This window comes from Melopsittacus undulatus, chromosome W (genome assembly GCF_012275295.1).
Source record: "Melopsittacus undulatus isolate bMelUnd1 chromosome W, bMelUnd1.mat.Z, whole genome shotgun sequence".
Lineage (NCBI taxonomy): Eukaryota > Metazoa > Chordata > Aves > Psittaciformes > Psittaculidae > Melopsittacus > Melopsittacus undulatus.
The window spans coordinates 2,274,083-2,335,030 of NC_047558.1; the positions used below are offsets into that span (position 1 = coordinate 2,274,083).

General features: G+C 50.3%; 1 pseudogene; it reads left to right on the forward strand.

Annotated features, from left to right (window-relative positions):
• Nucleotides 1-9,287: 9,287 nt before the first annotated feature.
• On the forward strand, nt 9,288-58,137 carry LOC117435863 (rho family-interacting cell polarization regulator 1-like; annotated as a pseudogene).
• The last annotated feature ends 2,811 nt before the right edge of the window (nt 58,138-60,948 follow it).

Consider the following 60,948-nt stretch of genomic DNA (forward strand, 5'->3'; position numbering starts at 1 on the left):
GCAAGGTATAGTGGGTGTCTTGCAGAAAAGGTTTTGAGGATTTCAAAGGTATGTGCTGCATGAAAGTAATCTGACCATTCTGAATCAATCCATACTAAGCTGGGAAAACTGCAGGAGAATATGCAAAAGCTTAAAATTGTTGGAAGTGGATTGGATAAGGAGTTACTGGATGGTTCAGAGATATACTTAACCAAGGCCTTCTCCAGGTAACATGGATAGGTCTGTCATAAATAATAGAGTAAAAGAATTTACTCACTTTATAGAAAAAGGGGGAACTGATACACGGGTAACCAATGTACAGGGAGGTAATACAGAGAAATTGTATAAGGGAGTTAAAGGAATTCCTATGCTTAAACAAAAGTATTGTCTGTCCTAAATACCTGCCATTGCCATCTTGCCAAGGCATTGATTACTGCTGGAGGGGAAGAAGCAGATGCTAATTCTATTGACAAAAGCAGATGAAAGGTCCTGCTGATAAGCCGGGAGAGGCAGACTGGGCGATCAAGCCTTAAGACCATGACAAAAACACAGGTGTTTGGTCCTATTAATAAGCGGCAGGAGAAGCAGACTGGGCGCCGACTAACCCTAAGTCCATGTCTGGAGATTAAAAGGTGTAAAGGTTAAAAAGAGGGAGACTCATTTACTTCATCCTGAAACCACTGCCCATGATCAGAAGGGGCACTGCGCAAGTGCAAAGGACCTTCTGGCTCATTATAATACGAAGCGGGGATAGATAATACATATGTATAGACGGATCGGGTGAGCCCAGGTTTTCGCTGTATCCCAAGTTTTGGGAGCCAGGACGGACCTGCTAGGGGGGCAGGTGAAGGGTAAGCGAACCCACCAGGTTTCTGCTGTATCTCAGATTCTGAGAACCGTGAGGAGTAAGCGGAACCATAGTGTGAGTGAGGGATCCCATGTGTAACTTTGTGTTTCTGTGTGACTGAGACGTAGCATAGCTACAAAGCGAGTGTGGAGTCCCAATCCGCGGTTCCGTGTCTCCGCGAGGAGAGCGGCCGGAGACGGACGAAGCGTCTATATTTTTTTGGACCTGTGTGTCCTGTCTGTGAGCGGGGGGCCTGGCTGCCCTCCCGCTGTCCTGTCTGTGTAACCCTGTGTGTGTCCTGTCTGTGAGCAGCTTAGAAAAGGGCGGAGGGGGAGTGTCCGGCTGCCCCTCTCGCTGCTTTTTTTTTCTGTCCTGTGCATCTTCTTGTGTGTGTACAGCCATTAAATGATAGATACCCAATCGGTAATTCTCTGAGAACAGAAATAAAATGATTATTTTGTGGAAAAAGCCACAAAAGTTCTGGGAGGTTAAAAAGAAAAATTGGGAAAGGGTTTGTAAAAAAAAAAAAAAAGTATCAAAGAAAATTTGAAGAGGCATGATTGTAAAGGAAATTTTGCTGTAACCGAAACTATGATCTAACAACAGGGGAGCCGATCTTCAGAACCCAGAGATATTATTGTACTGACCCCCTTAAGAATATCATACAACTTGTGTGTAGGTGCTCTCATTTTCATAAGTGCATTTGCAGAGTACTGGGAAAGAGAAGCTATAGAGATTTGTAAAAGATTGGCTGAAATGGGAGCCGGTCAAGACAAGGAAATTCTGAAGAAAAGCCCATTGGGTTACATTTTGGCACATTGGAAAGAACTGAGAGGGTCTTCTGGGGCCTCTGTAAACAAGAAAACGTTGGTAAAATATTATAACCAATGCTGACATTCATACACTTTAGAAGATCAGGAAAAATTACCTAAAATGGAACTTTGAATTATTATACATTGTTATAATTAATGTTGTTTTTGAGGTAATAAGGAAAATGGAATGAAGTAATGTATGCAGATATGACAGAGTGCAAAATTAATATACCTCTTCCTGATCCCTTAATTTTGGATTTGGAAAAGGACAGGAAAAACTAAAAGCTAAAGAGATGTTGTTCAGATTGTGATACTGGGGAAAGATGTTAAGAAGTTAAGATGTTAAAAGGAGGAAGCTCGAGCAGCTCCTGTGTTTGAGCATGGGATGGGTGCCGGGATAGGCAAACAAATGGAAACAGACATGTTGATAGATGGGACTGAAGGGTTGTTGGATAAATGTGGACTGGGAGTAAAGGAGGAAACATGGAAAGTGGATAAAAAGAAAGCGGTTGCTTTAAAACTGGTGGAGAAGGAATGTTGAGCAGAGGTGGGGGAGTAGGCTCTTCTGTGGAACCGGATCTGTGTGTGTGCTATGGGGAATCTGGACCCTGGAAGTGAGACTGCCCTGGAGGGGAGTGCCATGGGGCTGCTGCAGTGAATGAATTAGAACTAGAATTACATAAAAGCTGAAAAGAAGAGAGTTTATCCCCTCGTTGGGAGGAACCATTTCTTGTTCTTTTAACTACAGAAACGGCGATAAGAGCTGCTGAAAAAAAGGTGGACACATGCCTCTCGAGTAAAAGGACCCATAAAGGAATGGAAAGTTGTGACTGAACCCAGAGACGCCAAGCTGACCCTCTAGAGGACTTGGATAAGTAACTGAGAGAATTCATATTGACTCCTGTAAATCTGATATGGGAAATGAAGATATAGTTGAAATTATTTTAAGAAACCATAGGATAAGGGCCAGTATTAGTCCATGTCCTCCTATATGCAAACACTGCAATTTGTATATTAGAGCCAAGTGTCCCAATTGTTTGAAGCATATTATTACTCATAGGAGAGACCATGAACAATTTTTGAGAAATCAATTACAGTTCTTTTTGCATTCAGTGTGAAATTACCACCTCGTTGGAACAGTTGTTGTGGGTCAAATACTACTGTCATAGTAGCCGACGGGGAATATACCTTTAACCTACCAGAGAGGGCAAGACCGGAGGGAATCGGTGCTGCAGCTGGAAAGGTCTGCCGAGGGCTGCAACCCCTGGGGCTGTGACCGCTGAGCACTATGATCCTGACCGGACCTCTTTTGGTGTCGGTTCTGATAGGAACCATATGGGAAGATGCCGTGGCTTTTAAAAACATTCACAACAACTATAGTTGAATGTATTACCACAACTAGATGAAGGAGAATAACCTCTAAAACCTTGGTATATCACACTGTTTATGAATGCAAAGGAACAAAGATAGGCAGTTGCATATATAATCAAACCCAGTATGAATTGTGTCAGGAAAAACAAACAAAACTGTGTGTTATGATCCAAAGGAACTTCCAACCTTGTATTGGGGTAGAAATGAGAACAAATTCAGAAGAAGGGAAATTAATTGGAACAAGTGAAGTTATAACCAATTTGAGTACCTCACTGCCAATGATTTTTTATGCATATGATATTATAGATGAGGATTTAGATACTAATTGTGGAAGTCTAGAATGGAGGCAGTACTACAGTAGCCAACCAAAATATATTTGCCCAGGTGGATACCAATGTCATATAAATCCTGATTATGTACCTAATCAAACAGCTAGGTATCAGTCATCACACCTCTGTGGAAGAAAAGGATGGTCTTGTGTATGCTGGGATACTGCAGGCTAGGGATGTGATTATCAATGTAAGACTTTACAAGCTTCAATAGCAAGAATGCAAACAAACAATAACTGTACAACCCGTGCCTGCAATCCAATAAATTTAACTCTCATAGATTTGAAAAAAAAAAAAAAAAAAAAAATGGAAACAGAAGCAAGTAACTAAAATTGGACTTAAAATATATGGAACTGGGGAAGACCCAACTGTGATTATTAGTATTAAGATCAAAAAAAAAAACTGGAGTCCAATATGAAATTCTCACAGTTGCTAAAAATCTCCTTGTAAATCTTGCTGAAAATATATCTAAAGCATTGAATGTAACTAACTGCTATGTTTGTAGGGGAACTAACCAGGGAAAGAGATGGGCCTGGGAGGCAATGGAGAGTAATATAAGCGACCCTACAATCTGGAAAAATCGAAAAGGGAACAAAAGGAGACAACAGTGGATCTTGCAAATGGGTATAATCGGAAAAAGTTGTTGGCAAAATTTAGAAAATGGTGTAAAACCAATAGGAAATTTACTTTGTGAAGGGGGTTATATGTGGAAGAGAGCAAAGAAAGACTGGGGAAGATGGGGAAATCCCATAGAAATAAATCACCAATTCAGTAACTGGACTAATGGAACTAACATACCAAACAGTTGGCCTACTCCAAATGGATATTATTGAATCTGTGGTAAAATAACTTTTGCATTTTTACCCCAAAATTGGACAGGTTCATGTATATTAGGAATGATCAGACCTAATTTCTTCTTATTAAGGAGAAAACAATATAAAAGAGTTACAAAATGGAAAGACAATGAGTGGCCACCTGAATGAATAATCTATTATGATTTGGCAACTTGGGCCGAAGATGCATCCTGGGGATACAGAACTCCTATATGGATGTTGAGTAGAATTATAAGGTCACAAGCTGTGGTAGAAATAGTAGTAAATAAAACAGAAAATGCATTAGGATTAATTGCAAAGGAAAATACTAAAATGAAAACTGCAATATATCAGAATCGTGTGGTTTTAGATTACCTGTTGGCTCAAGAAGGAGTGGTCTGTGGGAAATTTAATCTTAGTGATTGCTGTTTAGGATTAGATCTATTGTTCTTAAAAGAAGGAGGGTTATGTGTAGCTCTCAATGAAGAATGTTGTTCTTTGGCTGACCATACTGGAGTAGTCCAGGACACCATGTCTGAACTCCGGAAAAGGTTAGATCAACGTAAAAAAGATCGTGAGGTGGGCAGGTCATGGTATGAAAACTGGTTTAATGTTTCACCTTGACTAACCACTTTGTTGTCCACTTTAGCAGGACCGCTTATCATGTTGATTTTGGGACTTATATTTGGGCCTTGTATATTATGCTATATTTTACACTTTATTAGGGAACGATTTGACATAGCTAAACTGCTTCTTTTAACTACGAGGTCTGGGGCAAATTATAAAAGTGTATCTATTGATGAGGATGAAGATTGTTGTGAATATATTATGCCATGTAGGGGCTACACTGATTGTAATTGTGAGGTATTACCCTGTGAGTGTTGTGATAAATGTTGGGATTGTGGAAAAAGGTTTATTTGCAGTGCTGAGAATGAAAGCAGCATCTAATAAACAATAATAGGATAAAAAGAAAAAGGGGGGATTGTGATAAACTAAAGAATAAGGTATTGTTTATTAAGATATATGTTAGGTATATATATGTTAAGCCCAATATAAAGGTTAGACAACAAAAGATATGAAATTGCTTATGCACACAGTTAACGGACACAGTTTATGCAAGATAAGATAACCGCAATCGCTTACACCAATTAAACCAGAAACCGTTTATGCAAACATAAGATGACCACAAGGTGTTACAGAAACTGGCTTGCAAGATGTTCCAGGAACTGGCAGAAATAAGACAAACCACTCCATATAAGGACATAAATGAAGGGTCAACTATGGAACAAAGGAGGAAAACTTCTTACTTTGGCCTCACCGACCACCGGGAGGCAGAGGTCGACCCCCTAGCAACAGCTGAAGCATGCGCAGAGTACCTCAACTACGTCATGAACACGGAAGTAAAAGATGTATAAGGGAGGGCTTTTTGAACTACTCAGTACGGCAGTAGGCGGAGCGCAGACTCCCCTGCCGTCCAGCGCTGTCTTTGCTCATATTCTACTTGCTATAATTAATAAAATTCTAATTGGATTATGATCCGTTGTGGTCTCAATTTATAACACATACCAACCAAGGGGAACTTCGCTGTGCGCCAGACGTCTCTGCGCGCCTTACCAGCAGCCCCGGGCCACGCGTACGCCTTACAGGCCACCTAAATTACCAAAACCCCAAGCATACCGTTTCTCCGCAGCCGGCACAGGTTGTTGTCTGTCCCCGCAGTGAGCAGACGAGAAGTGGAGGTCCTCCAGGCAAACAGCCTGTGGCGCCGAGGATGTCCACCCCTTGGCCGATCCTGCAGCCGGACAGAGGCCTCCTGCCTGGCTCGCCAAATTGATGCGCGGATAGACTCCACAACTAGTTAAAGTTGTAAAGTAGGTATGCTTTTATTCAGCGCTGAGGTGCATGGGGATAGCTCCTCCAAAGCATGCACACCTCAGGGTTGTTGTCCCTTTACATTTATTCTCTTAAGGTATACATAGACATGAGGTTGCTCAATCCGCCTATACATATGTATTATCTATCCCCGCTTCGTATTATAATGAGCCGGAAGGTCCTTTGCACTTGCGCAGTGCCCCTTCTGATCATGGGCAGGGGTCTCAGGATGAAGTAAATGAGTCTTCCTCCTGTGGGCAGGGGTCTTCAAGATGAAGTAAATGAGTCTTCCTCTTCTTAACCTTTACACCTTTTAATCTTCAGACATGGACTTAGGGTTAGTTGGCGCCCAGTCTGCTTCTCCTGACGCTTATCAGTAGGAACAAACATCTGTGCTTTTGTCATGGTCTTAAGGCTTGGTCACCCAGTCTGCCTCTCCTGCCGCCTATCAGCAGGACCTTTCATCTGCTTTTGTCAGTAGAATTAGCATCTGTTTCTTCCCCTCCAGCAGTAATCAATGCCTTGGCAGTGGCATTGATGCAATGGCAGGTACTTAGGACAGACAACACTTTTGTTTAAGCAAAGGAATGCCTTTAACTCCCTTGTACAATTTCTCTGTATTACCCCCCTGTACATTGGTTACCCGTGTATCAGTCCCCCCTTTTTCTATAAAGTGAGTAAATTCTTTTACTCTATTATTTATGACAGACCTATCCATGTTCCTTCTATTGATTTAAAATTATACCTGGAGAAGGCCTTGGTTAAGTATATTTCTGAACCATCCAGTAACTCCTCATCCAATCCATTTCCAACAATTTTAAGCTTTTGCATACTCTCCTGCAGTTTTCCCAGCTTAGCATGGATTGATTCAGAATGGTCAGATTACTTTCATGCAGCACATACCTTTGAAATCCTCAAAACCTTTTCTACAAGACACCCACTGTATCTTGCAGGACTCAGACCATCAGATGCCTGTTGCCTAAAAAACAAAACTTTTTCTACAAGACACCCACTGTGTCTTGCAGGACCCTAACCACAAGATGCTCACTGTCTCCTGTGATTGTAAACCATAGGACGCCCGCTGCCTCTTGTGCATAAAACCTTTTTGTACAAGACACCCACTGTGTCTTGCGGACCCAAATATCGGGTCGAATTTTTTTCTTTTGCCCATACTTCCATACAGTAATGGACCATATTTTTTTTTTTTTCCTTCCTGGGACGGCTGAATGTCCCAGTACTTTATCATTAACCCCAGGGGACCATCCGGTGGTGCATCCGGTGGGCTGCTCCCTGCTTTATTCTTAGGATCTCTCCTTGGATCCTTTTCTGGGTTATAATTACGACTCTTACTCTGACTCATTGTCTTACTCCGGGGACCTCTGCCTGGGCCCCCGGGACTGGGACCTCTACTGGGACCCGTCTTCCCTCCCCATATCTTAGTACAATATTCTATCATTTTTTTGCTTATCTTTCCCTAGGGTTCCAGGGAAATCTCTCCAATTATCTAAGGGGTATTCATGTGAGTCGAAGACTTGCTGCCCTTCGCCCCCCATCTTCTGGAATATCCACAAATATACACTCACTCGCTCCCCCTTGTTCCTGGCCCAGTCCCTCGCGGGAGATGGAAAACGCAGTACTTAAGGGTCCACACTCGCTTGGTTCAGTATATCGAACCTCTCATTCGTTATATTCCAGGAAACCCAATCCCGCCCGAACGGCAAACCTGCGAACAACTTCGCAATATACTTACGCGTCCTGCGTCTTCGTCTGGACTCCCGTGCACAGAATTTTTATGGGATTTTACCGGTTTTTCCTTTGCTCATTATTCTAGAATTTAGGTTCGTCGGTAAGGTTGAGGTAAGCTGTTGGTCGCGGGGCCGCGAAATGTCGCGGGGCGCCTCCCCGGAGGACCAAAGCTCACCGTTCCTTATCCGAGTCACGGCACCAGAAATTGTTATAAATTGAGACCACAACGGATCATAATCCAATTAAAATTTTATTAATTATAGGAAGTAGAATATGAGCAAAGACAGCGCTGGACGGCAGGGGAGTCTGCGCTCCGCCTACTGCCGTGTTGAGCAGTTCAAAAAGCCCTCCCTTATACATCTTTTACTTCCGTGTTCATGACGTAGTTGAGGTGCTCTGCGCATGCTTCAGCTGTTTCTAGGGGGTCGACCTCTGCCTCCCGGTGGTCGGTGAGGCCGAAGTAAGAAGTCTTCCTCCTTTGTTCCATAGTTGACCCTTCATTTATGTCCTTATATGGAGTGGTTTGTCTTATTTCTGCCAGTTCCTGGAACATCTTGCAAGCCAGTTTCTGTAACACCTTGTGGTCATCTTATGTTTGCATAAACGGTTTCTGGTTTAATTGGTGTAAGCGATTGCAGTTATCTTATCTTGCATAAGCTGTGTCCGTTAACTGTGTGCGTAAGCAATTTCATATCTTTTGTTGTCTAACCTTTATATTGGGCTTAACATATATATACCTAACATATATCTTAATAAACAATACCTTATTCTTTAGTTTTTCACACTAAAGATACTTTAGAGGACCAGTGTGAAACAATTAACTCACATTTAGTGAGGCCACTAAATTCCACAGGCTAACAACATAAACATTGTTCTCTTTCTACAACCTAAGTTTAAAAAAGTATTTTAACTCTATATTTTACAGGCACTAGCTTTTCTTCTATCAAGCATGCAAACCCCCCCCCTTTTCTCTTTTTTTTTTTTTTTTTAACTTTACAGATTCTTCTACTTATACAACTCCGGTTTGCTCATCTTATGTCTTTATTGAGCTTTGGTTTTGTTACTATAAACTTCTATAGTTATATCCACATTACCACACCTATGATTTGCAAAAGCCAATACATTATCACAATGAACAAACCCCACACATTAAAGCACCCATCCTGGACATCAGCGAGTCCCAGATACTCCCCATCCCCAGGTCCTGTTTTTCTATCCTGCTTTTCTTACGCTTTTTGTACTAAGGTCATAAGGACCTAAAATTATGTCAACTATAACGGTTTATCTTCATGCACCTCAGTTATTTTCCATTGCTACTGTTACAAAGCCATCAAACTTAACGTTACTTAAAACTGATTCCACTTATTTACAAAGGTTTACATTCCATTTTGTGCCTCCTTGTCTCAGGAGGGAGGTGCTCCCGCTTATGCAACCGCCATTGGCGCTGGCTGTGCCGTGGTTTCCTGCCGAAATCACATGACTCCCGCGTTTCCATGGAGATAGCCGGGGTGGATGTTACCAAGAGCCTGCACGAATTTCCCGTTTGTTACCCGTCCATAGGGGTGGAACAAAGGGGATACACGGAGCCAGGCCCGCTTATGCCTTGCTACTTGTCCCCCGCCTCTCCTGGGACATGTGAGTGCCACCGACACCTCCGCACCCTGGGACACGCCGCCAGTCACGGGGTGGGGATCGGTGGGGAGCGGGGTTGGTGGCTTTTAGCAGGTTTACACCCTGGGTGGGAGTCCACTGCCGTCTGCCACCGACCTTGTCTGCCACCCGCCGCCAGTCCCGGGGTAGGCACCTGGAGCTGTGCCGGAGGTGCTCGGTGACGGCGTGAGGGTGGGGACGTGGCCGTGGAGGTGGCCGAGGGGCTCTGCTCCTCCGACCCATCACCTTGCGACTCTGAGGGCAGCTCCCCGCCCTGCGGCGGGGCCCGGACGCACCCGGATAAGGAACCGGGATGTCGGAGCGAGCACCCCCCACCCAGTGTCACCCGGTGTCCCGTTCCTGTCTGGGATGTGTTGCTTTGCTCATGGGTTTGGGATGGGGCCGCTTATTTGCAGAGGAGCTGGTGGTGTGAGCCGTGCCCTGCCCGCTTCATATCCCTCCGGAATGCTGGGCAGGGGGAAGCTGCCTGTGTCCATGAACAGCCATGACGCCAGGGACATCGGTCCCGGAGGAGAGGCTGCATCCATCTCTCCCCCATCGCCCCGGGGGTGTGACAGGACCCCGGGGTGGCGTTCTCCTGAGGGACCTGGGTGCTCCATGTCAACTGGCTGCTACTTCCTCCTCCTGGGTGACTGAGGGTTGGAATGCTCGGAGGAATTAAGATAGATCTCGCTTTGTTGCTGGCCTGATCCTCCCATCTCCCAGCCCTCCCCAGCCTGTCACTAAGTGTTTGGGAAGGCCTCACACCATTAACTCTTTCCCTGCTGCACCTCTGGCCACCAAGGCTTGAAAACGGCTTCAGAGGGTTTTACCTTTGCCAGATTTTCAGAGAAGACTACTGAGGCCACTGGGATGACCTGGCCTTCCTATAAACCCTGTTTTGGCCGAAGACCTAGCTACTGGCTGAGGAGCAGTCTTGCTGCATCCCTGGGCAGGGCTAGGGTGTCAGGCTATGAGGCTGTGCAAAATCAGGCACCCACAGGGCTTGCTGCTGATGGTATTGCTGGTTCTCGGTGGGTGGAAGTCCCCAATGCATCACCACAAGCCCCTGGAGCTGTGGTGGGAGCTGGTGTGGTGGTAGCTGAGCCCCCATAAGGACACAACATGATGGGGTTAAGCATGGGAATGCAGCAGCCATGGGCAGGGATAGGGGTGCTGGGATGGGCAGCAATGAGGTGGGTGTTGGGGTGCAACTGAGGGATAACTGTTAATCTGCAGCAGGGACGGTGATGGGGATGGTGGCATCTCTTCCCAAACCTTGTCTGAGGCTTCTGGCCAGCACTCCTGCTTTGCCCAGGGATCTGCAGCTTGGGTTGCTGTGGGGTGCCTCAGTTGGGCATCATCCAGTGCCTGCTGCTACCCCAAGAGGAGCTGAGCAGTGGCACAGGGACATTTCCCAGCGATGCCACCATGCTGGACTTCAGCCTGCACTGGTGGCTGTGGCTTGGTGGGCACTGGAGCTCCTGCCATGGCTCTAACTTAAAGGACAGGACCTGAGAGACCCATCACAGGCAGGGAGCTGGCATTTGGGGTCCCCAGAGAACTGCAGGCAGCCCAAGGCTAGGCTCAGCATGGGTTGAGGCCATTGCCAGGCTGGGATGAGCTCACTGCCTCGTGCTTGAGGTTATTTGTAGGGCTGCCATTTATATAATTTCTGCTGCTGTGTGGGGAAGCTGTGAGGGGAAGAGGGCTGGAGGCTGCCACAGCCCTGGTGCCCAGATGTGGGGTGCCTGGCCCCTTGGCAAGGGATGCTGCTGGTGGCCTTGGTGCCAGCCTGGCTGTGGTTGAGTGTGGCTTAGCACAAGGGCTGGTCCTTCTCCAGCCCTCAGGGCATCAACCCTGCAGATAAAACTCTGCACAGGATCTTTGGCATTGGGCTGCCAGGAGGTTTTGTAGCTGCTTTGCTGATTTCTGTAAAAACTAAAGTCAGCTCTGTGATAGGGGATGAACATCTGCAGCTCTACGACCTGGCTTTCCCAGACCAGGACTGGCTCTTACCTGGCCACATGTCGCTTGGTCCTTCACTGTGGTTCTCCTTCAAGCCACAGCGGTGACATGAGGAAGTAATTTTGTACAATGAGAGTGGTGAGGCACTGGGCCAGGTTGCCCAGAGGTGGTGGATGTACCATCCCTGGAGACATTCAAGGCCAGGCTGGATGTGGTTCTGAGTATCCTGATCTAGCTGAAGATGTCCCTGCTCACTGCAGGGAGCTTGGACTAGTTGACCTTTGAAGGTCCCTTCCAACCCAAACCATTCTGCAATTCTGTCTTTTTGACAGAATTGTCACCTCTTGGCCCCTTCTAGGTCTCTACCATGGCCAGGAGCTCTTTGGCACCTCACCAGGCTGGTGCTCATGTGCTGGCACTTGCCTCTTCAGCCTCTTTTGCCAGCAGTGACTCCTGCCCTCTGTGTGCCCACTGAAGCTTCCTGTGCCCTTCTATGCCTTATTCCCAGTTGTGGTGACATTCCCAGCCATGCAAGGGTATCTGTGTCATGCTTGTCCAGGAACAGCCTGAAATAGCTTCTTCATCACCTTGGTCTCTGGTGCTGGTGCCAGCAGGGCTTCTCCAGAGTCTGGGTGATGCTGGGTGGGCACAACCTTGGTCCTGGGGCCACCAGGGAGGTGCTGGGGAACCTCCTCAGGACTCAGTGCTGGCAGGATGTGGGGTCTCGGACACCAGTCCTGTACCTCACAGAGGGCAGGGAAATAGGAATGTTCTCCTGGGGTGTCTGGATTTTCCTTCTGCATGGCTGGAACATACATATCCAAGCATGGCTGCCCATGGAGGGTTTTGTTTGTATGTTCAGCTGTCATGGTTGGGATGCTTGGGGCAGCTCCCCAGGCCTGGTGACACCCCAGAAAGGGTGTGCTTGAGGTGTTATATCCACATCTCTGCCCCATGGGACAGGTGGAGGCAGTCACCAGAGGTGGGACCATCCAGAGAAGTCCCCTGAGCTGGGGGAGTGACCAGCACCCTGCACCCACTCACAGCCAGGCCATGGATAGAGATTCACTTAACTCAATTACTGCCCAGGCCTTGGCAGTGCTGCCAAGCACAGCAGCTTCCTCTGCCCTCCCTTGGCAGGGTGTCCCAGCCAAGCACCATGCAGGGTGCTGTGGGGTGCTTGCAGGAGATGTCTAATGCCACATACCCATGTCTTCCTTTGGTACCTTCTGCCACCTTTTGAATGCATGACCCCATCTCCTGCCTGCTCCTGCATCCCCATGGATGATGCCCAGGATGGTGCTGTGACATGCAGCTTGCCTGCACTGCCCACATTGGGGCTGCAGGCAGGGCTATGTAGAGGCAGAGTCCCTGCAAGCTGCCAACCCCTCTGGTAGGGAATCCTGGACATCCCTTCGTGGCACCAGGGAACGGCTCTGCCACAGCTCTGGCAGCTTTAGAGGGGCTTTCTCATAAATCCTTAATGAGAACAAATGAGCTGGCATGGGCCGTGTGCCAGGCACTGTGTGGCTGCCAGCATGGCAGAGGCTTTGCAAAAGCTGGGCAGTGCTGGGGGCGATGCTTTTCCTTGGTGAGAAGCAGCAAAGTGTGGAAAACCAGGTCATGACCCCCTGCCCATGGCAGCCGCTGGGTTGGGACTCTTTCCCTCAGTGGGGAGAGCCAGGGGGATGCATCCTGACCAGGCAAGGGAGATGTGGTCTTCATGCAAGTTCTTGAAGGCTGGGGTGGAGATGGGTCCCCCCACACCATGCATCGCAGCATGGTGGGCTGGTGGCTCCCCTCCATGCCCATGACACACAGGCCAGGTTGGACAGGGCTTGGAACAACCTGGTATAGTGGAAGGTGTCCTTGCCCATGGCAGGGGGTTGGAACTGGATGAGCTTTAAGGTCCCTTCCAACCCTAACCATTCTAGGATTCTATGATTCGATGGCATTGGCATGGAGGCTGCAGGCAGGTGGATGATAAGATGGTGCCGTTTGCCAGTCCTGGGATGTTTTTTCCTTGGATGCAGCTCACCAGCTCTTCCCCAGCTGCTCTCCCAACAAGGCTGGTGCTGTGCACCCATGTGGGCACCCACCCAGGCACCAGGGTGAGTGTGCCCTCTTTGGTGGTGACACTGCAAGCCCCACCTCACCGAGCCTGGCTGTGGCTGGCTTTGGAGCCACATGCCTGGGTGCCCATGGAAGGGGAGCAATTACACCCTACAAGGGACCCCCAGGTCCATCTCCTCCCCTGTGGTGTTGTGGGCCCATCCTGCACAGGGACCAGCAAGGAAGGGAACAGCTCTGGGCTGGGGGAGCAGCCCCACAGCTGGCTCACCCTCCAGGCAAGGGGTTAACTGTGTATGGGAGCACCCCATCTCTGTGAGCGTCCCCCAAGCCTCATGCCACAGTGCTTTTACTCCTGAATCTGGCCTGACCTTGCTCTAAAAGCAGCAGCAAACAGGAAAGGAGCCTGGAGGGAGGTGGCTCTTCCTTTTCCAGTGACATGGTAACTGCAGCTGGTCCCAGCCTGCATGGAGCTGGCTGCTCTGACCTCCTCCATCAGAGCTGGAGAGGGTGCCAGGCCTAGATACCCTAGGACTGGGACCTGTGCAAGGGCCTACAGCACTGGAGGAGGGTGACATCTGTGCCACAGAGTCCTCTGGTTGATTAGGGCATCCCTGTGCCCTAAACAGGGAGCTGTGGGGCTGGGAAGTGCTGCTGGAGGGCAGGTGGGTTTGCCACACTGCCCCGTGCAAGCTGGACCTCATGGGGAGTGGGACATCCTTGGTTCCTGTATGGGAATGTCACCCAGCATCTTTGGAGAGCACTGGCTGAAGCTAGCCCCTCAAGTCTTTGGAGACCCTGATGACACAAACTGGGTACTTCTGAGCAAGGAAACCCTTTTCCCAGAAGCTCCTGGGTGTTGCAGGGTGCTCACAGGCATGCCAGGAGGAAGCAATGCAATGGAAAACCCACAGCAAAGCCACAGCAGTCTTGCATCCCCCCCATCCTGGGGTCTGGCAGCAGCCCTGCTCTTCCTTCTGCTTTAAAGCAACCTGGAGCAGCCAATGCTGGTGGGGTGCCTTCTCTCCAAAGGGGACAGACATCCATTCTTCCATCCCTCCATGTCCTCCTCCATCCTCCCATCCCTGATTCTCTGCTGGAGCTGCTGCACTAGGCAGTGATGTCAGCCCTTGGGCAGGGGAAGTGTGGAAGGAGACAGCCTGGGGGGGGGGGGGGGGGCCTGCACACAGGCAGATAGATTCTTGGATGGATGTCATGAGAGCCACAGCCCAGGACGCTGATCCTGGCCCGAGGGTGACCTTCTGCCACAGCCCACAATGAATGGCAAACCCAAAGGTACAGAGCTCCCTGACAAAGTGCGGGTCATTTGAGGACCCCCAGTTGTGACATGGCTGGATTGGGGATGGCTTTTTAGTGTGACTGATTTCCCCAGGAGGAGAGCTTTCCCTGCCAGGGGCACCAGAGATGTGGGTACCCACCACCTGCAAGGGACACAGTTGTTACCACAGGGTCCAGCAGTGGGGTGTCTGTGGCAGGATAACACCTGCCGTTTCAGACCCAGGCTCTGCATCTCAAGGAAGGGGAGGGGCCATGGCTGCCCGAGCACCAACTCAGTTTTCACCCCCTTGTGCCTCCATGTCTTGTTTGAGGCTGTCCTAATGAAGACAAATTCCCAGCTCGATGTTGAGCATCCCCAGCATGGTGGCCTCAAGGAAGCTGGGCGGAACTGGGGGTGTTCTGCTCTGGAGCTGCTCTCATCCATGGAGACCAAGTTGCTTGGGTAGGATTTGTGGAGGGGAAGCTACTGGTACCCAGCAGAGCACCCTGGAGATGAGTAGGTAGGGGTGAAGGTGGCATGTGGGACCTTCACAAGGTTATAGCAACTCCAGGAGGATCCTTCCAGAGGGTCTCAGCACTTCTGAAAGGGGTCACAGCCCATTCAGGAGCAGAGTCTGGTGCCCCAAAGCCATAGGGATCCTGGCTGGGTGCTTGGTCTGTGCCTTTGGTGGTGGGGAACCCATTTCACTAGGACCATGGTGGTCCTGGGCTGGTTCTCAGGAGCCATCCTAGAAAACAGGTTGGACTTGAGCTCAGCTAGGCACTGGGGAACCCTCCAGCTCCAGCAGTGGCCACCTCCCTGGGTGCCAGCTTGGGGCTTGCATCCCACTCTGGCTGCGAGCTGGGATCCCATGGGGATGGATGGTGGGGTAGGAGGGGGGGAGCCAGCTGTGAATGTCTGCCTGTGCTGTTCCCTGCCCTTCAGGGATACTGCACAGGATAAATAAGCACTTCCTCCAATTATTCCCATTCGCAGCTTCTTCCCTTTCCTGCTGCCTTCCCGCTTGTCCCAAGGAGCCATTGGCCTCCCATGGCTGTGAGGGTGGATTCTGCTGCCATAGCCCCAGCACTCATCCAGCCCCCAAACTACCATCCCCTGCTCTGGTGAGGACTGCAACCTTATGGCTGCAAGTTTCTCTCTTTGAGTCACAAGAAGCCAGGATTCCCTTCACTGACTCATCCCATTCCCAAAAAATCCCAGTCCCCCTCCTCTCCCAGCTCTAGGAGGGTCCTTCCTGGAGAAGAGGCAGAGTGTGAGGAGGTCAGGGAAGAGGCAGCTCCCAGGCTCCCTGTGACCATGGCGTGTGTCCCCGGATGCTTGCAGCTTGTGTGCTGGGATGAGGAGTGGTGGGAAGGAAGAGCTGTTCCAGCATCAGGAGCTAGCCAAGTGCCATCCTGGGGCCGGAAGGGGCTGGCGGGGGGCTGGGGAATGAGCCTGTGTCAGGGCAGCAGGGACACAGCCGTGCAAACAGAGATGCAGTGGCTGGGCTGGAGCGAGCTGTACCATGGGACAAGTTCACAGGCTCCTGAGGTTGTCCCCACCATGTGGCCAAGGCTCACCCAAGGGTGCCAGGTTGTGCCATTGGTGTGGGGTGGTGGGACCCCCTGCTTGCCCCAGACACCGCAGGCAGGATGGACCAGCCCATGGACACTGTCTCATGTCCTCATTGGGGGACACCAGTACTACACTGTGCCTGGGGAGGTAGCCACAGGGCCACTAGCATGGGGACCACAGCCCAGCCCTGCCAGTCCCTCCTGGGGGAGCCACTTGGGTTGCTGCTGGCTGGTTGTGGGTGTTGCTCCCTGGGTTCAGGTGTGCTGGAGGGTGCTGGTTTGTCCACCCCATGCATTGTTGTCCTCCAGTGAGTGATATTACTGGAGATGCTAGTCCCAGGGCTGAGGGGCTGGGGATTTGCGGGGAGCCAATTTGGGGTGTCTCTGACCAGGGCAGTGTTGATAAACCTGCCAGAGCCACCTGAGGCTTGTGTCTGAGTGTCAAAACCAGAAACCAGCTGGGACTCACCCAGCTGGTCGGACAGCCCCCTCTGCCTCTTCAACCAGCATTCTTGGGATCCCCATAATCTCCAGAGCACCAGGAGTCAGAGAGAGGAGCAGAGGACAGGCTTAGAGAGCTCTGGGGTGGGCTTCAGCACCCTGTGCTGTGCCACCCATCCAGCTGCTCACGTCTGGCTGCTGCTCTGCCCTCTTGGCCAGTGCCTGTGGGCAGCATTGGCTGAGGACAGACAGGCGGACTCGCAGGATTACAGCACAGACGTGGCATGTGGTCCTGTGAGCAGGCTCATGGCACTGCTCCTTGTATCAGCCCAGTAGCCTCAGGGGCCTTGCGACCCAGCCTCTGAAGTGCCTGGGTGAGTGGCTGGGCATTTCTCTGACTCTGCTGGGGAGCTGTGCTTGGGCATTGGTCCCCTGCAGCCCCTCCAACATCCTTGTCCCCCTGTGATGCTCTCAGCATCCTTTTCCCCAATGTGGGAAACTGCCTGGGTGACCCTCTTTAGAGCCCTCTGTCCCCAGACAGTGATTTAGGCTGGAGAAGTATGTGCTGGCAGGGCTGTGCTCACCCTGTAGGAGCTTTGACCTGCCCCACTTGTGGAGAGCAGGGTTTTAGGGGTGGTGGGTGCTTTCCTTTCTATATGCATGGTTGGCTGTAATGCCCAGCTGGGGCAGCGAGCATCTGTGCCACAGGCCTTGCACGCTCAGTGGGGAGCATATTAAAGAGCCCTGCAGAGGGTAATCTGCCCAGGGCCTGCAGGTCAGCTGGGCTGTCACCGATTACAACTCCTCCTAATGAGTTTAATTGGGACAGTGTTGTCCTGGAAACTGGAGGGACTAGCACCAGGATAACACCAAGGTGGCAGGACCCACTGAGCAGCTCCGTGGTCCTGGGCTGGGACCTGAGTGCCAAGGGGGAACCAGATGGATCTGCTGTATCCCAGCTCTGCTGGGATGGAGGTTCTTGGTAGTGGCTGGCTTTGACTCTGGACACCCCTGGCTCATCTCGGGTGCTGTGAATGCCTGTCTCAGGCTGGCATGCAGGGAGGTGACAGCATGACTGCAGGACACTGAAGAGCACAGCACCAGAGCAGTGCACACCAGCAGCCAAGCAGGTCTGTGCTGGTTTGAGTTGGGCTTATTCCCATTGTGCCAGGGGAAGGAGTGGGGATGGCATTGGGATCCAGGGCAGTGCCTGTGTCCCTGTACCATCCCTGATGCTGCTGGGGTAAAGGTCTTGCTGCTGGTCACACTGGGGTTGGCTGTTGGGAAACTGTGTGTCTCTATGGCCCTGCCTGGCCTTCCCATGCAGGGTGTGTGACTGCTGGGCCCTATGTGGGATTGTCCCTGGCAGCTCCTGGCACCCCAGCCCGCAACTTGGCCCTAGGGGGTTGGCAGGGAAAGAGGGACTGAGTTGATGTCAGTGGTGGATGGGATGACATGGAGCATCCATCAGCCTCTGCCCTGCAGGCTGGGCTCCTCCATGTGCCTGCCTGGCACTGCTGGGGTGGCAGGGCCAGGAGGAGCCCCAACTCCCCTGCTCTTGCCTTGGGTTTTGGCCTGCAGAGATGCTCCCTGTGATCATAGGATCCCAGACTGGTTTGGGTTGGAAGAGACCTTAAAGCTCATCCAGTTCCAACCACCTGCCACAAGCAGGGACACCTTCCACTAGACCAGGTTGCTCCAAGCCCCGTCCAACCTGGCCCTGAACACTGCCAGGGCAGCCACAGCTTCTCTGGGCACCCTGTGCTGGTGCCTCACCACCCTCACAGGGAAGAGCTTCTTCCTAAGATCTCATGTCAGTCTCCCCTCTGTCAGTTTAAAGCCATTCCCCTTTGTCCTGTCCCTACAGGCCTTTGTCTAAAGCCCCATCTCCAGGTTTCTTGTAGCCCCTTTAGACACTGGAAGCTTCTCTAAGGTCTCCCCAGAGCCTTCTCTTCTCCAGGCTGAACCAGCCCATCTCTCTCAGGCTGGCTCCAGAGCAGAGCTGCTCCAGCCCTCTCAGCCTCTTCATGGCCTCCTCTGGATTCACTCCAACAGCTCCATGTTGTGTTGTTGCCCCCAGAGTTGGATACAGGACTGCAGTGGGGAAGAATCCCCTCCCTTGCCCTGATGTGGTGGCAGCCAGGTCCAGGTCCCATGACTCAGAAATCTGCTCAGTCCTGGCCATAGCAGGAACACACAGGTACCAGCAGTAACTGCAGGGCTCCTGGTTGGGTCTCTGGCAGCACCAGGAGCAGAAGGCAAGGCTGCAGCAGCCATGGGGCTGGACACATGCTGCCTGCATGGCCTTTACAGGGTCTGGCAGGGAATGGCTTGGCCTTTATTCCTGACACAGAGCTCCTGGCAAGGCCAGGGACTTTCCAAAGTGCTTTGTTGTCCATTGGCTTCCCTCATGGTTGCTGGAATGAGTGGAAGCAAGCATAGAGACAGCAAAGGGATGGGCAGCAGGATCCGGCCCCCTGCCCTTTCTGCCCCTGCCATGGGTGGCACGGGTGACAGCAGGACATGGGACAAGGTGTTCAGCAGGAGGTGGTTTGGCTGGGGCACAGCAGAGGGTTTGTCATGGTTATGTCTAGGAAGGGCCATGGTAAGCACTGGGCATTAGCCCCTACCTGTGGCTCCCAGGGGGCCAAGCTGGGACACAGAATCATAGAATGGTTTGGGTTGGAAAGGACCTTAAGTTCATCTAGTTCCAACCCCCCTGCCACAGGCAGAGACACTTCACACTAGACCATTATCGCCTAAGGCCCTGTCTGTCTGTCACTGCTGAGTGCTCATGGTGTCCAGAGCCCTGCTTCACTCAGGGCAGGGCACCTATAGCACCACTTGGGGACAGCAAGGTCCTGCTGGTACCACCAGGAGTGTCCTTGGGCTGAGCAGGAGGGAAGGCTCACAGCCCTTGGGTGCTGTAGCCACCCTGATCCATGGGTGCTGTTCTTGGTCCCTGCCTGTGTGCCTTTCCTCACCCTGCTGCTGGTGACACCTCTCTCTTGTGACCCCAGGGAGACCCTCCAGGTCATGTTCAAGAATGTCGCTGTCTGTGTGCCTGCAGTGCCAAGTCCTCGTCACCACGATCAGTAGGAACCAGTCCTTCACCAGAGTGAACTCAACAGCCAATCAGCCCTTCATGTAGGAGATGGGTGTTCACATGCTGTCTGCCATGAGGGACAGGGATGGGGAAAGGCTTGGGCAGGGACAGGTAGTAGGACCTTTTGTGCATCCCGAGGCACCTTCTCAACCCACTGTCACGGCATCTCCCTCCGTGACCTTTGTGGTTGTCCTGGGTTCAGCAGTAGCAGTCATTTTTTCTCCTTCTTGGTAGCTGGTGCAGTGCTGTGTTTTGATTTTTGGGCTGGGAACAGTGCTGATAGCATGTATGTTTTTAGTCACTGCTCAAATGTTTACTCTGGCCAAGGACTTTCTGAGTCTCATGCTCTGCCAGGGAGGAGGGGAGGCCGAAAGGAAGAAGAGACAGGACACCTGACCCAGGCTAGCCAAAGAAGTATTCCATACCATAGCATGTCACACCCAGGATGTAACCAAGAGTTACCCGGAAGGGTTAGTGCTCAGGGGGGTTGGTGGAGGTATCAGTTAGTGCTCGATCGGGCAGGGTGGGGTGAGTTATGGGTCGACGGCTGGTGAGGTGTTGTATTCTCTTCACTTGTTATTTCTTTTATTATTATTATTATTATTATTATTATTGGTAGTAACAGTAGTGATTTGTGTTATACCTTAGTTATTAAACTATTCTTATCTCAACCCGTGCTAGCTACATTCTTTGGATTCTCCTTCCCAGCTCTCCGGGAGTTGGGGGAGCAAGGGGGGGGAGTGAGTCAATGAGCTCTGTGTGGCTTGTTTTAAATCACGACAGTTCTTTTGGTGCCCAACATGGGGCCCGAGGTGTTGAGATAACAACAGATCTCACCGGATTTATAGTCACTCGTCACAATGCTGATTTATTGGCTCTCTGTTGTGGTTTAAAACCAATCTGCACAGCTTGTGCACTCACTCCCCCCTTGCTCTCCCGAATCCCGGAGAGTTAGGAAGGAGAATCCAAAGAATGTAGCCCCCATGGGTTGAGATAAGAACAGTTTAATAACTAAGGTATAACACAAATCACTACTGCTACTACTACTACAAACAATAATGATAAAGCAAATAACAAGTGAAGAGAATACAACATCTCACCAGCCACCGACCCATAACTCACCCCACCCTGCTCGACCAAGCACCGACTGCTACCTCCTCCATCCCCCCAGAGTTCTAGCCCTTCCGGGTAACTCCCTCTTACATCCTGGCTATGACGTGCTATGGTATGGAATACTTTCTTGGCTAGCCTAGGTCAGGTGTCCTGTCTCTCCTTCCTCCCGGCTTCCCCTCCTCCCTGGCAGAGCATGAGACTCAGAAAAGGCCTTGGACAAACCAAACATTTGAGCAGTAACTCAAAACATACTTGCTATCAGCAACCATTCCCAGCCCAAAAGTCAAAACACAGTACTGCGCCAGCTACCAAGAAGGAGAACAAATGACTGCTACTGCTGAACCCAGGACACTCTCAAAGTTGTTTCTCTTGATTTCAGTTTCAGAATGTTGTAACTTACTTAGGGCCTGTGTTTGCTGTGTTAGTGTTTATCAAGTATTTGGCTTGGGCTAAGGTTCTTGTTTCACTGTACTTTATGGCAATGACTTGTAATATGGGGGGGGCTCCGGCAGCAGGGCTGGATGGACATGGCCTTGTACCATGCCACCCCGCTGCTCTTCACTGTCCTTGCCCTTGTCCTCGCCTCTGTCTTTGTGAGTCTGCGGGGAGCCGAGGAGGAGCAGCCCCGGGAGCCGGCAGTGGCCGAAGCGGCCCAGGAGAGCGGCCCCGGGGACCAAGCGATGGTAGCAGAGCAGCGGGAGGAGGCGGTGGAAGAGCCGAGCCCAGCCCCGCGATGGCCGAGAGCATCCCCCGGAAGTCACCCGCCAAGCCCCAGCAGGATGCAAGAGACCACGCAGCATTTCCCAGCAAGGCAGAGGAGGAAGATTTGGACTCGGGAGAGGAGAAGCTGGTGGTGAGAGAGCTGGCAAGCACGGCAGCTACATCAGCCCCAGTGACAAGTACAGCAGCATCATTTAAGAGCTCTGAAGGTTTTGAATGGCTTTTGGGTACCCTTGGGACCTGCCAGCTGATTGTGATGGGGAACAGCATGTTGGCACACACACAGAGTGTGTTCTACCCACGACCATTTTGTCTGATCTCAAAAGTTAAGCAGAGTCAGGTTTGGGTGTTGTCTAGGGTTAGACAATGATATAGGAGCACCAGGAGACTTTCCCCAAAGCTGGACGGTCATGAGTGGCAGGGCATGTGGGACACTATGGGTGAGTGTCTGGTCCACTGGACCCCTCCAGTGATTTGGAAGCATCAGAGATGGAAGGCAGCTGTATGGAGTCCCCAGCAACAAGCTGTAGGACTGCTGAAGGGGACGGTGAATTGTTTTGAGCCTGGTGGGCCCATGACACTTCAGGCCATCAGAGCAGAGATGCAACATACAGATGGACTCATGATCGAGGTGTGGACTTAACAATGGACACTATTGCCCAGGTGTTTCACAAGTGTGAACACTGCACACAGCCTCTAATGCTCTGAAAGACTGTTACAAGAGATGGAGCCTGACATCATGGATCAGATGGGCTCAGCAGCTTTATAGGGACTGGTCCATTGTGGGAATTCTTAAAGAGCCAAGGCCACGTAGTGAGCGATCCCGATACCCTGAGCCTTGTTACTGTAAAGTAAGAAGATTCTTGGCAGGCATAAGCAAGGTCAATTGTCTTGTTAGGCCTCTGTAATTTTCCACTGAAAACATGCAGAGGATGATCTCTGCCAAGGTTGTAGTTTCCCACTGTATTTTTAGAGTAAGGTATTTAATCGCAATTATAACAAGTTATAAACATTAGCTCTGTAAATGATAGTAACCTGTAGGCTAACCAATTAGAGCTCAGTATCCAAGGCTGTTACATAAGAAACCTAAGGGTGTAAAGGTATAAAAGGAGCACTGTATCTAATAAACTTTGTCAATCGCTTGATCACATTGATTGTCTCTGCGTTGTCCGGGACTCCTGCGTCGACAAGTGGCACCCAAATAGGGACCCTCAGATCGGTAACCTTCACAGAGGGTTTGAAGTCCGATCAGGAACAAGGGGATAGGAGCCGGCCGAAATTGGCGCTGCCCCGGCGCTGCGGAAGTCAGCTAGCTGCAAAGTTGGGATCTCGCCCTGATCAGGTGAGCGGCCGGGTAGGAGATGGGGCCCTCGCTATCCAAAGACGAACAGGCAGTAATGGAGCTCCTCCCACATTTTCTCTTTAAGAGAGGACTAGAATATGATACTGCCGCCTTACAAAGCCTGTTAAAATGGTCACGAGACTGTGGTCTTCTGCTCACTGTGCAGGCAGCGTTTGAAGTTTCTGAATGGGAACATATAGGACAGATGCTGTGGGACAAGATCAGTAATGGGAATGTACTCGGAGGTAGAAGCCTCAGAACGGAGCCTATGCTAAAAAGATTGTTGCTCTGGAGTAAGGAGTTAATTGTGGGAGTCGGCGAAGCTTTTAATCTCGAGACTTGGGAGAAAATTGCTAAGGTAGAAGCCTCTGATTTATGGATGTTTGCAGTCCTTCTTAAGGTAAAGGGAGCAACCTTTAAAGAGACAGACTTAAAGTTAATGTTGAAATGGTTGATGACCCGTCACACAGAGATTGATGAGTCTACCGGACTTGAGATCTCTTTGTGGAATGGGGCAGGAGTTAAACTGTGGAATGCAGCCACGGAAGGCAATGACGCTATGAAAGGTTTGTTACTCATTTGGAGAACTGTTTTAGAGACGTTAAAGTCAAAAAATGAGATCATGGAGACCAGCGTGCCCCCCCCCCCCTCCCCCCCGAACCTCCACCGGTTGTCGCCATGGCTGTGAAGACTGAGGACGAGGATGAAGACGATCCTTTTGACTCAGACCCTATTGACCCCGACAAGGAGTCTGTGCACATTCATCAGTCTGCTGTTGCTGCTCCTGAGATTCTGACTCCTGATAATGCCGATGCTGACCTGGATGGTGCTTTTGACCTGGAGCCTATTCATCCGGAAAAGAAGCCTGATTTATATCCCCCAGATCCTCGTCGTAAATGGGCAGCTGTAAAGGGAGAAGCGAGACGGGTGGGGGATGCAGATGTATTGCGTAGTTTCCCATGGTGTGTATGCTTCCCACCCGAGATGGGAAGGTCTCTCGCATGCTCTTATCAGGGGTGTCGGGCAGACTGTAGTAGACCGTGGAGTTGGGACCCCATATACAACTCCTTTGATACAGTCTGTCTGTGATACTCATGTACTAGAAGTTGGTAAATATAAGTATGTCCATGTTTCTATCAACCCTTGGAAACCTTTACAGATATTGCTGGCAACTTCTTCTGACATAGGCTGGCCACCTGTTTCGGAATGAGTGCATTTTGGTCAGTATAAAAGCCCAAGCCTCATGTGATGTGAGGGAGGCAGAGCCTCTGCAGGGATGCCCGCTAAGGTTGAGCCTGCCACCTTGCACTGCAATGATGCTTCTCGGAGCTGGTTTCCTGATAGTCTTCACAAGGTCCTTGTGCCATGTTCTGTATGTGGGACTGTGTAGAGAGAGTAATGATTGTCTGGATTTTGTGTTTCAAATACTGTAGTTGCGTGGAGTGTGCTTGTGGGATCCCAAGCGTGTGTGTGTGTGTGTGTGTGATGAGGGCAGACAGTGTTCTGTATATTTTTTGTTGTCAGGTTCATGTAAAAGTTTTTAACAGGTAGCAGTTTAACATTTTGGGCAAGAAAGGGTTAATGCAAAAGTGTGCTAGATACTTGTTGCTGCTGCTAAGCAGGTAGGCAGCTGTAGCTACTGCCGAGCATGTTGTAGCCACTTAAAGCAGGGTGAGCGACTTCTTGGTACCCATGTTCAGATGAAGCTGCCCTCCAATTCGGCTCCCAGTGCCCCCCCCGGTGGAATGGCCTGGATGGACACTGGAGCTGAGGAGTGTGAAAAAGAAAAGTATTGGGGCAGTTTGTAACCTGGGGGTAAATCCAATCACCCTAGCAGTTAATTTCTGCAGCTGTTTCACATTCCATTTGCATCAGAATGCTTCTGCTTTAAGGAATCACGAGTTGGATTAAAGATATTATCAAAGGTGTTTTAATGTTACTAACATTTTTAATCTTACTTTTAATGATTATTCCTTGTATCTTACAATGTATACAACGTCTTATAGAAAAAGCTGTAAAGGGTATCTGGATCACTCAAAAACAAGAAGGGGGATTTGTGGGAATTCTTAAAGAGCCAAGGCCACGTAGTGAGTGATCCCGATACCCTGAGCCTTGTTACTGTAAAGTAAGAAGATTCTTGGCAGGCATAAGCAAGGTCAATTGTCTTGTTAGGCCTCTGTAATTTTCCACTGAAAATGTGCAGAGAATGATCTCTGCCAAGGTTGTAGTTTCCCACTGTATTTTTAGAGTAAGGTATTTAATCGCAATTATAACAAGTTGTAAACATTAGCTCTGTAAGCGATAGTAACCTGTAGACTAACCAATTAGAGCTCAGTATCCAAGGCTGTTACATAAGAAACCTAAGGGTGTAAAGGTATAAAAGGAGCACTGTATCTAATAAACTTTGTCAATCGCTTGATCACATTGATCGTCTCTGCGTTGTCCGGGACTCCTGTGTCAACAGTCCATGCACTAAGAGTGTACTGAGGTAAGAGCGATGGTATATTGAAAATGTGGTATCTGAGCATGACGTGAATGGTGTGGAATAAGGGGTGGATACTGTCCTGGGTTCAGCAGTAGCAGACCGTTTTTCTTATTCTTGATAGGTGGTGCAGTGCTGTGTTTTGACTTCTGGGTTGGGAATGGTGGTGATAGCACTGATGTTTTTAGTTACTGCTCAAATGTTTACTCTGGCCAAGGATTTTCTGAGCCTCATGCTCTGCCAGGGAGGAGGGGAGGCCAGGAGGAGGGGAGACAGGACACCTGACCCAGGCTAGCCAAAGAGGTATTCCATACCACAGCACGTCATGCCCAGGATGTAACGGAGAGTGATCCAGAAGGGCTAGTGCTCTCTGGGGGATTGGAGGAGGTATCGGTTGGTGCTCTGTCAGGCAGGGTGGGGTGAGTTATCGGTCAGCAGGTGGTGAGGTGTTGTATTCTCTTCACTTGTTATTTCCTTTATCATTATTATTACTATTGGTGGTAGCAGTAGTGATTTGTGTTATACCTTAGTTATTAAACTGTTCTTATCTCAACCCATGGAAGCTACATTCTTTGGATTCTCCTCCCCAGCTCTCCGGGAGTTGCAGGAGAAAGGGGGGGGTTGGGGGGGGGGGGGTGGGAGTGAGTGAACGAGCTGAGTGGGTGGGTTTAAACCACAACAGTGGTACCCAGGGGTGTTGCATGGTGGGGTCTGCAGGGAGCATTGAGGCCAAATGGGAGACAGAGCCCATCACCCCAACCCTCCACTATGCTGTGTCTCAGGCTGGGTGAGAACCCTGAAGTTCATGCCACCAGAGCATGGAGGGGCAGGTGTAGCTCACCACCAGCTCTTAAGAGCTTCCCTGTGACCATCTCATCACTTTTAATGATGTGATGTAGGAGCTGGGGTGGCTTTGAAGCATTGTGTCCTGATGGCCCTGACATCCTGCAGCAGCTGGGTTGAGGTTTGAGTGCTGGTGGGAATCAGGGGTTCCTCCAGGTCACTTCAAACCTGTTGCTGAAAGATTATTGGCTGCCTGTCAGCTGCGTTGTGAAGAGCAGCCAGTCCATGCTTATCCTTTCTGGACACTGGTGATGTTACAATCCCATCATCCCCTTCCTCTTCCTCTCTGCTGAACCTCATGTCAGTGAGAACCACCCCACATGCTGCTCATCCCCACCACTCTCCTCTGCACCATCCCTAGCTCCTGGCTACCCTCTCACAAGTGGTTCTCAGGACATGGGTGTTCTATGGCTTTGGGTTGTGGGACTACAGCATTTTAATGCTTTTAATCCCTTCTAGCACCCCGCCAGCCTCTTCACCTCCCAGTGCACCCAGTGGTTGATGTCCTGGGTTCAGCAGTAGCAGTCATTTTTCTCCTTAGTAGCTGGTGCAGTGCTGTGGTTTTGACTTCTGGGCTGGGAACAGTGCTGATAACACCGATGTTTTTAATTTTTGCTAAGTAATGTTTACTCTGACCAAGGACTTTGTGATTCTCATGCTCTGCCAGGGAGGAGGGGAAGTTGGGAGGAATCAGAGACAGGACACCTGACCCAAACTAGCCAAAGAGGTATTCCATACCATAGCACGTCATGCCCAATATATAAACTGGGGGCAGTTACCCAGAAGGGCCATGTGGCTGCTTGGGTCGTGCTGGGTATTGGTTGACTAGTGCTGAGTGGTTGTATTCTCTTCCCTTGTTATTTCCCTTATTATTATTGGTTGTAGCATTAGTGGTTTTGTGTTATACCTTAGTTACTGGACTGTTCTTATCTCAACCCATGGGAGTTACATTCTTTCAATTCTCCTCCCCATCCCTCCAGGAGCGGGGGGAGGAAGGGGGGGAGTGAGTGAGCAGCTGTGTGGTTCTGGGTTGCCGGCTGGACTTAAACCACGACACTGGGGAAAGCAGTGCCATGCTACTTTGCCAGGCTATGGGCACCTTCACTGGATAGGCATAAGCTCAAGTAGAGCCTCTCCATGCATGGGAGCAGACCTCCAGCCCTGCTTGACTCTTGTCCCCAAGTCCTGTCCAGCCTCAGGGCTATGTGACACTTTTCAGACCACCAGCACATCACTGGATCTGGGGCTGCCAGAGGGGCCTGCTTGGGGGCAGAGAAGTGGGATGACTTTTGAATGCCCACAGCCAAGTGGCTAGTGGTCAGATGCTTGTGGGCGATGCCTCCAGAGGCCCTGGAAGGTGGGAATGAGGATGGACAGTGGAGATTAAGGGCTTACCCATCACTCTAGCTTGGGAAGAAGCCAAGACATTCATTTCCCCCCACCAATGATTTGAGGAAGTCTTTTGGCTGCTCCTGCAAAGAGTAGAACAGGATGGGAGGTCTGGCCCACGGATCGGGGGCCAAAGATCCCATGATGTCTCCTGGGTGTCAATGCACTGGGAGAAGGAAGGGAAGAGCCAGTCGGAGCAGGGTGTTGCTCGCTGGGCTGGGAGCAACTCCATTGCACAAGGCAGGAAGGGTGGTGTTCGGGGCCCAGTGCTGGGTCAGCATCCTTCAGTGGGTAGCTCCACACCACGGATTTGGTGACATCTGCAAAGCTGTCGCATAAGTGAAGATGTCCCTGGTCCATGTTGTAACAGCGTGACAGGGCTGCCTGTCCACAGGATGCTCTCATGCTGCCACCTACTGGGATCCCTGACTGCCCCTGGCAGCATATGGTGGCAGGCCAGCAAGCTGATGGTGGCATGTGTCACCGTGCCACAGTGCCCACACCACAGGGAGCATCTCCATGGCCCTGGCAACCTGGGGTGCTGGGGGTGGAGCAGAGCATAGAATCATAGAATAGTTAGGGTTGGAAAGGACCTTAAGATCATCTAGTTCCAACCCCCCTGCCATGGGCAGGGACACCTCACACTAAACCATATCACCCAAGGCTTCATCCAACCTGGTCTTGAACACTGCCAGGGATGGAGCATTCACTACCTCCCTGGGCAACCCATTCCAGTACCTCACCACCCTAACAGTAAAGAATTTCTTCCTTATATCCAGTCTAAACCTCTGCTGTTTAAGTTTTAACCCATTACCCTTTGTCCTATCAATATAGTCCCTAATGAATAGTCCCTCACCAGCCTCCCTGTAGGCCCCCTTCAGATACTGGAAGGCTGCTATGAGGTCTCCACACTGCCTTCTCTTCTCCAGACTGAACAGCCCCAACTTTCTCAGCCTGTCTTCATATGGGAGGTCCTCCAGTCCCCTGATCATCCCCGTGGCCTCCTCTGGACTTGTTCTAACAGTACCATGTCCTTTTTATGTTGAGGACAGCAGAACTGCACACAATACTCCAAGTGAGGTCTCACGAGAGCAGAGTAGAGGGGCAGGATCACCTCCTTCGACCTGCTGGTCATGCTTCTTTTGATGCAGCCCAGGATACAGTTGGCTTTCTGGGCTGCAAGTGCACACTGCTGGCTCATGTTCATTTTCTCATTGACCAACACCCCCAAGTCCTTCTCTGCAGGACTACCATGAATTTCCTTTTTGCCCAACCTGTAGCTGTGCCTGGGATTGCTCCAACCCAGGTGTAGGACCTTGCACTTGGCATGGTTAAACTTCATGTGGTTGGCATCAGCCCACCTCACAAGCGTGTCAAGGTCCCTCTGAATGGTATTCCTTCCCTCAAGCGTATCAACAGAACCACACAGCTTGGTGTCATCGGCAAACTTGCTGAGGGCACACTCAATTCCATTGTCCATGTCAGCAACAAAAACATTAAACAAGACCGGTCCCAACACCGATCCCTGAGGGACACCACTCATTACTGATCTCCAGCCGGACATTGAACCGTTGACCACAAGTCTTTGAGTGCGACCATCCAGCCAGTTCTTTATCCACCGAGTGGTCCACCTATCAAATTGATGACACTCCAATTTAGAGACAAGGATGTCATATGGGACAGTATCGAACGCTTTGCACAAGTCCAGGTAGATGATGTCAACTGCTCCACCCCTGTCCATCACTTTTGTAGCCCTGCCATAGAAGGCTTCCAAATTGGTCAGGCAGGATTTCCCCCTAGTGAAGCCATGCTGGCTGTCACCAAGCACCTTGTTTTTCATGTGCCCTAGAATGCCTTCCAAGAGAACCTGCTCCCAGACTTTGCCAGGCACAGAGGTGAGACTGACTGGTCTGTAATTCCCTGGGTCATCCATTTTCCCCTTCTTGAAAATGGGGGTTATATTTCCCTTTTTCCAGTCATCAGGAACTTCACCTGTCTGCCATGATTTTTCAAATATGATGGCCAGTGGCTTTGCAACTTAATTCACCAGCCCCTTCAGGACCCATGGATGGATTTCATCAGGTCCCATGAACTTGTGTACATTCAGGTTCTTAAGATGGTCTCGAAGAAGATCCTCTCGTACAGTGGGCCCAAGGTCTAGGTTTTCAGAGTTCCTGCATCCGCCTTCCAAGACTTGGGTGGTGCTCTCAAAGCCTTTGCCAGTGAAGACCGAGGCAAAGAAGCCATTCAGAACCTCAGCCTTCTCCAAGTCCTGTGTAGCCAGTTCTCCCAAAAGCTTCCGGAGGCGGCCTACATTGTCCTTAGTCTGTTTTTTAGCCGCTACATACCTATAAAATCCCTTCCTGTTATCTTTAACATCCCTTGCCAAGTTTAGCTCCAATTGGGCCTTAGCTTTCCTAACTTGGTCCCTAACTACCCGGACAACATCCCTGTATTCATCCCAGGCCACCTGTCCTTGTTTCCACCTTTTATAAGCCTCTTTTTTCCTGTGATTGGTGGCCAGGGCTGGAGATGTCCCCATGGGCACTCCAGGAACACAACTTGGCTCTAGCTGCTGCCAGCTCCTTTTGGCTTTCTCCCTCCAACCTAGGACCTCCAGACCTCTGCAGAGGCTACCCCAAGCCTCTTGGACCCTGCTGGGACAGGGTGACCTTCCCACTCTTCACCACTGCCAGCTTTGGGGGTTTCTCCTTGTCCTTCCATGGCTTTGGGCAGCCAAATGCACTGGAGGGGTTGCAGGCATGTGGTGCAGTCAGCAGTGCCCAACCTCACAGCCCCATCTCTCTCAGTCCTGCTGGTTAGACTGGGAGTCCTGGGAGAGGCAGGTAGGTCTGAGCAGACCTGGCCTCCATCTCAGAGTTCCTTCTTGTCTCGAGACAGGGTACCCAGTAGGCTGGGGCACCCAGGAGGATCCCAGTGCCGTGTGTTCTCCCCAGCCACCCCAGTTTGCCTGACTCTCTCCCCAGGAACTTCTCACCCTTTACCCCCACCATCTCCCACAAGACTTATTCCAGGGTCAGTAGGATGTTCTCAATGTCCCACAAATCCCCACCACCCAAGGTGCCTCAGCCCAACCACCTGGATGAGGTTTATGAAGCTCTGAAGAAGGGCCTGATGTAAGTGTTGGGGCTCCCCATGGCTGGGTGGTGGTTAGAGGCAGGGAGCCCCTGAGGGGCAAGGGGACAGTTTGCCATGTGGGTTGGGGTTGGCAGCTCTCTACTCTCATCAGGCAGGGACATGTCAGGTCTTCTGGATGCAGTGCCTTGGGGCCCCAGAGTTGTGTGGGGTCCTGCATCCCACCACATCCCATGTAGAGGCACACATGGGCTCCCTCACCTGGGTGCTGGAGTGGGGGAATGAGGATGCAGGGCCACATGTGCTGGGTTGGTGTGGGCAGTAGGTGGCAGAAGCCCTGGACACAGCATCCCAGCCTGACCCTCATGGTGTGGTTGCTCTCAGAGCCTACCTGGAGGTGCACCAGCTGGAACTGGAGAAGCTTAGCACCCAGATCTGTGAGTCCAAGAGGAATTTTTACCTGGTGAGTATTGCTTGGGAAGACCCTTATGAGGGACGGTGATTTGGGCAGATGGTTGTGGGCACATCTGGGGCAGCTCATGGTCCATCTGTGTCCCTGTTTCTGTGGAGATAACAGGGGCCAGCCCAGGCTCTGGTGTTGGGCTGCACAGGGCTCCTGTCCTGCTGTCATGTACTCTCCAGCCCTGGCTGGGTGCTGGACATGCTGTGGGTGGTGGGTGCGATGTGCTGGGTCTCCTTGGGTGGGCAAAGCTGGCTTTGTGTTGTCTTATCCCTCTCCTCTCTCCTCCAGGGCTTTCTCTATGATCTGGATAAGGTAAGGGAGATCATTGCCTCACCCCCCTTGTCTTCCCCTTCCTAACAGCCAGGATGTGCTACTGCCAGCCCCTCTCTGCTTGCGCTACCCTGCTGCCTGCAGGGTGGGATGGGGCTCTTTGGGCATGGTGGGTCTGGGCAGGTATGGAGCAGAGGCAGGCAGGGGCTTGTAACTTGCTTCTTGCAAGCAAAAGCTGTTGTTGGTGAGTGCTGAGCCTGGGTTAGCTCTGGAACTGGGAGAAGAGCATCCTGGAGCTTTGCTTGTCTCCTGGGAGACCCTCTGGAGCAGGGGAGGCTGGAGGATGCTGCAGCACATGGGTACAAGCACAGCCTCTGCTCACTGCCACTGCCACCCTGCACCTCCCAGGCAGGGCAGGAGGCCAGGACCTGTCCCAGCCACAGCACAAGGAGACAACAGGGCACATCCTAACCTGCAGCTCCTCTGTGGAGGGGTTGCACTGCCACTCACACCATCTCCTCTGCTTTTCCAGCAAGTGAAGTCAATCAAGTGCTTCCTGCATCGCCTGGAGCCCACAACATGGTCAAGGCTTACAGCGTGGGCTCACCGGGCAGCCAGGAGGCACGTGAGAGCCTGGCTGAGGCCAGCAAGGGCTGCAGGGAGTACACAGAGGTGAGGCAGCTGGCTGGGCTGGGCTGGCAGGGTGCTGGGTCCCATAACTGGCTGCTGATGGGTGCTGTCCATCCATCTGTCCCCAGAACATGTGTCTGTTGGAGAATGAGCTGGAGAGCCAGCTGGGCGAGTTCCACATCCGGATGAAAGGTAACATGTCCTGCTTCATTCCTGGCACACTGCCTGGCTGCTGCCTGCTCATGCTCCTCTACCTTTTCTTGCAGGACTGGCAGGCTTTGCCCGGCTTTGTGCTGGTGACCAGTATGAGGTTGGTGGGACTGTATGGGTTGGAATCTGCTCTTCTTTTTCCCTGTGGTCCTTGAGATGCTTGGGGGTAGGCAGGCGCTGGTGTGGAGGGCATGTTGCAGGGCAGTGGTGGGTGGCATGGCATTGGGTCCCTGGCCATGCTTGGGCAGACACGGAGAGCACCCATCACCCCAGTGTTGTATTCCCCCCATACCCACGCCTCTGCACCCCCAGATTTTCATGAAGTATGGACGGCAGTGGTGGAAACTACGTGACTGCATTGAGGTGAACAGTAAGCAGGTGTGGAACAGCGAGGAAATGGTTTTCTTGCCACTCATCACCGAGTTCCTCTCCATCAAGGTACAGTGCAGAAGGGGGCAAGGATGGTGTGGGCCAGCTATCACCCTGCAGGGCTTCCTTCCAGAACCTCACTTCAACCTCAGTCCCCCTGGGGTGGTGGTGGATCCTGGCACAATGCATGGATGCAAACAGCATGGTTAAGACAAAGCCCATGGCTTCATCTCCTCCCTCTCCTTCTTCAGGTAACAGAGCTAAAGAGCCTGGCCAACCATGTTGTGTTGGGCAATGTGCCCTGGAGACCAAGGACCTCTTTGCAGCTCTGCCTCAGGTAGTGGCTGTGGATATCAATGACTTGGGCACCCTCAAACTTAGCCTGGAGATGACCTGGAAGTGAGTATCTCAGCAGGCATTGCTGGTGGCACATGGTAGGGCTGGGGATGCCTGGCATGGCATAGCAAGAGGTGGCCTGCCTTAGGCTCTCTCCCATCCCAAAACTGGGCTGCAATTATGGAAAATCAGAGCTGGACTGGATGGGGTCCTGGTGTCCTGCTTGCTGTAGAACAGGATTAAGACCTTCCCAGCTGGCACACAACCCTCGCCTCCCTGCTCTCCTCTCCAGCCCCTTTGACAAGGATGACCAGCCTTCAGCAGCCAATACTGTCAACAAGGCCTCTATGGTAAACAAGAAGTTCTCTACCTACAACCAGAGCCCACCCGACATGCCGATCCTGCAGGAACAGGCTTTCTATGTAAGTGTGGTGCTCAGAGGTGGCCCATTGAAGGGGATGTGCTCAAGCTATGTCCCAGTGGGTGACACAGGGGTGGGCAGCTCCTCTCCAGCCATCCAGTCATGGCTTCCCAGCACTGGTGCCTGCTCCTCCTGTGTTCACAGCTCTTCTCCTCTCAGCCTGAGAGCCCAGGGTGGGCAGCTGACAAGCACATCTTTCAGGAGACGCTCTTCAAAAGCTGTCTCAAAGCTGCTCCTGTGGCGATGTCTCCTTGGCCAAGCTCGGGAGATGGCTGCAGCAGGGCTATTGTAAGTGTGAGGGCTGAAGTTGGCCCATAGTGTAGTCAGCGCTGTGCGCATCCCACAGTAGCTGTAGCTGCTCCTTGTCTCCCACTCACCAGCCTTTGCTGATGCCCAGAGGCCTAATCCTGCTGGGATGGGGTCTGGCTGTCCCTAGGGAGACAGTCCTCAACTTAGGGGAGCCTGTGCTGCACGGGCTGGCCCTGCTTCTTTGTCTGGCACTAGTGAGTAGAAGGCTTGTCTGCATTCCTGCACTGGAGGTTTGGTGTGCTGTGGTGCTAGTGTGATGGTGCTGGTGTGATGGTACAGGTGCTGGCATGGCACCAGTGTGATGCTGCCAAGATGCTGGTGCCATGCTAACATGGTGTTGGCATGGCACTGTGATGGTGGACTTGATGATCTTAAAGGTCTTTTCCAGCCTAGTTGATTCTATGATTCTATGACCACTGAGATAACATTGGTGTGATGCTGATGCTGGCCCCGATGAGCTGGAACAGTTGCTGTCCTTGCAGCCATGGTGGGTGGTGCCCCTCACTTGGCTCCAATCCCATCAAGGCTGTGCTGAAGCTGCCCATTCTTCTGGGAAGCCACTGGCAACCCAGGGCTCTATGGGGTGTGTGGCTGTGTCTGTGGAGCTGGAATCACCCCTGGTGTGGGGCAAGATGCAAGGCTGGAAGAAGCAGCCATGGTCTGCAGGTACTCGCTGCCCATCCTGCCATGCCAGCAGAGCCAGGGCACTGGTGCCCTGGTGCCCTGGTTGAAGGGAAGGCAGCCAGAAGAGCAGGAAGATCTTGTCTAACACCATTTTCTCCTCCCCAGAACATTCTGAGGTACCAGGAGGAGATGGAGAATGGCATGGCCTCTGAGTCCTCAGATGACTCGTATAGCCAGCAGCTGCCCAGCAGCACTCACCATACTGTTCATAAGCCCATCGTGCAGCCAGAGCTACAGGCCTTGGTACCTGCCAATGAAATCTCCTTCTCCCAGCAGCTGCAGGAGGCCAAGCCCAGCACCAGGGCCAACATTCCCGCTTCTGAGAGCCGGCCGGAGGAGCTGGGCACCCGCAAGAAGGAAGCAGTGGCCAATGGGCATGTGCCCTACTCCCGGACTTTGAGCCACATCAGTAAGGACAGAATGGACACCACAATGGAGGCCAAGGTTGTGGAGAGCCCCTGGGAGATGGTGCCCAGCCTGCAGGACATGGTAACTGGTGAGCAGGATGTGGACCCTGTCCCTGGTGCCTTAGTGGCAGTAGTGGCACCAGTGCAGGACAAGGGTGCTGAGGCCAAGTCCCATGCCTCCATGGTGTGGGCTACCACCGGCAAGGCCAAGCTGGTGCACAGCCAGGTGCCAGCATGGGGTGGCTACAGCACTGGCATCGCTGTGGCACTGGCACAAGTGTCCATGGAGGAGAGCCTGGTCCCCACCATGCTGCTGCCCACAGGAGTCCCCAAGGTGCCCCAGGGGAAGGTGGTAGATTCACATCTGGAGGAGGCCATTGGCCTTCTGGGCTCAGCCCTGGATTACTAGCGGGGGCAGCTCCCAGAGCTGCAGCCCCTTGGACAGGAGCTCAAGCGCCTGGAGGAGATGCTGCTGGTGAGGGGCTCCCCACAGTGCCCGGGGCAAGAGGGAAAGGGGTTGTCCTGGCTAGAAGTGCCTGGGGATGATGGGGACAGGGCTGACAGTACCTGGGGACAAGGGCAGTGGAGCCACCTCTGATGTTAGTGCCAAGGGATAAGGGGGACAGGGCCATTTTACCATCAGAAACCTGGAGAGGGGCTTTTGACAAGGGCCTGTAGGGACAGGACAAGGGGGAATGGCTTTAAACTGACAGAGGGGAGATTGATATGAGATCTTAGGCAGAAGTTCTTCCCTGTGAGGGTGCTGAGGCCCTGGCACAGGGTGCCCAGAGAAGCTGTGGCTGCCCCATCCCTGGCAGCGTTCAAGGCCAGGTTGGACAGGGCTTGGAGCAACCTGGTCTACTGGAAAGTGTCCCTGCTCATGGTGGGGGATTGGAATTAGATGAGCTTTAAGGTCTCTTCCAACCCAAACCAGTCTGGGATTCCATGATTCCCAGTGGTGATGCCTGGGGATGCAGGTGGCAGAGCTGTCTTGGCTGATGGGGCTGACCCTGGCATGCTTTCTTATGCAGCAGAAGCAAGACGTCTTCCTCAGCCAGGCCTCCAGCATCAGCCTGATGGTGGAGCATGCGCTGGAGAGTTTCAGCTTCCTCAACACCTCAGACATGGAGAACTCTGAGGGCTCCAAGGAGGAGCCTCTCCAAGACGAGAGGTGCACAGCAGGGTCATGGGATGCAGCACAGGGCAGAACATGGCCTGGGGGTGGTTGAGATGAGGGATGCCCAGATCTGCCAAGCTGCCCAAGCACATTTAGACCAGCCCATCACAGCTCAGGGCAAGTCCAGGTTGAGATGCAATAGGATCTGGCCCTTCTAGAGCACCTCGCATATAAAGACAGGCTGAGAACATTGGGGCTGTTCAGCCTGGAAAAGAGAAGCTGCGTGGAGACCTCAGAGCAGCCTTCCAGTATCTGAAAGGGGCCTATAAGGATGCTGGAGTGACAGGACAAGGGGCAATGGGTTCAAACATAGAGGAGATTTGGGTTAGATATAAGGAAGAAATTATTTACTGCGAGAGTGGTGGGCTGGAACAGGCTGCCCAAGGAAGTTGTGAATGCTCCATCCCTGTTCAAGGCCAGGTTGGACAGGGCATGGAGCAACCTGGTCTAGTGGAAGGTGTCCCTGCCCGTGGCAGGGGGTTGGAACTAGATGATTTTAAGGTCATTTCCAACCCAAACCAGTCTGTGATTCTATGATTCTGGTGGCACAGTGCCATCCTGCATCTCTCCATTGATGTTCTGCTGGGAGGCAGCTCCCATGCCCTATGCCCCTGGGACCTGCTCCTTTGCCCAGCCCTCCTGCTGTGATACCGTAGGTCCTATAGAATTCCCCTGGGGAATGTCCAGGTCCAGGTTTCCTGTGCTGATCTGCTGCCTCCATCTCTCCCTGGCTCACAGGAGGGCTGGCAGACCACGGTGTGGCAGCAGGGTCCCCAGCACCAGTGAGACCAGTGCAGATGACACCAGCATGTGCAGTGGCTCTGAGGCCAGCACCGACCCCCTGAGCACCGGCAATGAATTCCAGGATAAGGCCCTGGTGCTTCACCTCAACAACAGCAACCGCCTGCTGGTGGTGAGGACAGGGGCAGGAGATGTCCTGGGGATGGAAGCACTGGGGTGGTCTGTGAGTCCCCCCTCAAGGGGTATCTTGCTGCAGCATGTGGTGTGTGCAGTGAGCTCTGTCCCTGAGGTCCCCATTTTGGTTATGCCTTGCAGAAGCTGGGCACTTTCAGTCCCCTGTGGTGCCAGGAGATATATGCCCTGGACAGGCTGCTGTGGGAGGCCCAGGTTCTGGAGACTGTGTGCCAGCTCACAGAGGAGCGAGCAGGAGCAGCTGCCTCTGCTGCTGCAGGTAAAGCCATCCTTCCAAGGGGACCGCACTGGGGGCTGTGTATGGCGCGGTGTCCACTGTCATGGGCACACTGAGCAGTGAGGGGCTGTACCAGGCACAGGGCAGGAGTCCCCTGCCCACTGCAGTGGCCCAGGGGAGTTTGACAGCACCTGTCCCCACAGTGGTGCAGTTCTTGACACAGAAGGAGGGTCTGCTGCCCCTCTGGGACTGCTGCATGGAAGCCCCCAACATTTACTCCTGCCCCGTGGAGTGGTTCCTGCAGATGCTCAGCACCCTGGCCTGGCTGATGCCGGTAAGCACAGGGGTGTTTGGGGAGTTACCAGCCCCACACAGTGACCATGCATGAGGGCCTATGGGTGCCAGAAGCCCCACAGAGGGATGGCCACGGCTGCTGCACACCCTGACCCCAGTCCTTTCCCACAGTTTGTGTGAAACTGGTGGAGGATGTGCTGAATTGGCAGCTGCCCCAGCAGCCCAGCAGCACCGAGGGTGAGCAGGTCACCATCTTCCAGTACTGGGGCCACTTTGAGTCACCTGGTGCTTGATACCTACATGATGGAGCTGGCAGAGGAAGGTGGGTGCCCTCCTATCCTCCCTAGACCCTGTCATGAAGATGTTGAAGATGTCCCTGCTAATTGCAGGGGGGTTAGACTAGATGACCTTTGAAGGTTCTTTCCAACCCAAACTATTCTGTGATTCTATGGGGTGCTGGAGCATCACCATAGGGGATTACACTGCAGTACCACCATGGCTGTTGTCATGGGTTCAGCAGTAGCTCATGCTCTGCCAGGGAGGAGGGAGAGATAGGGCGCCTGGTCTGGGCTAGTCGGGGAGGTATTCCATACCACAGCACGTCCTGCTCGGGGAGGGGACTGGAAGCTGGCCGGGAGGGGAGGGGTTGGCTCTCTCCTCTGGGCTGGGCTCGGAGAGGGAACTGGAAGCTGGCCAGGAGGGGAGGGGGGAGCTCTCTCTCTTCCGGGCTGGCCTCATGGCGGCGGGTGGTATCGTATTCTCTCTCCCTGTTTGTCTCCTCTAACATTGATTTGTTATTGGTACCGGTAGTGATTTCTGTTATACCTTAATTGCTGGACTGATTTTACCTCAGTCCGTGGGAGTTGTATTCCTCCGGCTCTCCTTCCCATCCCTCCGGGAGTGGGAAGGTGAGGGAGGGAGAGGGAAAACAAAGGGGGAACTGTGCAGATTTAGTTTAAACCACGACAGTTTTTTGGCGCCCAACGTGGGACACAAACCCACGAAATAACAACAAATCTGACAGGATTTATAGTCATTTGTCACAATGCTGTTTTATTGGCTCTCACAGTTTTTTCTCTTGATCTCACGGTCTCAGGATTTTACCAATTACTTGTCATATATATTAGCTGTGTTAGTGTTTATCAAGTATGAGGTTTGGGCTAAGGTTCTGGTCTCATTGTACTTTATGTTAATGACTTGTAATACAATAGAAGCATTGATCATGAAACTGATCTGGTTTATGCTCCCGGTATGGTCACCAACTTTATATTTTGGGAGGTATATAATAGAAGTACTTAGGAATTTCACATCTTTTTTCTCCTTCTCGGTTGGTCAACCTGTGAAGGAGACATTCTTCTATCCTCCCAGTGTTCTCTCCAGATGGTCTACAACATCATTTGAGGGTTTTGAAGTTTTTGAATGGCCTTTTAATACTGTTGAGACTTGTATGCTGATTGTGATGGGGATCACCATAGTAGCACGCATACAGAGTGTGTTTTGCCCACAATTATTTCATCTGATTTCAAGAGTTAAGTGGAGTCAGGTCTGGTCCTGTACTGGGGTTAAACGATGACATAGGAGGACCAGGAGATCTTCCCAGAGGCTGGACAGTCATGAGTGGCAGGGTGTGTGGGATAGTATGGGCAAGCATCTAGGTCAGTGGGCCCCTCCAGTACTTTGGAATTTTACTTCGGAACAAGTGAAGAATCCGGAAGAATTAGTAAAACAGCTAAATGAGGTGTGTTGTCGTCCTGGCCATACCAGAGATGGACAAATTACGGCAACGTGCTGGGGTTGGCCTATGCCTATAGGGCCTTGATTGACATTATCCAACACCTTCAAAAGGAAAAAAATGTCCCTGGATCTGAGAGCAACACAGAAGTCAGCGCAGCTGTTCCAACTCCAAGTACAGCAGCTGCACCATCCCCAGCGGCAAGTACAGTTGCTACCCAAACTTCAGCTGTGACAGACAGTGCAGCTACCCCAGTAACGAGTACAGCGGCTATTCAACCCTCGACTGCGACAGACAGTGCAGCTACCCCAGCAACAAGTACAGTTGCTACTCAAACTACAGTGATAATCACTGCAGCTGAACTAGAGGACCAATTCGTACCAATATCGGTTGCTCCTGTACACAAGAGAAAAACCAGAAAGGAGGCAAGAAGGAAGAGGCAGGATGAAGAAACTATGCATCCACTACCTGGTCTAGTATCTGATCAGGGGTCATCATCACACGACAAAGAAGAAGAGGTGACTTCTCGATCTCGGACCTCAACTGAGCTGCGGAATATGCGAAAAGATTTCACCTGTCAGTCAGGGGAGCACATCATCACCTGGTTGCTCCGATGCTGGGATAATGGGGCCGATGGTCACGAACTAGCAGGTACAGAAGCCAAGCAGCTGGGATCACTTGCTAGAGAAGGGGGAATTGACAAAGCAATTGCAAGAGAGAAAAAGTCCCTCAGTCTTTGGAGGCAGCTTTTGGCAGCTGTGAAAGAGAGGTTCCCATACAAGGATGATGTTATGAGTCGTTCGGCCAAGTGGACTACTATAGACAAAGGCATCCAGTCCCTGAGGGAATCAGCTATCGTAGAGATGATCTACCACACCAAGCCGAATAATGGGAATGTACCCATAGACCCAGATAAAGTCGAATGCACACGACCCATGTGGCGAAAACTTACAAGAAACGCACCGTTGTCATATGCCCATCCATTGGCAACGGTAACCTGGAATGACATAGCACCACTAACAGTGGATGAAATGGTTCATAAACTCCGAGAATTCGAAGACAATCTTACCCCTTCCATCATCTCAGCTGTGGAAAAACTGTCTCATGATCTCAAAAAGTTGAGGGACAATCTGTCTGATTTATCTAGCTCCTCACGTGTGCCAACACGCGTTTCAGCTATTAACAAAAGGCGTCCTATTGCTCAAGAGAGAAAATATATAAGATACACACCACCAGCCACCCTATGGTTCTACCTGTGGGATCATGGAGAAGACATGACGAAGTGGGATGGAAAACCTACTTCAGCCTTGGAGGAACGTGTGAGTGAATTGAAGAGAGGAGCAAGGGCCAAGACTGATCGTCCCATGAGAGCTGCAGCTTCAGTCTCTGGTGAACAGGTTCCCAGATGGAGTGGAAGAGCTGATTTTACTCCAGCTCCTGTGATAAAGAAGAATAATCCCTTTCAACACGACTTAGGTGTCCAAGATTGTGACGACGATGACTATTAGAGGGGCCCTGCCTCCAGCCAGGTGGAGGTAGGGGACAATCGTATTTACTAGACTGTGTGGATCAAATGGCCTGGCACATCAGCCCCACAGAAGTATAAGGCTCTAGTTAATACTGGTGCACAGTGTACCCTGATGCCATCGAACTGTCAAGGGATGGAACCCATCTGTATTTCTGGAGTGACAGGAGGGTCCCAGGAGTTGACTGTACTGGAGGCTGAAATTAGCCTGACTGGGAAGAAATGGCAGAAGCACCCCACTGTGACTGGTCCAGAGGCTCCATGCATCCTCGGCATGGACTACCTCAGGAGAGGGTACTTCAAAGACCCAAAAGGGTACCGGTGGGCTTTTGGTATTGCTGCTTTGGAGACTGAGGAAATCGAGCAGTTGTCCACTTTGCCTGGTCTCTCAGAGGATCCTTCTGTTGTGGGGCTGCTGAAAGTCGAAGAACAACAAGTGCCAATTGCGACCACAACAGTGCACCGGCGGCAATATCGCACCAATCGAGACTCCCTGATTCCCATCCATAATCTGATCCGTAGACTGGAGAGCCAAGGAGTGATCAGCAGGACCCGCTCACTTTTAATAGCCCCATATGGCCAGTGCGAAAGTCTAAGGGAGAGTGGAGACTAACAGTAGACTATCGTGGCCTGAACAAAGTCACACCACCATTGAGTGCTGCCGTGCCGGACATGTTAGAGCTGCAGTATGAATTAGAGTCAAAGGCAGCCAAGTGGTATGCCACAACTGATATTGCCAATGCATTTTTCTCAATCCCTTTGTCAGCAGAGTGCAGGCCACAGTTCACTTTTACTTGGAGGGGTGTCCAGTTCACTTGGAAACGACTGCCCCAGGGGTGGAAACACAGCCCCACCATCTGCCACGGACTGATCCAGACTGCACTGCAACAGGGGCAAGCTCCAGAACACTTGCAATATATCGATGACATTATTGTGTGGGGTGATACAGCTGAAGAAGTTTTTGAGAAAGGGAGGGAAATAATCCAAGTCCTGCTGAAAGCTGGTTTTGCCATAAAACGGAGTAAAGTCAAGGGACCTGCACGGGAAATTCAATTTTTGGGAATAAAATGGCAAGATGGACGTAGACATATCCCTACAGAAGTAATCAATAAGATAACAGCAGTGTCTCCACCAACTGATAAGAAAGAAACACAAGCTTTCTTGGGTGCTGTGGGGTTCTGGAGAATGCACATTCCAAATTACAGTTCAATTGTAAGCCTTCTCTATCATGTGACCCAGAAAAAGAATGATTTCAAATGGGGTCCTGAGCAACAACAAGCCTTCGAGCAAATTAAACGCGAGATAGTTCATGCAGTGGCCCTTGGACCAGTCCGGACTGGTCCAGATGTGAAAAATGTACTGTACACCGCAGCTGGGGAGAATGGTCCTACCTGGAGCCTCTGGCAGAAAACTCCGGGGGAGACTCAAGGTCGACCCCTTGGTTTTTGGAGTCGGGGATACAAAGGCTCGGAGGCCAGCTATACCCCAATGGAGAAAGAAATATTGGCAGCTTAGGAAGGGGTTCGAGCTGCTTCAGAAGTCATTGGCACTGAAGCACAGCTCCTTTTGGCACCCCGCTTGCCAGTGCTGGGCTGGATGTTCAAAGGCAGGGTCTCTTCTACACACCATGCAACTGATGCTACTTGGAGTAAATGGGCTGCACTAATTACACAACGAGCTCGGATAGGAAATCCCAGTCGTCCAGGCATCCTGGAAGTCATCATGGACCGGCCACAGGGCAAAGATTTTGGAATGTCACCAGAGAAGGAGGTGATGCGTGCCGAAGAGGTACCACCATATAATAAATTGTCAGAAAGTGAAAAGCAGTATGCCTTGTTCACTGATGGGTCCTGCCGTATTGTGGGAAAGCATCGGAGATGGAAGGCAGCTGTATGGAGTCCTCAGCAACAAGTTGCTGAAACTGCTGAAGGAGAGGGTGAATCGAGTCAGTTTGCCGAGGTGAAAGCCATCCTGCTGGCCTTGGACATTGCTGAGCGAGAAAGGTGGCCAGTACTCTATCTCTATACTGACTCATGGATGGTGGCAAATGCCCTGTGGGGGTGTTTACAGCAATGGAAGCAGAGCAACTGGCAACGCAGAGGTAAACCCATCTGGGCTGCTGCATTATGGCAAGATATCGCTGCCCGGGTGCAGAAGCTGGTGGTGAGGGTACGCCATGTAGATGCCCACATACCTAAGAGTCGGGCCACTGAGGAACACCACAATAACCAACAAGTGGATAAAGCTGCTAAGATTGAAGTAGCTCAGATGGACTTAGATTGGCAACATAAAGGCGAATTATTTTTGGCCCGGTGGGCCCATGACACTTCAGGCCATCAGGGCAGAGACGCAACGTACAAATGGGCTCGTGATCGAGGGGTGGACTTAACAATGGACACTATTACCCTGGTTATTCATGAGTGTGAGACATGTGCTGCAATTAAACAAGCTAAATGATTAAAACCTCTTTGGCATGGAGGACGATGGCTGAAGTATAAATATGGGGAGGCCTGGCAAATTGACTATATCACACTCCCACCAACCTGCCAAGGCAAGCGCCATGTGCTTACTATGGTGGAAACAACCACAGGATGGCTGGAAACATATGCTGTGCCCCACGCCACTGCCCGGAACACTATCCTGGGCCTTGAGAAACAGATTTTGTGGCGAAATGGCACCCCAGAGAAAATTGAGTCAGACAATGGGACTCATTTTCGGAACAACCTTATAGACACTTGGGCCAAAGAACATGGCATTGAGTGGGTATATCACATCCCCTACCATGCACCAGCCTCTGGGAAAACTGAACGGTACAGTGGGCTGTTAAAACTACACTGAGAGCAATGGGTGGTGGAACTTTCAAGCATTGGGATACACATTTACCAAAGGCCACCTGGTTGGTCAACACCAGAGGATCTGCTAACAGGGCTGGCCCAGCCCAGTCAGAACTTTTACATATTGTAGAGGGGGACAAGGTCCCTGTAGTGCACATGAGAAATTTGCTAGGGAAGACAGTCTGGGTTATTCCTGTTTCAGGCCAAGGCAAACCCACTCGTGGGATTGCTTTTGCTCAAGGACCCAGATATACTTGGTGGGTAATGCGGGAAGATGGGGAAGTCCGATGTATACCTCAAGGGGATTTGATTTTAGGGGAAAACAGCCAATGAACTTAATTATACGTTGTTGCTTGCTGTGTAATATTTTTATAGTCCATCAACTAGATGTCTTCAGGTCACCAGCGACTGGCACTGACTTCCCTCTAACCATCGTCCCAACAGAGAATGAACTTTGATAGAACCAGATGAGTTCTGCAGTAAAGGGATGATCAACATCAGCAGGCAACAATCCAGCACTGCACATAGACCCTCCTGCTACAAAAGACTATTACAAACCTAACATCATGGACCAAATGGACACAATAGCATTATAGGGATTGGTCCATGTATTAAGAAATGATCTCTTTCTATCTGTCTGGGTGTATGCAGATGTATATATATATATATGATGGTATATTGAAAATGTGGGATCTGAGCATGACGTGAATGGTATGGAATAAGGGGTGGATAATGTAATGTGTTCAGCAGTAGTTCATGCTCTGCCAGGGAGGAGGGAGAGATAGGGCGCCTGGTCTGGGCTAGTTGGGGAGGTATTCCATACCACAGCACGTCCTGCTCGGGGAGGGGACTGTAAGCTGGCCAGGAGGGGGGAGCTCTCTCTCTTCCGGGCTGGCCTTGTTGTGGCAGGTGGTATCGTATTCTCTCTCCCTGTTTGTCTCCTCTAACATTGATTTGTTATTGGTACCGGTAGTGATTTCTGTTATACCTTAATTGCTGGACTGATTTTACCTCAGTCCGTGGGAGTTGTATTCCTCCGGCTCTCCTTCCCATCCCTCCGGGAGTGGGAAGGTGAGGGGGGAGAGAGGGGAAACAAAGGGGGAACTGTGCAGATTTAGTTTAAACCACGACAGCTGTCCTTGGGCATCCCCCAGCGGCTCAGCCATACTTGGGGTGGGCAAGTTGTTCTGATCTGGTGCACATCCAACTCTCCTGCTGCCTTACTGAGCACCCTGGGTCCTTACTGTAGAACCCCAGCACCTTGGCTTGGGTGCCCCCATGACCTGGCAGCCTGTGTGGGGCCATCTCTGCCTGGCACGGGTGCAGGGTGCCAAGGCTGGGTTCTCTGAAGCAGAGGGGCAGTGCAGCCAGGCTCCATGCACCCCAGCTCAGCCCACAGTTCCCCGCAGCACTGCTGGTGCAGAACCTCAACTCGGACGACCAGGACATGGTATCACATGCCCTGAAGCATGTGCCTGAGGGCCACCTCAAGAAGGAGGGACTGAAAGCACTGAGCCTGCTCCTTGTGGAGGGCAATAGCAAGGTGGTGAGCATCGTGTTGGCCTAGCTCTGCAGCCTGGCAGAAAGCCCCCTTTTCCAACAATGGATATGTGCCAGGATAGCCAGGGATGAGGTGGGATGTGGGTGCTGCCCCGCAGCTCTGCAGGGTGCCAGCACTGACCCCCACATTCTACCCCAGGCCTTCATATGCTACCTGGAGCAGCTGGAGGATGAGGAGGTGCAGACGTGTGTGGCAGGGTGTGTGACGCTAGGCTGCCTGAAAGTGAGAGCGATGCGGGGAGAAGGCAGCTGAGGTGCATCCTCTGGAACAAGAGAAATTGCATGTGGCTGGTAACTCCAGACACATCAGCTTCCTGGACAGGGGAGCTGGGGCTGCCCCAGATGTGCTAGAGAAGCAGGCAGGGAAAGGGCAGGAAGGGAAGTGGGGAGGGAAAGGTTAAAACCAGGGATTTTCCTGTACCATGGGGCTGCAGTGTCCTGTGCTGCCTTCCCCTCTGTGCCATGTCCCTGCTCCCAGCCAAACTCATCCCCTTGTCCCTTCTGCAGGCCAAGGAGAGCATGGAGCAGTTGGTTTACCTATGCCAAACCGACAAGGAGCCTGTGGGGGAGGCAGCCAAGCAGAGCATGATGCTATATGGTGAGTGTCCTGCTGCTCCTCCTGGCTCCCTCTCCACCCATGTTATCCTGAGTGGAATCTCCTGGTGTGAGCAGTGCCTGTGGGAGAAGGGGGTCCTGGGCTGATCCCTACCTATGCCACACACTTTGGCCATTTCTCATAGTTTAAGCGAAGCTGGTAAGTCAGAACCATGCAACCACTTGCTCACTCCCCCCCTTCTTCTCCCCCCACTCCCAGTGGGATGGGTAGGAGAATCGAAAGAATGTAACTCCCATGGGTTGAGATAAAAACAGTCCAGTAACTAAGGTACCATACAAACTACTACTACTACCACTAATAATAATAATCATTTAAGCACTCTGTAGACAGATAGGAACATCCTCACATTCACAGGCACTTGTTCTCATGGGGGAATTCAAACACTCTGATATCTGATGGAGGGACAGTACGGCCCAGAACAAGCAATCCAGGAGGTTCCTCAATTGTGTGGAAGACAACTTCCTTCTGCAAGTAATAGAGGAGCCGACAAGGAGAGGTGCTGTGATTGACCTCGTGCTTGCCAACAGGGAGGGGCTGGTTGGAAATGTGACATTCCAGGGCAGACTTGGTTGGAGCAATCATGAGAAGGTGGAGTTCGAGATCCTCAGGACAGTGAGAAGAGCGTGCAGCAAGCTCACTGCCCTGGACTTCAGGAGAGCAGACTTTGGCCTCTTCAGGAACCTGCTTAGCAAGGTTCCATGGGATATAGCCCTAGAGGGCAGGGGGGCTCAAGACTGTTGAATGATATTCAAGGATCACCTGCTACAAGCTCAGGAGTGTTGCATCCCAACTAGAAGGAAGTGCAGCAGGAGGGCCAGGAGATCTCCTTGGATGGATAAGGAGCTGCTGAGGAAACTTAGAGGGAAAAAAGAGGCTTATAAAAGGTGAAAGCAAGGACAGGAGGCCTGGGAAGAATACAGGGATGTTGTTTGGGAAGCTAGGGACCAGGTTAGGAAAGCTAAGGCCCAGTTAGAATTAAACTTAGCTGTTAGCTTGTTAAGGATAACAAGAAGGGATTCTATAGGTATGTAGCGAATAAAAGACTAGGGACAACATGGGCCCTCTCCAGAAGCTATCAGGAGAACTGACTACCCTGGATTTGGAGAAAGCTGATGTTCTTAATGACTTCTTTGCCTCAGTCTTCACTGGCAAAGGTTCTGACTGCACCACCCAAGTCTTGGAAGGCAGACACAGGCACTGTGAGAATGAAGACCCTAGGACCATTGTAGGAGAGGATCTGATTTGAGACCAAAATAATTGGCCCTTATGCTGCCAATCTAAGTTCATCTGAGCCATTTCAATCTTAGCAGCTTTATCCACCTGTTGGTTGTTCTGGTGTTCCTCAGTGGCCCAACTCTTAGGTACATAGTGTACCTTCACCACCAGGTTCTGCACCCGGGCAGCAGCCCAGATGGGTTCATCTCTGTGTTGCCAATTGCTCTGCTTCCACTGCTGCAAACACCCGCACAGGGCATTTGCCACCATCCATGAGTCAGTACAGAGATAAAGTACTGGCCACTTTTCTCATTCAGCAATGTCCAAGGCCAGCAGGATGGCTTTTACCTCTGCAAACTGACTCGATTCACCCTCTCCTTGAGCAGTTCTTGCCACTTGTCATCAGGAAATCCATACAGCTGCTCTCCATCTCTGATGCTTTCCCACAATACGGCAGGACCCATCAACAAACAAGGCATATTGGTTTTCACTTTTTAACAGTATATTATATGGTGGGGCTTCTTCCGCACTCATCACCTCCTTCTCTGGTGACATTCCAAAATCTTTGCCCTCTGTGCAGTCCATGATGACTTCTAGAATTCCTGGACAACTGAGATTTCCTATTCAAGCTCATTGTGTAATTACTGCAGCCCACTTACTCCATGTAGCATCAGTTGCATGATGTATAGAGGAGACCCTGCCTTTGAACATACGGCCCAGCATGGGCAACTGGAGTGCCAGGAGGAGCTGTGCTTCAGTGCCAATCACTTCTGAAGCAGCTCGAACCCCTTCATAGGTTGCCAGTATCTCTTTTTCAGTTGGAGTATAGCTGGCCTTGGATCCTCTGTATCTCCAGCTCCAAAAGCTGAGGGCAGCTGGTAGGACAATTCTCCCCAGCTGTGGTATAGAACACATTTTTCACATCTGGCCCTGTCCATACTAGTCCAAGGGCTACTGCATGACTATCTCTCGTTTAATTTGTTCAGAAGCTTGTTGTTGCTCAGGGCCCCATTGAAAATCATTCTTCTTCCAGGTCACATGATAGAGAGGACTTACAATCAAACTGTAATTTGGGATGTGCATTCTCCACAACCCCACAGCACCCAAGAAAGCTGGGGCAGTCAGTTCCAAGTGAACTCGATGCCCCTCCAAGTAAAAGGGAACTGTGGCCTGCACTCTGCTGACAAAGGAATTGAGAAAAAAGCATTGGCAATATCAGTTGTGGCATACCACTTGACTGCCTTTGACTCCAGTTCATATTTTAGTTCTAGCATGTCTGGTACGGCAGCACTCAACGGTGGTGTGACTTTATTCAGGCCACGATAGTCTACTGTTTGTCTCCACTCTCCCTTAGACTTTTGCACTGGCCAAATGGGGATATTAAAGAGTGTGTGGGTCCTACTGATCACTCCTTGGCTCTCCAGTCTATGGATCAGCTTATGGGCAGGAATCAGTGTCTCTGTTGGTGCAATACTGTTCTGCTGACAGACTGCATATGCCACAAAGTGATCACACACTAGCTATATAATACACACAGTTTATTAAACACACTGAAGGCAATAAGCCCTCCATAGGAAGCACACTAATGTGAATTAGGTAAATATCTATATATAGTGAATAAGTACAATAAAGCAAATCAGGGATATGGGTATATATGTACTAAAGAAAGTTAGCAATGCATTAAATTATTACCATATAGAAAGAACAGAGATTAAAAAGAAATACATCACCATTTACCACTGAATCATCATCCAGTCTCACACTTCCAGCTGGGAAACCCCATTGCAGCTGATGCAGGAGTCTCAGGTGATTGGGAAAATTCCTACATGGTACATCCACCCATAGGTGAGGCTTCTCTCATGGCCACAAGACTGTCCTGATTTTATACCCTTATCAAAACAACTGACTGTATGCCAAATCTCTAACTGTTTATTCGTGGGGCCATGCAGTTTCTCATGATCTCACCTTGTCCACTCTGAGAGCATTGGCCAGGTGCCCCAGTGCAGCCAAGTATGAAGGTCATAGAACAGTTGTACACATCTGTTTTCCTGTCTTTTTCCGACAAACAGTCACAATGAACCTAAACATATATACTCTGCCAAATACACTGTGGCAAACAACATCATTTGTTATGTCTCTCAGTCATGAGAGGGAATCAACTCTCAGCTAGGTTCCCATTCATTCCATACATTCGGTCCTTTGATTCCAAATCATGGCAGAGATACATGTGACACAATGTCTCATAATTGGTACCATAGACAGCTATTCCATATTGTTAATGAGTGTAACAGCTATTATGCACACTGAGGGATGCTATAGTTATATTCTCAAATACTACTACTCAGATGGTATACATTTTCAGTACTATCAGCACAAGTGAATATAAGAACTAGAAAGGTTACAACATGTGATAGCAACAACATTAGCATTAGCTATAGTTACTACATCTTAATCCATTTGATGTTGTACAGACAATTATTAGTAGCATTTTTCTGACAAACTGCTTTTCCACCCATGTACTCCTGAGGAAATGTTGAACTTGCTACAATGGCAAGGTTCATTCACATTACAGGTGCAATTATCTTGTCTGCAAGATCTGGTGCCGCTCTTCCATCTCCAGCGCACAAGTGAGATATCTTTTCAGATATCTTCCTGGGGTAATGGCATCACCCAAAGGGGCCATAAGACATATGAGGACAACTAGGATCTGTAATTTCTGTAAAACACAGAACTAAAACATAATAATATAATTATTTCAAATAACATTTATTCTCAAGGACATATTCCCTTTTTTCTTATCTGGATTTAATCACTAATACTGCATTGTCTTTTCCAGTGGCAACAATTTCAGCCAGCTCAGGTGGGATGTTGCATGTGTGAACTCAAACTTTAGCTCCGCTATTCAGTTGCTCAGTGGATCCAAATCCACAGTTCCCTTGATCTGTAGTTATCTGTGGGGCTTCTCCCCTTCTCACTTGCATTTTCAACACAGGCAAAATTAACATTTGGGCAACACAGTCTCATGGCTGGATTAAGATATCTTGATCTCTGCTATTCAACAAAATCACCTTGATCTCCCCTTGATAACTGGAATCGATTATACCCCCAAGTATTTGAATACCTTTGATAGCCAAAGTGGACCTTGGGGCTATCAAACCAAAGTAACATGATGGAATATATACTCCAATACCAGTATCAATGACACAAATGCCTCGGGTGTTCAATCTATGCATTTGTAAAGTATACAAATCTAAACCTGCAGCATCTGGACTCACTCGATAAAGGGCTAAAGCTCCCTCCTTTATTTCCCAGTATGTGAGGGTCTCTGCCACTGTTAATGTTTTTATTTGCAAATTAGGAGTAGTCATCCTCATTAAAGGGGTTTCCATTTCCCAAATGGATCTGTTGTTCAATATCTGTAGTGCTTCAGGCAAATGGTCTCTCCATGTGTTTCATTTGCCTCCCCCCAGTTTCTTCGACTGTTCCCTAAGCAAGCCATTCAACCATTCAATTAATCCAGCAGCTTGTGGTATATGAAATATCCATTCAGTGTTGTTCATATCAGCAAATTGTTGTACCTTCTGGTTTTTAAAGTGATAACCATTGTAGCTCTGAATTTGCAAAGGAATGCCATAGTATAAAACAATCAATTCCAGTGTTTTAATTGTACTATCCCGGGTTGCTTGTCTACATGGATGTGTTATTAAATATCCAGAGTATTTGTCCACACATATTGACAACCCTGATGGGCCAGCAGAGGACCTATATAATCCATTTGCCAGATTTGCCCTGATAATTTTCCCTGATTCAATTGCCTTTGTACTATATGTGGTACAGTCCTTTGCTGTGTAAGTTGGCAGATGGGGCACTGGGCTATCACCGTTTTAATGATATCTGAAATTATAACAATTCCATGGTCCTGGGCTCATCTGTGGCTTTCTCTCCAAGATGTCTGCATTTCTGGTGTACTCATTTGGCCAGACCCGTCTGTTGTTTGCAATAAGGGTCTTCCACCACAACTTCGGAGATTTTTGCTTGTCCATCTACAACAGAATTATACCATTGTTCTAGGGTGTCAGCTCCACAATGGGCATCTGCCGCGGAAAGGACTCAGTCAGAGACCAATATGATCAGACAAAAAGCCATTTATTACAAAGCATTAACTCCTTATATACTATTGCTTATACACACCTACAGCAATTTGGCATATCATGATTGGATACTTGTCTTGAGGACCCTTAGTGACTAACATATCATTGGTTAAGCACAGGTGTGAGAACTTGACATCGAACACTTGCCAACAGTCCACAGTTCTCATCACTCAGTGAATTACAGCTTCTTCTTATCTTGCTTGCTTAGGCTTCCTCAGGCCTCCCACAGCCTTGCTGTATCCCTCAGAGTTATTCAGAGCTCATGTACCAAATACCCATTCTCCTGTGAGAACACTGTCTCCACATCTCCCCCTTTTTTGTTTTACTAAAAGTTTTTTACAATTTGTTGTGTCTGCTCTATCACTGCTTGACTTGTGTAACATAACAACCCACTACTCTAGGTAGCATTATTTCAGTAATACTGGTCTGATTTGAAGTCACTTGAACCTTTATAACATGTGGCATACCAGTGAATCCTACACACCATGTAACAGGATGGTACTAATGGGGATTTAACAGATGTGCTCAGTATACTTGTCCATTACCCATGGTCACACATAATAAAACAAATATTACAAAGATTTCTACCATTGCTGTTTCTTTATGTTGCTGAGTTCTGCGGCTTTGTACTTTTCGCTGGCAGTATGGTCCTGTTGATAGCTGTACACAGCTGGGCCTGCACTTTTTCCCCTGGATGGCTCTCTGATAACAGTGGAGGCCATCCCTTACATCAAGGTCTGGCATGGCATGTGTCTCCACCGCTCTACGCCTGCTGGGTTGCAGCCAGCAGCAGAGCTAAAGGTTCTTCTTGGTCGCAGACACAGAGGCCAACCCAGTCTTGCCCTTGACTGTGGTAGCAGGCATTTGGTCAATCTCAGTCCTTGCACCTTGTTGTCAATGCAGAGTTTCACCTGCTTAACCCAGTAACAAGTCACTACTACAGCAAAGCACACACAGATTTACATTAGCAGAGTAACTATTACAGAGTGCATCAGCATGTTGAAAATGCTGATGACAGCGAGGGACTAACCAAAGAAACTTCTTACCAGTGGAGTTCTCCCATCCTCTTAATTTGTTCCATTACCTGCTTTGTAACACTACCATCATATTAGAATCTTTCTAGCTTTTACCTTAGCATTTTCTAGCATCTGCTGCAAATTTGCATGTTCTAACATCTCTTTTACAAGTGACAAATCCATACAATACAAGGTATAGTTTCTTATTAGCAACTGGCTAGTAAATACAGGTGGTTTTATATGCAAAATCCCAACCTCTAATAATAGCTACTTTACAAGCACACATATTCAAGCTGTTACTTTTCAGTTGCTCCCAAGTGATGTTTTGCAATCATTCATTTCTCTCTATCTCATTCTGCTTGGGGTTTTCACGGTCAGCTTCTGTAGATGATGCATCGAGTTCTTCCACTCATCTGTCCCACTCATGGCAAGGCTTGACAAACTTTGCAGGCAGCCACCGTGGACCTGTAGGTAGGAGGACAGAAATATACCCCTTCCTCCTGGTTATCAGTTCTTGAGAAATAGGTTAAAGCGATTCCTTAAAGCAGAAGCATTCTGATGCAAACGGAATGTGAAGCAGCTGCAGAAATAGACTGCACCCTTGTAACAGTCAAAGGGGTTTGCTCCATCGTTACACTCCCCCTTTTTTTTTTTTGTCGCACAAGCAGAATCAAAAGCAATACTTCCTAACCCCTATGGCTCAGACCACATTGTAACATTATAAGGGGGGTTTCCTTGAACCCTTTATATTTGATCAGCCTGTCAGTGTCCCAAGAATGATAAGACCCTTGTGTCCAACCAGCCTGTCTGCATCCCATTGTGGGAACCATACTGGACAGCCCACTATATCAGAGGGTGATTCGACTAACCTATTCAGGAACCCACACTGACAGCGTCACTGAATCAAAACCCTTACATGCTGTTGATAGTACACTGGCTGGAAAACAAGCTTGAAGCAATACACAACAAAACTACAGTCACTAGTAACAGCTAGAGTGACTTATCATTACCCTTTTCTTTCTTTTTTTCAAAGTCACTCACCCTGCTTTGCACAGCTAAAACCACCGGCCTATCAGCAGCAGCCTTCTCAGCAGCAGCAACAAATACCTGCCGCGCTTTTGCATTAACCCTTTTTTTCCCATAATGTTGAACTGCTACCTGTTAAAACTTTTACATGAACCTGACAACAAAAAATATACAGAACACTGTCTGCCCTCATCACACACACACACACACATATGGGATCCCACAAGCACACTCCACACAACTACAGTATTTGAAACACAAAATCCAGACAATCATTGCTCCCACTACACGGTCCCACACACAGAGCATGGCACAAGGACCCTGTAAAGACTATCAGGAGATCAGCTCCGAGAAGCATCATTGCAGTGCGAGGTGGCAGGCTCAACCTTAGTGGGCGTCCCTGCAGAGGCTCTGCCTCCCTCACATCGCATGAGGCTTGGGCTTTTATACTGACCAAAATGCACACTCATTCCGACACAGGTGTTGAAAGAAGTTGCCAGCAATATCTATAAAGGTTTCCAAGGGTTGATAGATACATGAACATACTTATATTTACCAACTTCTAGTACATGAGTATCACAGACAGACTGTATCAAAGGAGTTGTATATGGGGTCCCAACTCCACGGTCTACTACAGGCTGCCCGATACCCCTGATAAGAGCATACGAGAGACCTTCCCATCTCAGGTGGGAAGCATACACACCATGGGAAACTATGCAATACATCTGCATCCCCCACCCGTCTCGCTTCTCCCTTTACAGCTGCCCATTTATGACGAGGATCTGGGGGATATAAATCAGGCTTCTTTTCCGGATGAATAGGCTCCAGGTCAAAAGCACCATCCAGGTCAGCATTGGCATTATCAGGAGTCAGAATCTCAGGAGCAGCAACAGCAAACTGATGAACGTGCACAGACTCCTTGTCGGGGTCAATAGGGTCTGAGTCAAAAGGATCGTCTTCATCCTCGTCCTCAGTCTTCACAGCCATGGCGACAACCGGTGGAGGTTCGGGGGGGAGGGGGGGGGGCACGCTGGTCTCCATGATCTCATTTTTTTTACTTTAACATCTCTAAAACAATTCTCCAAATGACTAACAAACCTTTCACAGCATCATTGCCTTTCATGGCCGCATTCCACAGTTTAACTCCCGCCCCATTCCACAAAGAGATCTCAAGTCCGGTAGACTCATCAATCTCTGGGCAACGTGTCTTCAACCATTTCAACATTAACTTTAAGTCTGTCTCTTTAAAGGTTGCTCCCTTCACCTTAAGAAGGACTGAAAACATCCATAAATCAGAGGCTTCTTCCTTAGTAATTTTTTCCCAAGTCTCAGATTAAAAGCTTCGCCGACTCCCACAATTAACTCCTTCTCCTTACTCCAGAGCAACAATCTTTTTAGCATAGCTTCATCATAGTCTGTCCCTCTCACAGAGAGGATATGTTGGAAGAGCTTAAGTATTACTTCTTTGTCTTTACTTAACTGTTTTCCCATCCTTAAGCTCCCTTCCAACCGTCCGGCTGCTCACCTTATTTGCACTGCGCAGTGTCTTCTGGGCTCACAAGGCTCCCATCCGAGGATTCCCTCCTCCGAGTCTTCTGCCTCCCGAACTAGGTCCAGGCAGATTGATTCCAGCCGATTTGTCCGCGGCCCTGCAATTCACACCCTCTTCCGTTTCAATGTGAACTTATAGAGGGTCCCTGTTCGGGCGCCATTTGCCGCAGAAAGGACTCAGTCCGAGACCAATATGATCAGACAAAAAGCCATTTATTGCAAAACATTAACTCCTTATATACTATTGCTTACACACACCTACAGCAATTTGGCATATCATGATTGGATACTTGTCTTGAAGACCCTTAGTAACTACCATATTATTGGTTAAGCACAGGTGTGAGAACTTGACCTCGAACGCTTGCCAACAGTCCACAGTTCTCATCACTCAGTGAATTCCAGCTTCTTCTTATCTTGCTTGCTTAGGCTTCCTCAGGCCTCCCACGGCCTTGCTGTATCCCTCGGAGTTATTCAGAGCTCATGTACCAAATATCCATTCTCCTGTGAGAACACTGCCTCCACAGGCATCTACACGGAACACTGTGACTCAAGCTTGTTGGATGAATGACCAAATATCTTGCCACAATTCCTTCCCCCATACTTCTTTGGAAAGGATGCTGGGGAGGGAATCTTCATTAGGGACTGTAGTGATAGGACAAAGGGTAATTGATTAAAACTTAAACAGGGGAAGTTTAGATTGGATATAAGGAAGAAGTTCTTTATTGTAAGGGTGGTGAGGCACTGGAATGGGTTGCCCAGGGAGGTAGTGAATGCTCCATCCCTGGCAGTGTTCAAGACCAGGTTGGACAGAGCCTTGGGTGATATGGTTTAGTGTGAGGTATCCCTGCCCATGGAAGGGGGTTGGAAATAGATGATCTTAACACATACAAGATCAGTTTAATGATCAATTAATCTATTGTATTACAAGTCATTACCATCAAGTACAGTGAAACGAGAACCGCAGCTCAGGCCCCAAAGCCGATAAACACTAAAACATCAAATACTCGCTGTAAGGTATGACATGCTGATAGTCTGAGACCAAGCACAACAACTCCAATAGCAAATAAATCAACATTGTGATAAGTTACTATTAATCTGAAAAAATGAATTCTTATCACAAATATGATTACCCACATTCTGGTCAGATCTGTCATTATCTCAACCCTTTGTGCCCCACATTGGGTGCCACAAAGGACTGTCATAGTTTAAACCCAGCCAGTAACTCAGAACCATGCAGCCACTCTCTCACTCCCCCCCTTCTTCCTCCCCTCCCCCCCATGGGATGGGGAGGAGAATCGAAAGAATGTAAATCCCATGGGTTGAGATAAGAACAGTCCAGTATATATACATATATACTACTGCTACCACCAATAGTAATAATGATAAGGGAAATAACAAGGGAAGAGAATACAACCGCTCACAACCCGCTGACCAATACCCAGCATGACCCAAGCAGCCACATGGCCCTTCTGGGTAACTGCCCCCAGTTTATATATTGGGCATGATGTACTGTGGTATGGAATACCCTTTGGCTTCCTTGATCAGGTGTCCTGTCTCTGCTTCCTCCCGGCTTCTTGTGCCCATCCTCACTGGCAGAGCATGAGAGACTGAAAAGTCCTTGATCAGGGTAAGCATTACTTAGCAACAACTAAAAGACTGGTGTGTTATCAGCATTGTTCTCAGACTAAAGCCAAAACATAGCACTGCACCAGCTACTAAGAAAGAGAAAAATAACTGTTACAGCTGAACCCAGGACACTCATCATACCCCAAGTTCTTCTGGGCAACAGCAAGCTAGCAGAAAGCAGCAAGGGCCAGGCTCCTGTGGCCACAGAGCGCTAAACCCAGTTGTCATTTCTTATTTGCTAGATGGTACTGAGAGAACCATCTGAGTGGGTTTCTGGGCCTCCAGATCACAGCAGGTGCTGCACAGGTTGGGACACATGAACCCTCTTCATCCCCTGTCCCTGCTCCTGCTGCCTTGCTCATGAATGTCTCTATCTTAGAGCCTGTCACGCATACCACGTTTGGAGTCTGTATGTCTGGGTTTTTCATAAAGCCCATCCCCATGGCACCCTGGCACATGTAGAAGCCTTATGTCTCTAGCCCCAGCATATTGTCCGTGTAGCCACATCTTTCAGAGGATGGCTGCTGCGGGTGGGAGTGCGGACTACAGCCAGCTTGTAGCATGGATGGATACAACCCTGTGTGTGTCTGGGGTCCTTGGGAAGCCCTTGGGATACCTGTGACAGTGAATCATAGAATCCTAGAATGGTTTAGGTCAGAAGAGACTTTAAAGCTCATCCAGTTCCAACCCCCTGCTACAGGCAGGGACACCTTCCACTAAACCAGGTTGCTCCAAGCCCTGTCTAACCTGGCCTTGAAAACTGCCAGGGATGGGGCAGCCACAGCTTCTCTGGGCAACTTGTGCCAGGGCCTCAGCACCCTCACAGGAAAGAACTTCTTCCTAAGAGCTCATCTCAATCTCCCCTCTGCCAGGTTAAAGCCATTCCCCCTTGTCCTGTCCCTACAGGCCCTTGTCAAAAGCCCCTCTCCAGATTTCTTGTCGGCCCCTTTTAGGTATTAGAAGGGGCCTACAAGATGTATGCAGATGTGCACAGCTATCTGAGATGCTGGAGGTGGCAGAGCCCTGAGCCCTGGCCCCTTTGCCCCAAGCCAGGCTCTCCTGCAGCCCAAATGTGGGTGATCCCTGATCCCTGCCCTGTGTGGGCAGGCAGCTAAAGAACATGATGTACAACATCCACAGCAGGAGCTCTGGGGGCTTTTTGAGCCAGATCCCAACTGAGACTTGTCCAAGGGTGTGCCAAGGAGTACAGGAAAGGTCTTCACTCTGTGGTCATATCATACAGTCTCAGCTCTGCCGGGAATTAGCCATGATTCCCTGGAAAGGCCAAGGAAGGTGGCTGGGTATAGGAATAGAACAGAGCTTCTGGAGCTCACTTCACTGACCACAGTGTGTTCTTGCAGGGGAAGATGGCAAATCAGCTCACCAGAGGTTGGAGGAGACCCTGGACAGCCTCCCACAGATCCTTGCCCCAGCCAGCATGGCCAGCACAGCTTTCTGAGAAACCATGCAACCCCTCTGCCATCCCTTGAGGGCCAAGGCATGGCCAGGCCTGTGCCACTCCTGGCAGCACACTGCAGCAGCACCCACACAGCAGCTCACTGCAACCACACAGATTTACAGAGCACCCATGGCAGGGGGGAACTTGCTGCACATCCCACCCTCTGATTGCTATTTAAACCACACCGGGAGGCCACCTGTCCTGCCCCATCAGCTGCTGGAGTGGCATGGAGACTAGCAGATTTCTGGAGCTGCACTTTGGAAACCACACCATTTGCTTTGCCTGGGCTGTAGGGACCACTGCCCTTTGCCACCTGGAGTCCCCAAGACTTCAATAAAATGAGATATGAGATATTAGCATATTCTGCTGGTGTTTCTTCATTCCAGCTCCACATGCTCCTGCCCCTCCCTGGCTGTGGCTGTAGGGACCGTTGGTGAGATGTGACCCCAGCCCAGAGCCTTTCCGGGTTGATTGGGAAGCACCATGGAGGGCAGGGATAGGAGGAGCAGCAGAGGGACAAACAGACCCACATACAGAAGGTGCCACCTTTTGGTTTTGTTTGTTTCGTTAATTTTGGTTTTTTATTTACAGATTTCTGCAGAAAAGGCAAAAAATTCTTTTCTGTAATGTCTCTATAAATCTATATATAATGTAATTACAGAGAATGACTAATTTTGATTTAAACCAGAAATAAAACCAAACCTTTAATGATGACAGCATCACTGTGTGGGTGGTTCTTTGCCCCCACTGTCCAGGGGCAGGAGAAGCTGGGGTCAGTGCAGCAGGCTTGAGAGTGGTGGTGGGTCTCATGGGGTATAACTGTGATTTCTGGCATTGCCTGGTGTCGTGGTTTAAACCAAGTCCCCCAACTCCCGGAGAGTTAGGAAGGAAAATCCAAAGAATGTAGCCCCCACGGATTGAGATAAGAACGGTTTAATTGCTAAGGCATAACACAAAACCCCTACTGCCATTTACTACTACAAATAATAATGATACAGCAAACAGCAAGTGAAAAGAATACAACACCCCACCAGCCACCGACCCATAACTCACTCCACCCTGCCTGGCCGAGCACCATGTGCTCCCTCCTCCATTTTCCTCTAGAGCTCTCCCCCTCCAGCCTTCTCTTTCCCAGTATGCCTCCTGGGCATCACGTGCTATGGTATGGAATACCTCATTGCCTAGCCTGGGTCAGGTGTCCTGTCTCTCCTTCCTCCCGGACTCCCCTCCTCAACCTGGCTGGAAAAAACCTTGAACAAAAACACCCTTGAAACATGCTCAAACCATGACATTATCCACCCCTTATTCCATACCATTCACATCATGCCCAGATCCCACATTTTCAATACACCATCACTCTTAAGTCCACCCCTCGATCATGAGACATCTCTATGTTGCATCTCTAGACTGATAGCCTGAAGTATCTGGGTCCACCAGACTCAAAATCATTCACCGTCCCCTTCAGCAGTTCTACAGCTTGCTGCTGGGGACTCCATACAGCTGCCTTCCACCTCCAATGCTTCCAAAGCACTGGAGGGGCCCAGTGGATCAGATACTTGGCCATACTGTCCCACATGCCCTGCCACTCATGACTGTCCAGCCTTGGGAACAGTCTGCTGGTGCTCCTATGTACTTGTCTAACCTTAGACAAGACCCAAACCTGACTCTGCTTAACTTTTGGGATCAGACAAAATGGTTGTGGATAGAACACACTCTGTGTCTGTGCCACCATGCTGACCCCTATGACAATCAGCAGGCAGGTCCCAAGGGCACCCAAAAGCCATTCAAAACCATCAGAACTCTCAGATGATGCTGCTGCACTTGTCACTGGGGCTGATGTAGCTGCCGTGCTTGCCAGTTCTCCCACCACCAGCTTCTCTTCTCCTGAGTCCAGATCTTCCTTCTCTGCCTTGCTGGGAAATGCTGCGTGGTCTCCTGTATCCTGCTGGGGCTTGGCGGGTGACTTCCGGGGAATATTCTCGGCCGCTGCGTGGTTCGGAACGGCGGCAGGACTCGGTTCCTCCTCTGCCTTGCTTGGAAGTGCTGCGTGGTCTCCTGCATCCTGCTGGGGGTCGGCGGGCGACTTCCGGGGGACACTCTCGGCCATCGGGGGGTCGGGAACGGCAGCGGGACTCACCTCCCCCGCTGCCTGGTCCCGCTGCTCAGCTACCGCCCTGCTCCGCTCCTCCCCCGCCTGCTCCCGCTGCTCTGCCACAGCCGTTTGGCTCCCCGTGCCGCTCTCCCTGGCAGCCTCAGCTGCCGGCAGCTCCCGGGGCCGCTCCTTCCTGGCTTCACGCAGCCTCACGCAGACGACGACGAGGATGAGGATAAGGACGGTGAAGAGCAGCGGGACGGCCTGGTACAAGTCCAAGTCCACGGCCACGTCCATCCCCCCCTGCTGCCGGAGCCCCACCGTATTACAAGCCTCTGACACAAACTACAGTGAAACAAAAGCTTTAGCCCAAGCCTCAAACACATCCAATCCATACACAAAGTACCCGGAAAAATCCTGAAACCGCGAGATCCAGAGAAAAACCTCTAAGAGCCAATAAATCAGCATTGTGACAAGAGACCATAAATCCGCTCAGATCTGTTCTTATCTCAAACCCTCGGGCCCCACGTTGGGCGCCAAAAATGTTGTGGTTTAAACCAAGTCCCCCAACTCCCGGAGAGTTAGGAAGGAAAATCCAAAGAATGTAGCCCCCACGGATTGAGATAAGAACGGTTTAATTGCTAAGGCATAACACAAAACCCCTACTGCCATTTACTACTACAAATAATAATGATACAGCAAACAGCAAGTGAAAAGAATACAACACCCCACCAGCCACCAACCCATAACTCACTCCACCCTGCCTGGCCGAGCACCATGTGCTCCCTCCTCCATTTTCCTCTAGAGCTCTCCCCCTCCAGCTTTCTCTTTCCCAGTATGCATCCTGGGCATCACGTGCTATGGTATGGAATACCTCATTGGCTAGCCTGGGTCAGGTGTCCTGTCTCTCCTTCCTCCCGGACTCCCCTCCTCAACCTGGCTGGAAAAAACCTTGAACAAAAACACCCTCGAAACATGCTCAAA